General features: G+C 48.9%; 2 protein-coding genes across 3 annotated transcripts; one reads left to right on the top strand and one right to left on the bottom strand.

Annotated features, from left to right (window-relative positions):
- The first annotated feature begins 7,271 nt into the window (after positions 1-7,271).
- Positions 7,272-24,641, top strand: MTIF3 (mitochondrial translational initiation factor 3). Of its 2 annotated transcripts, none has more exons than XM_030308241.1 (4): positions 7,272-7,364; positions 19,857-20,317; positions 23,185-23,339; positions 24,386-24,641. In XM_030308241.1, the coding sequence occupies exons 2-4, from the start codon at positions 19,858-19,860 to the stop codon at positions 24,602-24,604; spliced, it is 834 nt and encodes a 277-aa protein (XP_030164101.1). In that variant the 5' UTR covers positions 7,272-7,364; position 19,857; the 3' UTR covers positions 24,605-24,641. The 2 variants fall into 2 exon arrangements, with proteins under 2 accessions (XP_030164101.1, XP_030164108.1); XM_030308248.1 differs by lacking the exon at positions 7,272-7,364 and adding an exon at positions 7,371-7,479.
- Positions 24,584-36,598, bottom strand: GTF3A (general transcription factor IIIA; the record flags this gene model as incomplete). Its single annotated transcript, XM_030308261.1, has 9 exons — positions 24,584-24,851; positions 25,095-25,154; positions 26,227-26,456; positions 26,975-27,055; positions 28,275-28,348; positions 29,654-29,742; positions 30,153-30,249; positions 34,084-34,184; positions 36,398-36,598. Coding segments are annotated over 9 exons (1,098 nt in total), but the record flags the coding sequence as incomplete, so codon positions are not given.
- Between the last annotated feature and the right edge of the window lie 31,347 nt (positions 36,599-67,945).

Genomic DNA, 67,945 nt, shown 5'->3' with positions numbered 1-67,945 from the left:
TAAAGGGATGCGGGCCTTTGGATGGCGCTAGAACAACCTCGGCAAGGGTGTGTCCCTGCCTCTTAGGGGCTGACAATGTCGAGGGCAGGAAATGCCAAGTATTCAAGCAACTGTATGCAGAGGCAGAGAAAAATGAATGCTACAGAATAAACATACATAAGATGGCAGGGGTCGCCCAGTTGCGCTAAGGGAAGGCTTCATGGAAGAGGGAGCATTTGGGCTAGGGCTGGAAACGTGGCTCTGTACTCCAGGCAGAAAGTAGGGCACGAACAGGCACAGAGGCAGGACAGCACAAAATGCGGTTCGGGACCAGCAAGTCGGCGGTGGTGGTGGAGGAGGGAGGGTCAAGCTACAAACATGTCTGGTTGCACTGAACGGAAAGTTATTGTAAGAAAATCCACCTAAGGGGTATCTGCAGACGGGAAATGCAGACCAGTGGACTCCACGGGGACTGGAATTGGGAAGTTAGAAATGAAGGCTCCTACCCCATTTTCCACGGAGCCCCACTCCCTCCTGCTTTTCTGCGTGGTTCTTCCTGCATGTCTGTTTCACCCTCCCGCCTCTCTCTGCAGACCAGCCCATCTGCATGCAGAACGCCAGCACGCGCGTGGCCTGAGCCTGACTTGTGAAACAAACAACTTTGTAAGACTTTTTGTCCCAGTCATGTGTTGTCAGGAGCAATATAAAAGCTTGTGTCTCTCGCACGGTCAGGAAATCCAGAGGCACGGCGTGCTGGGGTGTCGGGGCCCAGGCTCGTCCTATCTCATTGCTCTGCCAGGCGTGGTTTCCATTGCAACGAGCCCCCCCCTGCTCCAGATGCCGTCCAAGCTCCAGCCATCATGTCCACCCTTCAGCCGACAGAAAGGAAGAAGGGGAGGAGAGCACACTCTCCTTCTGAGGACACTTTCTGGAAATGGCACGTACCACAGCTGCTTATTTAGGATGACCATGGGATGTGCCAGGTCAGAGTGAAAGAGGTTTATGCTGGGATGGCAGGCATAAACTAGGACCCCCCCCCCCCCTGCAGCTACAGGGAAGAAGTTATATATGAGCAGGTATACACAGATTCCACTGGCCAGAACTTGGTCACGTGGCCACAGCTGTCAGGGAGGCTGCACACACCCTCCTTACCCCGTGCAGCCAGGTGCCCGCTGGAACCCGGGAAAAGGCAGGATGAATATCCAATTAGTATCTGTCTCTGCCAGAAGTACCCTTTGACACCCAGCAAATTTCCTGGTTGGAATGCGTAAGTTGTCACAGTCTGTGGACTAGATTCTTGTAGGTCAGTCTTCTCCCCTAGTGCAACCAGGTGTGGACAGGAAGAGGGAACGAGGGCAGGAATTTGGGTCTGGATGGCTCCCCTTTCAGGGGCGGAGGAAGGGGCCTGGGCAAAGCAGGCAAACTGACTGACCTGTCAACTCCAGTAGGTAACAGATATAACAAAGAGGGTGGTAAATGCTAGAGCAGACGCTCACAATCCAATTGAGCAGGTGGATGAGGGAACCCGCCAGAAGGAAATGGCGGGGGGGGGGGGGGGGGGCGCTGAAGCTTTACTCAAACAAGGTTAGCCCGGCTGCAGTGTGAGGGCTGATTTGGAACAAGGACATCTGGAGAGCAGCAGTCTCCTTAAACAACCCCTGCATTAGGCCAGGTGAGACTGAACTTGTCTTTTGAGCGGAACGTGAGAAGGTGGGGAGAACTATAAAGCTAGGTAGCAGGGTACCAACAATAAGGGGACACTGACAGTATTATGGCAAGAGAGGAGTGAGAAAACCTATGACAAGCAAAAGTTTCAAGTTCAAAACGACTGCAGTTTGGTACAGTGGCACTTGATATAGGCACGACTATATTATACAGCACCATATAACAATGGATGGTCATAATGATGCCCTTGTTCTTTAAGAAACTCATCATACCACGTTTCAGGATGCAAAACGCTGTAATACGTTATATAAGACGCTTTTATTCAAAGTGGTTAGAAGTTCTGTGTGTTTCTGGAAGGTATGCTTAGGTACCTGGAAGATCCTCTCATGCAAAACATCGTATTTCCCGAATAATAATTAAATGAGTCCTCACTGTACCTAAGGCAAACATGTTGTCAAATGCATATTACAGTACAGCACTTAGATTGTTTGATTACACTTACCCTTCCCACCATCAGAGCAAAACCGTGGCTCTGGCAACCCAGGTTCAGTATTCTAAAACCTCAGCCCCGTGAATGTATAAAACTCACTAAAAAGAAGTCGAGCCTCTTATCGTAGAAATGCAGTTAAATAATACCTGAAGCCTTCACATGTCACAAGACCCTCAACATCAGTTCCAGGTAAATCATACCTATTGAAAGGTGTGTGTTTCCAATTGAAAGGCTAGAGTTGACAGGACTCTCTTCCCAAAGACCAATTTCCGAAAGATTTCAGTCCGTGGAGAGAAAATATGGAGTGCTAGAATGAAAACGGCATGAAGGACATATGCAGAAAACTATGGCTACCTCCTTTGCTTGCACGGAGAAATAACACACAACTAGTGATGCCCGGTGTTACGCTCGAAATGGAAAGAAACACACATGTGGAAACTTAAGAGGGGGCCTCTTTGGTAACTTTGAAAAAAAACAACTGGGAAAACTAGGCTGGGATGGTTGAAAGTAAACACACACAAAGAAGCTTCTAGAAACTTGAGCCCCTGCATCTGACTGCTGAAGCATTCCTCCATTTCTAATGGGGATTTTTTTTTCAACATCCCTCACAGATTATTTTTGACTTAGCCAAGCAGGGAGCCTATTCTAAAGCCTCCCAATTTGAAAATCACGGAAGCTTTATAAAGTCCCCCACCTGCACCTCTCTTTAGGAACACAGTCCTTTCTTCTGTATAAAGGATGAAAACCTCCAGCATATAAAAACTTTGTTAGGCTGTCACTATCAATAGGGCAAAAAAAAAATAATAATAACCGTTGACAAAGAGGAGACAAATTGCATCTTCGAATAAGTTTTCTTGAAGCTCTTGTTAAAAGCTATAACCTCCGATGTTAACTAAATTTAACCCATCCTGACCCTCACGGTGGCCCTTAACCTCTTCTTTCTTCTGCTTCCTGTGGCTGCTGGAGACAACGGGCCCAGTCCTTGGAAAAGCGTTCTCTGTAGCACACAAAAGGCCCAGCCTTCCCGCTACCCCGCCAGGAGGCCCCAGATCAACCGAAGGGTCAGCACCTGTGCGGAGAAGCAGGTGACAGTGGACCGCCAGCGTCCGTCCCGAGCGCGCTGTAAGAGTGTCTACCCTTCAGCCACTACGCTGCAGTTTCAGGCATTCAAGCCGCTGCGGTTCAGGTTTTCTTTGTGAACGCAGACTTTAAACAAATTAACCTATTGCTGTTCAACTGACTGTAAAATTAATAGATTTACTGTTGCAAAAAAGAAAGAAAGAAAGAAAGAAGAAATACTGAGAGCTTTCACTTCCACTTTGGTAAGGTCACGGATGCGTCCTAAGCTGCCAACAAAACAGCCCCGAAAATCTTTGCAGCAGAACCTAGCAACTTTAGGGGAGGGGGTGGGGGGGCAGGCAAACAATGAAACGTACAGTGGAAATCTTCCCGACCCGGTGAGCACGTTAAAACTTCACATCTGACCGAGCTTCTCAAAGTGAGAGGACAAATCTCGTTACTAACATTGTCGTTGCCTTCCTTAAAGAGCCTAGCTAGAAAATCTCACGTGTCGGCAAACATTGGTGGGTGTTATTTAAAATGTAAAATGCTAAGAACTTGGTCCTGTTGTGCTTGGATTTACCCAGTATGCATTGTACCTGCTGCAAAGTTTCCCATGCCAGCTGTTGGCACTTTAGCATCACGTCCTATGACGGGAACGGGAATTACGTTCATGAAGGGTCTCGTTTTTCCAGTGGGGTCTCTCGAGGCTATTTTCTGCTTCGTTCAGTGGCACAAGACTTTTCACAGAAGATAAATGGATCTTCCCGATAGACCTCTTTTATTCGGCAGACCTGAAAGCTTTCCAAAACTTTATTACAACAGGTCATTCATTGTAGATGAATTTATCTCCCTTGCCCGCAACCGCCATCATGTTTTAATAATTGGTGCCATCACTTTCTGACAAGAGGAATGATTGGTCTGGAGACTAATGTTATGGGAAACTTTGCACGTGGTCAACGTATTCTGAATCTAGCAACAGTTGGGGAGGACGGAAAGGGTTTTCACACAGATGCGGTCACCAGATGTTCTCCGGCTCTTCTGGGGAATCGGCACACGCAGCCCCATGATGGATTTAGGTTGAAGGAAGAGATTCATTCCCTCGGTCTTTCAAAACAGTGACATGAGCTCCTACGGAAGGCTGAATCTCCCTGCCTCGGAGTTTTCTAAGTGTGTGAACGTTTACACGGCTGGAATAGATGAATCACAGTTCCCCCTGGGGGTCACCAGTAGAGCTCCGGTGAGAAGGTTTCCAGCTTTCGTGTGTTGTGATAACGGGCACATGGTACTGGGCCGAGGGGATCTTCAAGGCGTCTTTGACGAGTTAGCTCACACTCAGCCACACCCCCTTGCACACCTTGCTTTCCGTGCCCCTCTTGACAAGCTTGTAAACATAGATTAAGGAAAGCGTGGACCCTCTTAGCGGTTAAGAAGGCACCGTAATGAGAAAGTTGCCGCCACTTAAGACAACTGCCGTCAGCTAGATTTAGTAGGGACTACGTAGGATCTCACACACGATGGACTTCAATTCCCCTATTTTCACCAAACTGTCCTGATGAGAGCTTACGATGTAATGTTGGAGGGGATACACAAGCTAGCCGTGATCCGTTAACAACTAGGTGTCGAAGCATACGCTGAATGTGTGAAGCCGCGCAGGCTCTGAGTCACCTGTGTGACCTCAGAGTAAACACAGGATTTCATTAGTGGAAGATCAGCCTCTTAAAGTTATTGTCTGTAGTGACTGTGGCATCACGACAGAGTCGAGTGTGAATCACTTTTTGAAATCGCCCGCAGAATAATTACTTTGTGGAGCGGGTACATTGCACCCCAGTGACCTCAGGCCGAGACTGTCTCCAGGGGCTCCTCTGTTCCAAAGATTCCCACCATGCCTGTGGAGAGAGGGGATTTTCAAGGCGAGGGGCGGAATTTCCCTTTAATCCTTTCTCAGAGCAAAACACCAACGTACACATTGTGTGAGAAACCGTGTCATTTGGGGACCAACCGTGGGAATTAACGGGGAAATTACTCTGTGGAGGCAAATGCAAACGTTTTAGAGTCCCCTGGATTTGAGTTTTATTACTTCTGTTTGGGTTTTTGGTTTTGGTTTTTGTTTTTGTAAATTATGGGTAGAAACAATAGCAACTGAGAATGTGTGTAAGTTCCTGAGAGCCCTAGAGGCCATAAATACAGGAAGGGGACCCAAGCGAGCCAGTTACCTGCTTTACTATCTTTATTCAAGGGTCTCCAAAATCTGCCACCACGGAGCTGAATCCAAGACTCCCAATGACTTTTTAAAAGCTGCCGCATCTCATTTCAGCTGGAGGTCAAGGCCGAGTTCAAGAGAAGAGATTTAGAACAAAACAAACAAAAAAGCTTCTCTCTGAGGGCATGTCTGCAATGTGTGTATTTTCCGGCTCATCTGCTTCCAGGAACACTAAAGCACCTCCTTCTTGAGATATCTGATGACGACAGTCTAGGAAACTTCTCGAATCATCTACGCCGGACACACAGCCTTCAAAGAGGGGATACCAACGGGGTCCTGGCAGGTAGCTCCAGTTACCTAACGATTACTTCGTGTGAATTCATTCAAACTGCAACCTTACCAAATTTCAAGTCCTTAATTTGGGCACTAAAGCCCTTTAATCTTACGTATTTCACAAATACCTTCACAGACTTGTAATCCCCCTGCTTCCTTAGTTGAGTCTAGCAGTGGAAGGAATATTTAGTATTAAGACTGCCAACTCTGGCTTCAGGCTGCCTGCATTCCTTTATTCTTTTTTTTTTTTAATTTACTTTGAGAGGGAGACAGAGCACATGAGCAGGGGAGAGGCAGAGAAAGTGGGAGAGAATTTCAAGCAGATCCTGTGCCGCCGTGGGGCTCAGACCCACCAACCGTGAGATCATGACCTGAGCCAAGGTCAAGAGCCAGACGTTTGACTCTGCTACTGGTACATGACCTTGGCTGAACCTCTTTATGCTTCAGTTCTCTCACCTGTGGAACAGGGTGAGATGCTTGTATTGAGGATTAAGTGATTTGAGAGAAGTAAAATGCCTAGAACGGTGCCTGGCAGGTAAATTCTATAAATGGGCATATGCATAATTGTTGAGCACCTACCCACGGTATCTCATAGTCACTCTATCCCCGTATCTACACTAAACAAATTCATATCTTGGTATTACGGAATAATTTTGGTAGAGTAACATGAATCTCTAACTCTTCTGGTGTAACTTGGAAATGGCCAACATGCAAATACTAACCGTGGACTTCAGGCCACCTACACGCTGTTTCTGGGTTTCCCACTTCACCATTTCAACAAAATAGCACGTAAGATGCCAGACACTGGGACAGAAACTTGGGCCTCTGCTCTCAAGGAGCTACTTAAAGCTGAACTAGTGTTTTGATCTGCAATAAAGCAGGTAAAATCGGATTCAAGAAGTCATTTAACGAGAATAGAGCAATGTGTTGGCGGGGCTATAACATCCTCTAAACGTGGTTTGCTCGCAATACGGTAAATTCCCTAATGATGTAGCTTCACTAAGTCACGACGGCAGATTTCCACTGGGCGCTGAGGAATTTCCGATCGAAGACGAGGTGAGAGGGCAGGAAACTGACACCCACAGAGCAGCCTCGCGGACAAGCAGGTGACACCCGGGGGCACCCGACTGCACCCGAGTTTTGGGACGGCCCCACGAACTCCGGACGAGCCACTTCACCACCACCGGCCCGTTTTCGCCTTCGTAAAACCGACGGCCTGCCGGAAGCTCTCCCAGTTACATCCATTGAATCTCACACGCCCGGCCCCATCTCCGGATCTGTTTCCCGGGACCCAGCGCTCGGGAACCTAAGACGGTCTTTTATTTCCCGGATCTGTTTGCTCACCTGCAAACCGGGGGCAGTGCTCCTTAAATCACGGTAACTATAAGAACACTGACGAAATATTTTAGTCAACGTTAAAGTAAAAGAGAGGAGGCGCAGGAACCGCCCCTCGCCCTCCGCACTTTCTGTCGGAGGACCTCTGCCCGCCGGCTGGAAGGCGCTCCTCCCTACGTCACCTTTCCTTTAAAAGACGCGGGCCGAAGCCCCGCCCACTACGGAGGGCGAAGAGGGCCTCCCCGCGAGGGCCGTTCCCCGGCTTCTTCCGCCAGACCTACAATCGTCGGCGCGGCACAGGTACAGCTAAAGGCCAGGGGCGCCGAGTGGGTGAGGAGACCTGTGGCAGGAGGGTTTGGGCTTCGGCACAGACCTGCGGAAGGAGCGGCCTCGCGCTCGGCCGTGTCCCTGAAAGGTCAGTGCCGCCCTAGCCGCCGAGCGGAGCGCGGAGGGGCGCCGCAGGCCCTGCCGCGGGGCCGGGGATCCGGCCGGCCTCTAGGGCCGTCTTTGGGACCGGGACGCCGCCTGCGCTCGGAAACCGCGGAACCGAGGCTGGACGCCGGCCTCCTCCCGCTCCCCTGGGCGGCCCGCCCCGCCATCGGGGCGCACGTACGGGCACGCACGCACGCCCCACGTCCCCACGCCCCTTCTCTGGCAGAGGCGCGCCGAGAGACCCCCCCTCCCCGGCCCCCCGCTTCCCTGCGTGGGCGTGGCCGCAGCCGAAACACTTGACCGCCGTCCGTTCTGCGGAAGCGCTCCGCGTCCTGTACTGTAGTCCCTGGCTTCGGCCACATGCCTTTTCTACAACCCGTAGCCTCCGGAGGAGGCCGTGGCGGGGAGGGTTACTGAGCGATTGAGGGATCTCCGTTTTCCCTACTTACTGTTTAATAGGCTCCGTGGCTTAAGACTCTTGAAAGAAGTAAATAGCTTTCCGACTTGAAAAGCCTCAGTTCTACGTTCGTGGAAGGCCTCCGTCTAAGTACAGGGAGTGGAGGAGAGTCTGTAAAGTCAACGACTGTTTCTTGTGCCGCGGACGATACAGTAAAAGATAACTGAGATTCGTTCCCAGCCTCCGAGAACTTGCCGTCTAGTAAAGGAGAGAAACGGCAGTAAGAAAATCACAAAATTGTAATTGCGATAAGGGTCATAAAGAACAGATAAACTATACTGTACAAGCACTTGATGTTGAGCTCCACAAACAGATGAGGGAGCAGGGAGAGTAGTGGCTGATGGGAGTAGTTTGGAAGGTAATCCGAAGAATGCCCAGAGAAAGGGAGCATTGAGCAATGATCTGGCGTTTCCTAAGCTTAAGGGAAGAGCATTTCAACCCTGCACCGCCAGTGTTGTTTAGACAAGGAAGAAGTTTGGTGTAGAACGATGCTAGAGACGTGGCAAGAGCCTTTGGCCTCATGAACGATGTTGGCCTGTAATTTGGGGCGGTTTTGAGGTGAGGAGGGCGTGGGGTGTGGTGAGAGCAACGCAGAGACGGGAAGGGATTGCAGGGTTCGAGTGTGTAGTTAGGAGACTGGTGGGAATCCAGACAAGAGATGTCCAAGTTCAAGACGTCTTGAACTAGATTGGTGGCAGTGGCTATGGAGAGAAGTGGATGGATTTTGAGTGGTGGTAGGAAGTAAAATTTGTGAGACTTGGTGTTGGGTTAGCTAGGAGAGTGAGGGAGAGCAAAAACGGAAACGATGTGGCTCTGGGTGGAGTGTGATGCTGGTCCCTGAGATGACGGTTGTGGAAGAGGAAATGACCGTGTAGAGGATTCATGTACAGGAATAAGTCCGCCGTTAATGTTGAGTCTGTAGCTCTGAATTTAAAGCTTAAAAAAAAAAAAAAAGTTTCCTGGATGGTTGGTTATTAAGCTATTACAGTAAAATAACTAAAATATAAAATAAATGAAAAATGTCGTAGCTAAAGAAATGTGGTTAAGAAATTGGCCAGAGACGTGTGTTGGCTTTTTCCAGTGTTGCAAATCAACGTTCTAGCTCTTACAAAGCCAACCTGAGTATGGAGAGTACTTTGTTCTCCTTATGGAAGAGCAAAACCAGGGCCAAGGGACAGCAGCGGGCAAGCTCAGTGACCATGCTTCAGTCCTCCGGGATTAAAGCTGTACAACTCAAACCCGTTGGAATGGGGCAGATGGATAGTTGGCAGGTCGACAGGCAGAAGCAAGGACTTTGTGAAACTCCTGTGAGAGGTGTGAGAGGCTTCTTAAAGCCCTAGGGATTGGCGAAGTTAATTTCACAAATACTTAGTTCACTAGACTCTATGTAACTTTGATCCAACCTCTCTGGAAATAACATCAGTAAATACGAGCTTGTGAATATCGGCAAAATCAGAAAGAAAAGCAGTGAGGGTGCAAGCAATTTAATCTCTTACAGGACAGGATCATAACCTGTATCGTATCCACATATCATAACCACATATTTAAATCATTTTCCGAGAAGGTTCGTGACAGTACCTCCTGAAGAGATACCACCAAAAGTAATGCAGAATAATCTATCAAGGGGAATGCAGCTGTCCTTCGGAGCAGTAATGACTTGGCCACTTTTTTTTTTCTTGTATATGACTAGCAACCTTCCTCATAATAGCCCCAAACTAGGAACGGTCTAAATGTTCCTCAACAGAAAACTGGGTTTAAAATCTGGAGTATATTCATACACTGGGACAATCCTCTGAAATAAAAAGGAACAAACTGATGATACTTGCAACAACACAGCTGAGTCCCCAAAACATGCTGAGATGCCTTTCAGCAAAGAGTACATACTGCGTGGTTCCATTTATTTGAAATCTTAGGACAGACTGGTGGAAAAATATGAGGACAGTCTTTGCCCCTGGCTGGGGACGGAGACTGACTTGGAAGAAGCATGAGAGAACTTTCTGGGATGATGGTAGTATTCTACACGTTGGCAGGAGTTTTGGTTCCAGAGATGTTTGTACTTGTCAAAACCGATTAAAAGATACAGTTAATGTTTGTACATGTCATTGTATGTAAATTTTGCCCCAGAGTGAAAGGAATCGTAAACAAATAGTGAACGCTAGTTCATGGTGTGCATGCAGAAGTATTTGAGGATGAAGTGTACCAGTGTCTGCAATCTACTTTGAAATGTATCCAAACACAAAGGGATGGAAGAAGGAATAAATAGATAAATAAAACAAGGATAGCAACATGTAGCATCTAGATGAATGGGTATTGGGTGTTCACTGTATAGTCTTTCAACTTTTCTGTATGTTTAAACATTTTCATAATAAAAATGGGAAGAAACTAGTCCTCAAAGAATATTGTTCATTTTAAACAACTGCAGACCAACGTGAAAAGATAACGCAGCCCTAAGCTCACCAGAAATACACAGCGTATGGAAGTAGCCACATGTTTATTTCATAGTAGCCACATGTTTATTTCATAATGTCCCGCTTTACGGCTTAATATTTAGAATCATTTCAATTTCTTATGGAAGATGTGGGTCAAACACTAAAGCTACTCCGTGTTGTGTGCATTTGGAATAATGCAGCTGTCATTTTTCTCCCATGGTCCCAGGCAGGTTAGTGCTGGTGTTGAAGAGATCCAAGCAGTGGAGAGAGGACCTAAATTAGTAGGGGTGAAGGGGTTTGAGGGCACTTGTCAGTTTATCCTCCAGTGCTTGCAGGATACATTTTGGGCGATCCAGTCTCAAGTAAATAAGGAATAAAAAAAAAAAAAAGAAATTATATGGTTGTTTTTTTTCCCCCTAGAGGTAGAGTTAGCTACCGAATTAAAAACTACAGCTAGATGCAGATTCCCCCAGTTTAGGATGATCTTAGTAAGGTCTGAGTTACCATGAGACCAGAAATGGATACCCATACTATAAAATTGTGTGATTTAAGTAAACGACTTTAAGATAATTGGCTTTTTTCTTTTTTTAATTTTTTTTTCAACGTTTTTTATTTATTTTTGGGACAGAGAGAGACAGAGCATGAACGGGGGAGGGACAGAGAGGGAGACACAGAATCGGAAACAGGCTCCAGGCTCTGAGCCATCAGCCCAGAGCCCCGACGTGGGGCTCGAACTCACGGACCGCGAGATCGTGACCTGGCTGAAGTCGGACACTTAACCGACTGCACCACCCGGGCGCCCCTAAGATAATTGGCTTTTAAAATAGTTTTGGATGTCTCAGAAGGGATAGCTGTGGCAGAAAGTAACCAAATGCACCGATATTGTCATGAGAATGTAAGCATTTCTATTTCGATTTAGACCACTGGCTCATTCAGCCTACTGTTTGTTTGACAGAGTATCGGAGACATTGAATCAGAGAAATCTTATGAGAGAGCAAGGCTTCCTATTTTACGTCCACCTTGAAAGGGTTCTTAACCTTTGTTCTCATAACCCCAGACATCCTATAGCTTAAACTATTTGAACCCACTTAACATTATCGTGTTTTATTCTTGGGGCACCTGGATGGCTCAGTGTGTTCAGTGTCCAACTCCTGATTTCAGCTCGGGTTGTGATCTCAAGGTTCATGAGTTGGAGCCCCGCGTGGGGCTCTGTGCTAACAGTACAGAGCCTGGTTTCGGATTCTCTGTCTCTCCCCCTCTCTCTGCCCCTCCCCTGCTTGCACTCTCTGTCTCTCTCAAAATAAATAAATAAACTTCAAAAAAAAAAAAATAATGTTTTATTACTTATTTCCTTATGTCATCTTGTTTTGAGGGGGTCCTGACCCAGCGGGTGTTTGTTTGTTTTTTGCGGAGGAAGGGCAGAGAAAGGGAGACACAGAATCAGAAGCAGGCTCCAGGCTCCGAGCTGTCAGCACAGAGCCCGACGTGGGGCTCGAACTCACGAGCCGTGAGATCACGACCTGAGCTGAAGTTGGCTGCTTAACTGACTGAGCCACCCAGGCGCCCCTGACCCAGGGGTTCTTAACAAGAGAGGAAAAAGGAAACACCTCGTGTGTTGAAAAAGCATCCCCAGATGATGCTGGTAGGCCTCTGGTTTCTGAGAAACACTGCTCCAAAACATGTTAACTTTTAATCAGTTAGCATCGTACAAGTTCTACTTCAGACTGAAACCATCTCCATTTACGACGGTGGGACACTTTCAGGCTGCTTTGATGAAAACTAGATGGGGAAATAAAGGCGATCTGCATTATTAAAAACTTCAGACTTTTAAATCTGTTAAGTCTCTAGACATAGGCTTCATTTAGATACAGCACTGAAACTAATGAAGAGAACATTTTTTAAAGGTGCGTAAAGCCAGAGTGCCAGCTTATTAAATTATAGTGAAATCTATAGCCTGTTTAGACTGGAACAGTCATAATTGCATGACTAGTGGACTTTTTCCTTCCCGTGGACAGTTGCTTCTCTTCTAAAAACTTTCTTTAAAAATTTTTAATGTTTATTTATTTGAGAGAGAGAGAGAGAAAGAGAGAATTAGCGGGGGAGGGTCAGAGAGAGAGGGAGACACAGAATCCGAAGCAGGCTCCAGGCTCTAAGCTGTCAGCACAGAGCCCGACGCGGGGCTCGAACTCACAAGCTGTGAGATCATGACCTGAGCTGAAGTCGGACACTTAACCGACTGAGCCACCCAGGTGCCCCTAAAAACTTTTTAATTATGAACAAAATTATACAGAGAAGTTGTAAGACTGGTAACAGAACACCCGTGTAACCATAACGTAGATTCAGCAAGTGTTGCCATACTGCACGTATATTTTCCGCCACATCCTCTCAGAGTAAGTGGCAGATGTCGCAGTCCTCTACCCCGCAAACAACCAAGTCCCCTCCCAAGAATGGCATTGTCCCTGAGACCATGCACAGGACTTCTCTGGTAGCATCTGGTCCATCACGAATCTCGTCCATATCCAGCTTGTCCCCTGTATCTCTCTTTTTTTCTTTTATAATTTATTCTCAGATTGGTTTCCATACAACACCCAGGGCTCATCCCAACAGGTGCCCTCCTCCATGCCCATCACCCACTTTCCCCTCTCCCCACCCCCCATCAACCCTCAGTTTGTTCTCAGTGTTTAAGAGTCTCTTATGGTTTGCCTCCTTCCCTCTCTATAAGTTTTTTTTTCCCCCCTTCCCCTCCCCCCCCCCCCGATCTTCTGTTGAGTTTCTCAGGATCCACATGAGTGAATACATATGGTATCTGTCTTTCTCTGCCTGACTTATTTCACTTAGCATAACACTCTCCAGTTCTATCCATGTTGCTACAGATGGCCAGATTTCATTCTTTCTCATTGCCAAGTGGTATTCCATTGTATATGTAAACCACAATTTCTTTATCCATTCGTCAGTTAATGGACATTTAGGCTCTTTCCATAATTTGGCTATTGTTGAAAGTGCTGCTATAAATATTGGGGTACACGTGCCCCTATGCATCAGCACTCCTATATCCCTTGGGTGAATTCCTAGCAGTGCTATTGCTGGGTCATAAGGTAGATCTATTTTTAATTTTTTGAGGAACCTCCACGCTGTTTTCCAGAGCGGCTGCACCAGTTTGCATTCCCACCAACAGTGCAAGAGGGTTCCCGTTTCTCCGCATCCTCGCCAGCATCTATAGTCTCCTGATTTGTTCATTTTAGCCACTCTGACTGGCGTGAGGTGGTATCTCAGTATGGTTTTGATTTGTATTTCCCTGATGATGGGTGACGTTGAGCATCTTTTCATGTGCCATCTGGATGTCTTCTTTGGAGAAGTGTCTATTCATGTCTTCTGCCCATTTCTTCACTGGATTATTTGTTTTTCGGGTGTGGAGTTTGGGGAGTTCTTTACAGAGTTTGGATACTAGCCCTTTGTCTGATATGTCATCTGCAAATATCTTTTCCCATTCCGTCGGTTGCCTTTTAGTTTTGTTGATTGTTTCCTTTGCAGTGCAGAAGCTTTTTATCTTCACAAAGTCCCAGTAGTTCATTTTTGCTTTTAATTCCCTTGCCTTTGGAGATGTGTCGAGTAAGAAATTGCTGAGGCTGAGGTCAGAGAGGTTTTTTCCTGCTTTCTCCTCTAGGGTTTTGATGGTTTCCTGTCTCACATTCAGGTCCTTTATCCATTTTGAGTTTATTTTTGTGAATGGTGTAAGAAAGGGTCTAGTTTCATCCTTCTGCATGTTGCTGTCCAGTTCTCCCAGCACCATTTGTTAAAGAGACTGTCTTTTTTCTGTTGGGGATACTCTTTCCTGCTTTGTCAAAGATTAGTTGGCCATAGATTTGTGGGTCCAATTCTGGAGTCTCTATTCTATTCCATTGGTCTATGTGTCTGTTTTTGTGCCAATACCATGCTGTCTTGATGATTACAGCTTTGTAGTAGAGGCTAAAGTCTGAGATTGTGATGCCTCCTGCTTTGGTTTTCTTCTTCAATATTACTTTGGCTATTCGGGGCCTTTTGTGGTTCCATATGAATTTTAGGATTGCTTGTTCTAGCTTTGAGAAGAATGCTGGTGCAATTTTGATTGGGATTGCATTGAATGTGTAGATTGCTTTGGGTAGTATTGACATTTTAACAATAGTTATTCTTTCAATCCATGAGCACAGAATGTTTTTCCATTTCTTTGTATCTTCCTCAATTTCCTTCATAAGCTTTCTATGGTTTTCAGCACACAGATCTTTTACATCGTTGGTTAGGTTTATTCCTAGGTATTTTATGATTCTTGGTGCAATTGTGAATGGGATCAGTCTCTTTATTTGTCTTTCTGTCGCTTCATTATTGGTGTATAAAAATGCAACTGATTTCTGTACATTAATTTTGTATCCTGTGACTTTGCTGAATTCATGTATCAGTTCTAGCAGACTTTTGGTGGAGTCTGTCGGGTTTTCCATGTATAATATCATGTCATCTGCAAAAAGTGAAAGCTTGACTTCGTCTTTGCCAATTTTGATGCCTTTCATTTCCTTTTGTTGTCTGATTGTTGATGCTAGAACTTCCAACACTATGTTAAACAACAGCGGTGAGAGTTTGTCCCCTATATCTCAACATACCTTTTCAGTTGCTTTTTTCAAACACACTGTATTTTATCATTATGTCTCCTCTGTCTTTTTAAATCAAGATTAGCCCCCCCCCCTTTTTATTCCCCATAACACTGACTTTTTTTTAAAGACACCGAGCCAATTGTCTTGTCCTAAGTCTGGATCTGTCCGATTGTTTCCTTGTGCTGTCATCTGATTTGTTCCTCTCTGAGTCTGGCCCTTGTATTCCTTGGAAACTGGAAGCTAAGTGTAGAGGCTAGACCAGGTTCCTGTTAGACCTTTTCCAGCAGGACTGCTTTGCAGAAGGCACCGAACAGGTGCCACACTGCACAAGGAGGCATGCCCTAGGATGTTGGCTTCTTCCCACCGGCGGGATGCTGAGTCTGACCTTAGGTCAGGCAGGGTGACGGCCAAAGTGTGTTTTCCCCATTTCGATTTGCAGGTAATCTTTGCGCCGCCCTTCGGCACCATATGAATACCTCGTTTCCTCATTAGCTTTTTACCTCATGATTTTGCCTGAATCCGTGATTTGATTGAAGGTGGCAAAATGGTGATTTGTAAATTACTTCTCTTCTCCATTTATTAGCTGGCATTCTCTAACGAAGAGCTTTTCCTTCACCAACTGGGGATGATTACTGATTGTAGTTCTTCCTAAACTACATCCTAAACGTAGGATGACGCTTCGTTCTTTTTCTTGACCAATTTTCACAGTGAGGAGTCAGGGTAATAGTCACGCAGGGCTCTGGCAAACGATCTTTCTTTTTGATAGATTTTTGCATATTCAGTGTGTTGAAATAACTTTCAGCCATTATTCTTTAATGTTGAAATTACCGCACATTTGACCAGTGGGAGTCTGTCCATGCTACCAACCTGTGAATGAAATGTCAACAAACAATATTAAAGTATTATCGGGGCAATCAGAAAACTGGATATTTAAAGGAATGATTATTAGTTGGGGTAGCGTTATCATGGTTATTAAAAAGATAAAAGGGGGGCGCCTGGGTGGCTCAGTCAGTTAAGCATCCCACTCTTGACTTCGGCTCGAGTCATGATCCCAGGGTCATAGGATCGAGCCCCACATTGGGCTCTGCCCTGAGCATGGAGTCTGCTTAAGATATTCTCTCCCCTCCCACCCCCACCCCTGCCGCTCAAGAGCTCTCTGTCTCTAAAATAATGTTTTTTTATGTTTAATTTTGAGAGAGAGCCACTCATAGAGCATGAGCAGGGGAGAGACAGAGAGAGGGAGACACAGAATCCGAAGCAGGCCCCAGGCTCCGCGCTGTCAGCACAAACCCCGACGCGGGGCTCGAACCCACGAACCGGGAGATCATGACCTAAGCTGAGGTCGGGCGTTCAACCAACTGAGCCACCCGGGCGCCCCTCTCTCTAAAATAAATTTTAAAAACGGATAAAAGAGTCCTAACCTCCTAGAGATAACATATTGAATGACATATTTAAGAATTTGTTGGCAAGATAGGATTTACCTTGAAGTGGTTCATGGGTGGCTGGCAAGGGCGATGGGGGGAGGGGAATAGCCCAGGCCAAGAGGAAGCGGGTTTGGCCACATTTTATTAATTATGAGGCTGCGTGAGGGATGCTTAGGGTTTGATTATACTATTCCTTCGGGACATGTTTGAAACTTTTCCTAATGACAAGTTTTTTAATTATTTGAACCTAAGGTGGGATTTGCAGTTCAGATTGAGTAATCTCACAGCTCTTTTTTCTTAACTGCGTATTTATGTTTTTAATCTATGAAAAGCTTATTTTGAAGGAACGTGTACCTGTTCAGCTTTGCTGACGCAAAGCCAAAATGGAGCTCGTATTGGAGCTTAATTGCTGTGTAAATCCAGGAAATTTGAAACTCTCTAAAATGTAAGTAATGGTAAAGAACTTAAAGAAAAACGTGGTTACGGTATTTCTCTACCTTTTCCTCTTCTTGGAAAGTGTTTTTAAAGCTTTAAAAACAATTCCCCATCATTATTCTGAAATAGTCTTTATTTTGTAAATAAACGTACTAGTATAAAAAATACTTCTTCCAGGGGCTCCTGGCTGGCTCAGTGGGTAGAGCATGTGACTCTTGATCTCAGGGTCGTGAGTTCAAGCCCCCATTGGGCGTGGAGCCTACTTAAAATAAAATTAAAACTAAATACATAAATAGAAATACTTCTTCCCTGTAAAAGATTGAGGAAAAAAATGGCAAGAAGGATAGGGGGACAAAATCACTTGGGTCTTCGACCACAGACAGCCAGGGTCTTCATAAATTTCTTTTCATCTTTTTCCTATGCCTTGTCTGTTATTTGCTTACTTGTCAAAAATCCTACATTTGGAATTAATATTATCTGTTTTAATGTATTGAGGATTCATTACACACTACGCATCAGCTTTCATCTGTTATTGCCAGGGCCGTCCTAACTCACTGTGAAATTTGGTGCTGCGGCTGTTTTCCTGATGATAAATGGAGAAAAGGTCATCTCTGGTCTCTTCAGACTGTCCTGCTTTTTGGGTTTGGGGGCTTCCTCCAGCAACAAATACCTGGCTTTTTGGTGAAACAGTGGTATGGCAGCTATTTAAAATCCAATTTGTTCCTGTCTTAGAGCCTTTAGCACAAGGACGGGGGGGGGGGAGTCCCCAACCAGGTAATGACCAAAAGGGAATTCATCCCATTCACCGGGGGTGGAGCGTTGGCCGTAGATCTCACTAAGGTCAGCGGACACGTGAAGTGCCAGCCAGAATGCGAAGCCGGGGGACCCCAGCACAGTGCTAGGGAGTGACGCGCAGAGGTCCCTCCCGGCTGTTCCCCTTGTCTCAGACATTCACTGAGCACGTCCAGGCTGCGCTGGGCTCTGGGCTCTAGCGTTCGGAAGGCAGCCGCGAACAGAATGGGACTGGTTGTGAACATGTGTGCAAATAACCAGATAGTATGTCCGGCAGGGGACGTCTGTAAAGGCAAGGCAATGGCTTTGAAAGCGATGGAGGGTGCGGTATTCTACAGAGCAGGGGGGGAGGCCTCGCTGAGCAGTAACCCTGGGGCCGAGCCCCCGGGTTCACGAAGCACACAGCCGGCTGCGCGGCGGATCTACCCACGTTACATGCGCCCGGAGGAAGACTGTTCACAGGCCATCGAGGCTGAAACCGCGCCACGGAGGCGGGACAGGTGCTTCGGGCAGAGGTGGCTGGGGGCCGCTGTCGGCCCCTTCAGGGGCTTGGCTTTCTCCCCCGGAGTGAGATGGAAACCGGTGGAGGGTGATGAGCAGAGGAGGGGCGTCATCTGCCGTGTACCTTGTAAAAGGACCCCTGGGCGTCACGCAGGTAATCAGTTACAGGGGGGAAGGGCAGAAGCCGAGTGCCGGAGGGGGGCCAGGACCAGTACACCAGGTGAGAGAGGATGCTGTCTTCGGAGCGGGGTGATAGCAACAGGGAAGGGGGGGTGGTTGGATCCCGGAGGTTTGTAGAGGGTGAACAGAGCCGGACCGACGAATCGCTGAGAGAAAAAGGCGAGGGAAGGATGCCTTTGCTGTCTGGGGCCTTGAGCAGCCGGAAGGGCACGCGGCCTTTCTGTGAGCTAGGGAAGACCGAGGGAGGAGCGAGAGCGCGGGGGCGGTGGTGTTCCCTGCGGGTGACGTCCGATATCTTAGCGGACAGGTCGGGGCGGCAGGCAACTCTACAAGTTGGGGAGTCAGGGGAGAGGCCGGAGCCAGGGCAGCCCGTGGCGGGTGTTATCCAGCTAGGACGGTGAGATTGCGTGCATCCCTTCACTTTCACTCGATTTACCGTATGTCTTTTTTTTTTTTTTTTTTTTTTTTTTGGTCGTATCACTTGCCACCAGAGGCGTGAGGCGGGGGTGATGGGGGCAGGATCGGTGGTCGTACAGCCCAGTGAGATCCAAGCTAGCGACCAGAGGGGGTTTCCGGTTCTAGGCAACACTCCAGGTGACTCTCATTGCAGGTGACCCGGGGACCATTCTTTGAGAAGCACTGCTGAAGGCACCTCGTCCTTTCCTCTTTTGTCGTGGACAGGGCCCCCTCCCTGAGTTCTTGTGTTGCTCAGCAAACCCCAGAGGATGTGAGTGGGTCCTCTCATCCCTCCAGCCCGCACCTCTGGGCTTGGCCTAACGTGCAAATGGAAGGAGAGAGACACTTAGTGGGCGAGAGAAGCAAGTGAAAAGCCAAAATGCCGTTAATAAGAGCAGCGGTTATTCCCATGCAGTAAACCAGCTTCACCCCGTGTGCCTGACGCTTAGTTAACGCTTGGTCGTCACCCCTTATTACCTCGTGAGTCATCCGTTCGGTTTATGAGGGCGGCGCTTTGATTTCTGTCGGGATATTTCCTCTCTGCGAGTCCTCCCAGAGTGCTCCCAGCTTTCCCAGAATAGCGCTTTTGTGTTCTGGATACCTCCAGATACACTGATAAGTTCTCAACAGCTGACTGTATTCACAGTTTATGACTTGGTATTTGTGAATCAGCGAGGATGTTATGTACTGCCTTCTAAATAAACCTGTAGGATGATACTTGCTCTCAGAGTCAGCATTGTAGTGCTTGGGAAATAGATCAAATGAGGCAGCTCGGGAAATAGATCAAATGCGGCAGCACTGGGGGAGGAAACGATGGAAAAGGAAAGCACTGTGCAAATACGACTTGTTCTGACAGTAACTTGCACTGGAGCCGGGACCACCGTGACCTAGTGTGACTACAGTCACCTGACAGTCCATGTCATTGGTAGAAATTTCCTGTGCACGGGTCCACAATGTTTGCAGATGACACAGGCCTGCAGCCCCACACACGCCCTCCGTGCACCGTATCAGACCACGGGGATGAAATGATGGCACGGTAACAAACCTTTCTCCCTACTTTTTAGGATGGCCACTCTTCTTCTAAAGAGGCTAACGTTGCATACCGTAAAGACGGGAAATAATTGCATAAGATGTCCTGGTACATACACCCTGCACCAGACCGCACCAGCACGGCCGTCCCTCCGAGCTTCTGGCCCGAGACTGTCCTGCCCAATTCACGCAAAAGCTTTCGGTACTGTTGCAGACACCCAGGACGAGAGGAAGAAGAAAAAGAAGAATGAACCAGCTCTTAGCAACATCGGAAGAAAAATTCACGAGCGGGTTATTCACGTGCTGGATGAGGCGGGCAATGACTTGGGCAACATGCACCGAGCAGACGTGATCAGGCTCATGAACGAGCGGGACCTGAGGCTCGTGACAAGGGACAGCGGCGCGGAGCCCCCACAGTACCAGCTCCTGACGGGGGCACAGATCCACGAGGAGCGCCTGCGACTCCGGGAGCTGGGAAAGACCCACCCGAAACCCGGTAGGTGACCTGCTGCCCACGCCCTGAGCCCCAGGGACCACAGAGGGTGTCTGCCGAGGTGCCTGGTGACAGCGGGGGTGTGAGCAGCGGGGTATTTCACGGCCTCCCCACATCTCCCGCATCTTTCTCCAGCTCTCGCTTCATTTCCATTCCTCCTCCCGTCTTTTTTCCTCGATGCCCTCGATGGTCGGCGTCGCTTCCTCGTGTAAAATGAGGGGGAAATAGGGAGGCACCCCAGAACGACGGGACCCCTTTTCCTCTTGGCCTGGCCCGGGGGTGGCAGCATCTCTGGCGGCCGGAATGAAATGAGCCTCAGAAGCAGTGGGATGGGGACCCTGTTCCCCTCTTTCCCCCTCATCTCTAACGTGGAGGCACCTGGCCAGTTGGCCGGAAGCCCTTTCTGATCTCCAAAGGGATTCATAGAGCATCTTCCACACCCTGTTGGTAGTAAGGCTCATTTACACATTTACCGATCACCTTACCACGGCCTTGTCTTTTATGCCTTATGGAGCCAGGAACTAGACATCAAGTGAAAATTTTTCATGAGTCCTAATAAGTGCTGACCGTTACGAAAGCTTGTTTTATGGAAAACACTCTGGGGCAGGGGGCAGGAGACGGGTCCCAGAGCTGCCACAGCGAGGTTGTGTGTCTTAGGAAAATCACACGGTTCTCTGTGGCTCGGTTCTGTGGCACCACATTCAACAAGGATGTTGGCTGGGAAACAAAAAGTCTTCGGAAGAGGCCAACCGGGATGGTAAGGGCATCACATTGCATCGCAGAAAAAACGCAGAACAGCACCGAGAAGCTTGGAGAGCTTTGGCGGGGGTGCTCTTTGCAGAGATAGTTGAAGCGTTAAGGTGGTAAAGCCATTAATTTTGTTCCGGTGGCGACATAGGACCAGCTGCGGGAGCTTGAAGGAAGCGAGGAGGTGTTCCTAAAAGGAGGTCTTTTAGGAAAATTACTTTTGGGAATTAGAAAGCATACAGAAAACTATACACACCTGTTACCCACCATCCAAAATGAACAAGCATTAACGTTGTTAAACGAAACAAAACATTACAGGAAAGTCGAAGTCTCCGTGCTCCCTTTTCCTGTGCCGTCCTCCCTCCCTGCTGCCGTGGACATGAATGTGGGTCTGTGCTGTTAAACTTCAGTGACGTACAAATCCGTGGTATATGGCATGATTCTGTACACATGAAAGTTATGTCATGCTGTCTTCAAGAGCTAGGTTTATGTAACAGCTGTAGCTAATTTTTTATAATTACTCAATGGAATCCTCAGAATGTACCAGATACCGTGGATTGGTCAGGGCCTTTCCATGGGCATTGGGCTCGTTTCCAGCCTTTCATTTCCAGACCAGAGCTGGCTCGTTTCCAGACCAAAGGGCATGTCTGTCAGTGTCTCCAGAGTCTATGGGGCAAATTGTCAGCAATATATAAAATTTCTTTCTCTACATCCTCACCCATACTTGGTACTCTCATCTAATTTTTGTCCTGCCAATGGATGAGAAACCCGATCTTATTATTTCTTTGGGTTTCATTTCACCATTTGAGTTGCCTCTTCTGTGAACTGCCTGTTCACATGCCCTCTTCCTCTACTTGCGTGGTCCCCCCTCCCACCCCCGCCAATTTATAAGATTCTCTGTGTGATGCAAAAAAACCTTATCGTAGTTAGATTTCTTTTTTTTTTTTTTTTGCCCTTTTCAAAATTACACCATAGTGTCTTTGATATAGGAAATTATCAATTTTTTTCCTTAACAAAATCGTTCTTTTTTTTTTAACGTTTATTTTTTAGGGAGATAAACAGAGCATGAGCAGGAGAGGGGCAGAGAGAGAGGGAGACACAGAATCGGAAGCAGGGTCCAGGCCCCAGGCTGGAGCACAGGGCCCGATGCGGGGCTCGAACTCCCACACTGTGAGGTCATGACCTGAGCCGAAGTCAGATGCTCAACCAACTGAGTCACCCAGCCGTCCCTTAACAAAATCCTTTTAGCCTGAGGTCACAAACATACCCGGTCTTTTCTTCTATTTTAAAGTTGTATTTTTTCACATGCGGTTGGGTTAGTGCTCCCAGGGAGATTGTTGTGTGGATTAAAACCTAACTTTTCCCCCGTATGAAAACTCTGAATCTTCCAAAGCTTTTACTAAGGAATCTGTTCCTTCCCTGTAATTTTCTAAGTCAGGATTTCCATTGCTGGATACAGGACATAGAGAGCTCGCTCTCGTCTGATGCAGTCCGGGTGACCCCATTGTCACTAGAAGGGTACCACTAAAGGAGTCAGATGAGAAGAGTACTTCCCAGGGGCGCCTGAGTGGCTCAGTCGGATAAGCGTCCGACTTCAGCTCAGGTCATGATCTCATGGTTTGGGGTTTCAAGTCCCACATCGGGCTCTGTGCTGACAGCTCGGAGCCTGGAGCCTGCTTCGGATTCTTTGTCTTCCTCTCTCTCTGCCCCTCCCCGGCTCATGCTCTGTCTCTCTCTCTCTCAAAAATAAACATTTTAAAAAAATTTTTGAAAAAGGAGTACTTCCTAAACACTGCTCCAGTCAGAAAGAAAAATAAGGCCGATTAAGTTTATCATAAAGCTAAACTTGTTCCTTTTAAAGGACCATTCTTTTGTACTGTCATCAAATGAGGGTACTAATAAATGGAAGCATTTCATATCTAGATACTTGACAGGTAAAAACTGGTACCTTTATGTCTATTTTCTTTGTTTAAAAAGTGTTCACCGGTCTGTCAGACTAAGTCAGGAAGAGGAGCGTCCGGGCCCCTGTGGCAACCGCAGATCTCACGAAGTGTGCATGACCCAGCTCAGGTCCCCCAAAGGGACCAGTCAACAGTCCTAAAAAAGTCTCTGTTTTAAACTAGGCCCTACCCTGACAAAGGAGCTAACTTTTTCTTCAAATATTGGACGACATGATTTGGACACAAAGAGTAAACAGATTCAGCAATGGATTGAGAAAAAATACAGAGTTCAAATTACTATAAAGAAAGGGAAGAACGTAGAGCCTGAAAATAAAATGGTAAGTGAAAGCAGGCCTGAGAAACTGCTCATTCTGTTTGCTGATCTAAAAGAACAATCGTAGAAAGTCTATAAAGAAAGAACGTAGAGCCTGAAAATAAAATGGTAAGTGAAAGCAGGTCTGAGAAACTGCTCATTCTGTTTGCTGATCTAAAAGAACAATCGTAGAAAGTCTGGGTAACGTAAAGGCAGAGTAGCTGGCGAATTCTCCCGTGACGGCAGTAGCTTCCCAATTCGCTTTTCAAAATGCAAACATACGCTCCATATACTTTTTCCACTGAAGCGTAAGTATTGTCATGTGAAAACACTGCACTTCGTGATCTAGTGAAAGAGTAACGTATACTCTTCTCTTTGACAAATTGTACGGTATCTAACATTTAAGTAGAAAAACATACTCATTTTTTTAAAGTCTATTTACGATTTATGAACGCCTCTGAGAATTCTTCCATATAAAGTTAAATGGTCTTTGTGAAAAGTATCAGTTTACACTCCCAGGGTCAGTCTACAGAGTATCTACTTCACTTTTAGAGTCCGAGAACTCAGCAGCTAAACGGCAGCATGGGTCCAGTGGTTTCCACCCTTGTTCATGTTAGAATCACCGAGACCTAGGACCCAGCCCAGCTGATTCTGGATCTCTGAACTGGGTGTGTTTCCCAAATGACTCTGTGAGCGGGTGTTAGGAACCGCACAGGACTGACAGTTGTGGGGATGAGGAGGTCCTCTGCCCATGCCCAAACCCACCGCTCTGTACTTCTTTTTTCCGAGAGGGTAGTGGAGCCAAACACAGCCCCTCAGGGCCATTGACAGCGGGGATTTTAAACTATCGACTTTTAGTGCGGGAGTATAGTTCCATGGAGTTTGTAAAACTGCCTGGTTATGGTACAGGTTTCAATGACTGCTTAACCAGAAAGGCACACTTTGAGCTGATCACTTAAGTAACAGCAACTCAATCAAGAATGCAGATTTGTATGGGTATTAGAGCATTAGCACTAGGAAGAGTCGAAGACATTGGTTTTAAATTAATCTTTGGCCGTTCTCCCCTTCTAGGAGGAGATATGTAATCAAATACTCCAAACTATGCCCGGAATAGCTACCTTCTCAACCCGCCCACAACCTGTTAGGGGAGGGAAAGCTGTAATGTGTGTTCTTCGTCATTTAAGCAAAAAGGAAGAGAATACATATAGAGAAACCCAAGGAGCCCAGAAAGAGGACCCTTTGAACAAAGAAAATGGAAACAACAGAGAATCAGATGTTGTGCATCCGTGATTTTAATAAAGAAAAATGTGCTTCTGGGAGGAAAGAACTGAGCTGGCTGGTCTGTGGTCCTTTAAGCAAAGCAATCTGGTGTTCAGTTGAGGGTAAGTATCGTGACCGTCGAGAGCACCCTGCCTTCAGTACAGTTCAGTGACTCTCCGTTTGTAGGCAGAGATGAGCTTTGTCCTTGTTTCTTTTTAGGAGGAATGTATCCACTGAGACGAGAGGCCAAACTCCGTTTTTCACGAGACGGTTTTACCTTTGGAAATAAGAAAGCGAGACAATGAGAACGCAAAATCAAACTATCCAACTAACCTAATAGCTAGTAACCTAATAGTACCCCCCAACAGGCACCCAGCACCCCCTTAGAAGAAAGTGAAGCCCAGCGATCGCGTTCCCAGTAGAGCAGCTCACACAGCAGTGACGAGCCGAAAGTACCCGAGACTGCATCCGGCTGGGGCACTTTGGGTTTAAAACCCACAGCGGGCCCCAGTTAACTTACTTTGAGGTTCATTTTCTTCTTGTCAGGGTCATGCACAACAGCGTGCCTAGTGAGACTTTGCTACGATGAAGGGAAAAGAAAAAGTTATGTTTTTGAAACGCTGCCATTTGGGTGCCTATTAATATGAGAACGTCACGAGTTCTTTAAATAAACTGTCGACCTTCTTTCTGTTATATACCGTTGAGGGATTTGACCTCTACTTAAAGATTCTCCCACCAGAGCAGAATTCTTCCTCACATCCTACACCTCATCACTACCTTTGCCAAGGACTCAGGTTCGGAATTTAGACAGTCTCGCCGCCCCCCCCCCCCCATGGCTTCTGAGTTGCTTCCTGAGGGGGAGGAGGGGGAGAGCCAGTTCTGGATGAGCTATTCCAGGCTGAAGAAGCTTCCTGTAACTGAATCTAGGCAGCAGCATTCCCAGACACCAACGGAACACCTGACCGGTCTCCCTGCCCTTGATAATGATGCTGACCGCGATCAGCTCCGAGCTCCTGTCGGTTTGCACCCACGCTGGGCCTGCCTCACTTGTGTGTTCCGTCTTAACCATGGCGCACGGCACACGCTTGGAAGAGTACCGGCCAGAGAGCCTGCCGAACCGCACGGGCCCTCCAGTGAGTGTCACGTGCTCACCTGTTCACATCTCACCCAGATCTAGACTAGACTCCAGTCCTAAGGTCCCTCATGTCCTGATGCCCACTTCTCAATCCCTAGATGGTGAGTCTAAAAGGACACCTAATAGGCATGTGGTACCACAGGCCACTGGTTCTCAAATGTAGGTACGTAAGAATCACCTGGGAGGTTTGTTAAAACACAAATTACCAGGTCCCATCCCCAGTTTCTGATTCGGGGGGGGTGGGGGGGGTGGTAAGGATATGCATTTCTAGCAAGTTCTCCGGTGATGCGGAAGCTCCCGGTCAAGGGCCACACTTTTGAGAACCACTGGCACGGGTGAATCCGGTTGTTGTGCGGACTTCAGAACCACCCCTGCTGAGGCGAGAGGGGAAGGTCCGGGTCACCCAGCTTTCCCCCTCGGCAGGCCCCGGGACACCGTCTTGGGACCCAGGGCTCCCAGGAACCCCGCCGGGAGGCCGCCCGTCTAGAGGACCGCGTTTGTGAGGGCGAGTACTTACTTTCATTGCGAACGTTTTGCCGCAGCCGGCGTGCTCACAGGTGAATGGGCGCCTTTCCTCGTGAAAAGAGAGAATGTGGCTCTGGAGATTAAAGACCGTCGTGTAGGTCCTACCACAGCCTTCCCTGGGACACCGGCACACCTCCCTCTCCGGGGCGTGAGTCTTCATATGTTGCTTCAGGTAATCCTTGCGTTTAAAGGTTTTCTGGCAGACTTCACATCTTACGGCCTCTGGTGGAGCAGACACACACTTAACCCATTTCCCCGGGTATCGCCACTCGGGAAAATTAACGCTGAGCTTGTAAGGCAGGTATTTGGGGCCAAAAAGGTCACGATGATCATAAATCCGAACACCGGCTGCAGTGTCTGTTGCCTGGAAGCCGGTCTCGATGCTCCCACGTGCGGCTATTACGTGGAGTCACTCCGTTCCCTTACCAGGGAGCAGGGGTTCTCAGCCTGGTGGCCGTGGGCAGGGGACAAGATGAAGTAGACCCCCGCCCTTCCTCGGCCTCCAGCACAGAAGGCACCGCCTCCCAGACCGCCCCCCCTGCCGGAGCCTTTCCGGCCGCTAACTGCACGGCGGCTCCTCCCCGACCCGGGACCCCGGCTCCCGCGCGTCTGCCGGGCCACCGAGGTACCAGCTTCACAAACGTCACGGGAACGCCTTTGTCTTAAGGCACACGCCTAGCACTTCACTCTCCAAAACCGTAGGGGCAAATGTCACAGTGCGCCACGCACATCTGCCTCACCTCTATGGGCTTCCCTCATGTGTTTTAGAAGCTCTGTCCACGTTTTTGCCACGAAGGAACATTCTTTTTTGCACACGTAGCCTGTGTAGGAAAAAGCAGATTGGCGCATCGCCTCCTGTGAATATTCAGCGTAAACACCGCTCGTCATTGGAAAGGAAACTTACAAGCCTATACAGTTGCCCTCCTACCTCCCAATACCATTCTGTTCCGTCAGCCGTTGGAGGTGGGAATAAAAACTAAGGTTTGTTTTACAGTAAAACCCAACGATCGCACAGCAAGGTGTTCACTGCACGTAGGGTTTCACCTCAGCAGACTTCACGGAAGGATGCCGTGCCTTCTCCCGCTGTGGTCAGTGAGCTGGGTAGACCGCGCGTGGGCTCCCGGCTGCCGTCACTCCCCGGCCGCTGGCTCACGGTCCCTTCCCTCCCTGCTCTGTGCTCGCCTCTTGTTTTCCTCAGAGCTCTGGGGTCCTCTGCGTTCGCCAGACCACCAACACTAAGTCTCGGTGGTTGTGTGCCCATCCCTGGCCGCCTCAAGTCTTACCATCTGGTAGCTTCTGCACTGCAGAAAAGACTCGGGCTGTGACTAAGGGAGAAAATAAGACCGCAGAGGAAACGCTGCGGACGACAGTGGACATTGTGCAAAGCACCGCAGCTGGAAGAATCAGTCCGGGTAACGGCCAGCCCGTGTTTCACCCACGAGATACCAGAGTGAAACCAAAAGGAGCGAGGCCACCTCTCAGGCTTCACCTACTACTCTCTCGTTTTAAAAAAAAAACAACAACCCAAAAACATATTCTATACTCAGAAAATCGGAATACAGATATAAAAACGTCCCTCGTGGAAACAGAACAGATTCAGGTAATTTAATCCAGTCTTTCTGAAAGAAGTTACGACCTGATTCCTCCGTAATCTCAAACTGTTACCCAAGCCCTGCGAGTGCCAGTAAGGAAAAGAATGACCCAGGTCGCGAAGACGTTTAAATGATGGTGGCGAAGCCAACCTCGGCTGGGGCGCCGCACTCAGAAGTGTAACGCACCGCCAGGCACTCGCGCAGGGCATAAAGCGTTCGCTGCCAACGGCGACAAGAGCGGTGCGTGAACAGGCGACAGGCGGGCCTCCGGTCGAGAGCCTAACACCTCGAGCTGCGGCGTGCCGCCCCCGCCTGGACAGCGCCGAGTTTCTCAGCGTGGCCGTGGAACAGAAGAGAAGGCGCTTTCCGCTCAAAGCGTTAGGCCAGCCGGCACGCGTCGCGGTTAGTGTCTACTCAAAGCTGGTGCCACAGGGGCCCCCGTACGCACCCTCGTGGACCTTCCCGTGTCTCTTCAGCCTGCTGCGGGAGGCGAAGTGTTTCCCACATCCCTCATGGGCACACCTGGGCGAACGACACACGAGGCGTGAGCCAATCCGTTTCCGGGGGGCAGCCCCTCAGGGTCGACGTGAACTTCGTCCTTTTCCGCTCCAGAGTCTCTCCCCACGACCAAACCAATCATAAAAAGGAGATTTAAAACTGAGACCGAATCACAGGTGAAATTCAGGTCACTGGCCAGCCTGGAGACAAAATAAACTTAGAGACAAGTGCCAGCACCTTTTTTTTTTTTTTTTTTTTTTAAGGATGTGATCAAATTAAATAGTTTTCATCTTTATGCTTCTGAAAAGATACACTGTTTTCCTGGCTACAAAAACACAGCTTGGGTGAACCCCTAAGGCACTGGGCATGGTCTCTGCGAGTTTTAACGCCGCGGCCGAGGGCCGGCGTGGCGAGCAGGCAGCGTCAGGTGCACCCGTCTGGCGACCGGTGCAGAGGCACGTCCCAGCTCCGTGCGACAGCCCTCGGTGGCCGCCCACCGGCCCCGCATGGGCCAGGAGCACCGCCAGCCCGTGCTCCTCAAGACCTCACCGGGTGCTCCTTCGCACCCTCCCCGAGTCCACCCCCGTGTGTCCCGTCGCCGTTCCTGTCCCTCCTGAAGGCCCCTCGCATGCAAGGCCGACAGGCCCGATCGCTGTGGCTCTGTCGGAAGGGACCGCTTCGTGTCTGCACCGTGACATTTCATACGACTGAATAAAGCCACTTCTCAGCGCTCCCTTCAAGCTTAACCACAACTGTACTGATCTCACAAATTATTCCGGAACACGTTAGCTATTTCTTTTAGCAAATAAAAGCCAAATTAAACTTTTGACGTGCCCCCGATATAGACGTGGGCGTTCGCTGCACAGAAAAATGTTAAGACGTGGCTTCAAAACGCTTGTATCCCACCTGTGCATTTCAATCTTTTTTTTTTTTTTTTTTTTTTTTTATCTATTTTGAGAAAGAGCGAGAGCACATGCATGAGCTGAGGAGGGGCGGGGAGAGAGAGAGAGGGGGAGAGAGAGAGAGAGAGGGGGACAGAGAGAGAGAGGGAGGGGGGGAGGGAGAGGGAGAGAGAGGGGGAGAGGGAGAGGGAGGGGGGGGAGGGAGAGGGAGAGAGAGAGGGGGAGAGGGAGAGAGGGGGAGAGAGGGAGAATCCCCAGCAGGCTCTGCGCTCTCAGCACGGAGCCCGTCCCAGGGCTCAGACTCCTGAACCGTTGAGATCATGATCTGAGCCGAAACCAAGAGTCGGACTGAGCCCCCAGGCGCCCCTGCGTGTCAACCGTCCTGCCACCTGAAATGCCAGAGACCTCCCCCATGTGGAGAACCTACTTGAACAGTGGCTCACTGGTGTGCTGGCACTGATGGGTCCTCAGCTGCTGGTGTTTCTTAAAGGCCTTCTCACACCCTTCAAAAGTGCACTGTTTGATAAAGGTTCGTTAGACTTTGGAAAAAACCAAAGAGTGGTTCACGAGAGAATTCCCTCAGGAGAAACACACCGTGAAGATTTTATGCTTGCTGCCTGCTCCCCCCGAGTTACCGTCAAATCCCATGCCAGGAAGCTTTAAAGATTTAACACGCTGGAAACAGCAAAACGGTTTCATCTGGGGCAGTCTACCATAATAAACTTCGTTAGCAAAAAAAAAAAAAAAAAAAAAAAAAAAAAAAAAAAAGGATGCTTTCAAAATAAGCCATTATTATGATAGCTGGTAGTTGGGCTAAACTCAGGTATCTGCCAGACAAAATCTGGTTGATGAGCCCTTTAGGAACATTAGACAATAAGCCTAAAAATATGCAGAGAGTTTAAGCACAGAAAATCATTCATACTTACTACATATTGTTTTTGCTGATTTTCATGTTTGCGTTCAAAATGTTTCTTCAAGTTTGATTTTGTGTTGAATTTCTGATCACAGCCACTAGCTGTACAACTGTAAGAAATTGCATAAATCAAAATATTAACAAACCGAGGGAAGAGACGTTATAAGATGTATAGATCCTCCTCCTTTATAGAAGTACTGTCCAGGGGGCCTGGGTGGCTGTCGGTTGAGCGTCTGACTTCGGCTCAGGTCATGATCTCACGGTTCGTGGGTTCGGGCCCCACATCGGGCTCTGCACCCACAGCTCAGAGCCTGGAGCCTCCCTTGGATTCTGTGTCTCCCTCTCTCTCTCCCCCTCCCCCACTTGTGGTCTCTCTCTTTCTCTCAAAAATAAATAAACATTAAAAATATTTAAAGAAACAACTACTGTCCAAAGTACAGTATAAAGCAGACTTTAACCAACTCCAAAGCATTAAAGCTGAAGCGTCAGCCTCACTCTGACGGGATTACCAGGGAACGAGATGCGTCTTCACCCAGGCTTCTGAAACCATGCACGTTCATCACACGTCCTTTATGAGCCGGCACACAAAAGGTGCAAGACATTACTTCCAAAACCCAAACCCTGCTCAGGCTTAACTCCATGTTTAAGCGAAATTGTTTTTTAATTTAGAATCTGAAAACCTTCATTTTGCTTGAAATGTCAAAGTAAATTGCATTTCCAAAGGGAAAAAAAAACCCTCAAAAACACTACTTCTAGCTTCTGTTCAGAGGTAGAAATGGGTATTTAGAGCAAAACCACCAACCATAATGCCCTCTGGCATATCACCAAGCCATCCTAGTTCCCCTTAATGAGTGTTTCTATATCTTGCCCTTGAATTATCCAAATTCTTTGCGAAGTTGTGTTTTAAACGTGTGCTCTTCTTGTGAGAGTTAGCCTGAGGGACGAAGCAGGACTTCTATGACGGCCCTAATCTCAGCCATCGCGGACCAGTAAACACAGGGTGACACTGCCGGGCGCTGTGCCGTCTACAGGGGGCTGACCGTGAGCGGGGGCAGCGGGAGATCCCACTGGAAGCGTGCGGGAGGCTGCGGCAGAGAACACGACGGACGCCAACAGGTGGTGGTTTTGACCCCAGGGACGGAAGGCTGACTTTTAGCTGGGTACACGGTCAACAGAAATATAACTTTTTCCAGCCTCCCCTGCAATCAGGGGTGGCCACACGGCTGTTTCTGGCCCATCTGGCTCAACGACCACAAAGTGTCTAAAAGAGGGTACGCCTCTTTTGCGCCTTCGCCCATCCTGGTGGCTGGAATGCCTATGATGGCTGGAACTCCAAAGGTCATCTTGGACCGCGACGTCGAAACCCCAAAATGAGGACGGCAGTGACCAGTTACGAGGGGCCCAGGTCCTACTGACTGTGGAACACCCCCAACTGTCCATGTCTGCGTTTCTGTTACACAAGAGAAACGGAGACGGTGTTGTTTGAGCCTCTGTTGTGCTGGGTTTTCTGTCACTCTTGACTTCAATCCCGACACAGGCATTTAACCCAACACCAGTGTGGGGCAAGAGGACAGGGCCCAGAAATGTCCCGACCGGGAGCAAAGAGCAGGCGCAGGGGCACAGAAGACGCGGACAAAGTTGCAGGGTGGTGCATGGACCGGGTTTTATGTCTGAGAGTCAAGCAGATGGGGCAAGATCACAAAAAGGCCAGATCGCAAAGGTCATTTGCACAATATGCTAAGACCCTGGACTTCGTTATGAAAGCAACACTTAAACCCTGCACAGCTTTAAGAAGGGAAGCCGTCTAGAGCAGAGACAACACCATTCAGGTCGGAGTCAAAGCCTGAAATATGACCGCAGCCACGGGGGGAGGTGCAGGAGTCCGACCAGAAGGGACAGAACCTGACGACCCGCCAGCTGCAGAGGACAGCCGAGAGGACGGGGCGTCCAGGGAAGCTGCCTCGCCTTCGCTGAGGGCCATCGGGTGGACAGGGACGCCACCAACAAGAACGAGGGACAGGAAGGCCGAAGGAAGCAGAGCTCAGGCTGCACTTCAAGAGACTTGGGCCACGTGGAACTAAGAGGCCAGAGAGAGAGCCGGAAGGGAGTAACACCGAGCTGCCCTGTTCCAGAGGGAACCCTCCCTTTCCAATTCACCCTGGGAATCTGTCCAGCCCCAGTTCTTCTTGAAGATCCAGTTTTTTAAGGAGCATACAGTAGCTTAATTCAGAAACCATGAAGCATGAAAAGGGACACAGCTGCAGGTTTCCTTCCACCCCTCACCCCTGCCTCCTCCCCCCCCCCCCCCGCCCCGGGACTCCCCACTACTCCCAGCCAGGACAGGCGACCTGTTCGGCTTTATACAGATAGAAGCAGATATAAATGCAGATTCTTCCCGCGTTCTTCTCCCTCCTCCTTTTTATGCACAAAAAGGCAGCCCTCTGTCCACTCTTCTGAACTGTGGTCTTTTGATGAATATGCCGTTGGACACTCACTCACGGCTTCACAGACGGTACCTGCATTTGTTTTGTCGGCTGTCTAGGATTCTACCGTGTTGATACACTTTTCAGTCCCTCCTGATGTGCACACGGGTTGATTCCAATGCTGTGCACAGAACCTCGTAGCGGCATTTAATTCGGCCACAAGTGTATCTGTAGAATAAATTCCCCAAAGTGAAACTTCTAGGTCAAAGACTCTCTCCGGCCCCATTTTCCAGACCACGCTTCGTTACTCTTTGCTGGGCTGGTCGAACCACATTCTGAAATACGTTAAGCTTCACTTAGGGTCATCTGTTTCGGTGATACGCCGTGTGCTTGAACTGAACACGTCTGCCCCCTCAGGACTTTGTCCCGTTCCCGCTGGCCAGCACGCTGGTCAGATGGAGGTGGCTCTCCACATGGACAAGGGCAGTGAAGACGATCCCGTGCCAACAACTGACAGCTCCCCTTCCTCAGACTGTTTGGACCTTAGTGAGACGTGAGACACTTCACATTCGTCATCCTGGATGAAGTGCACTCAGATCATTAGAAAACCTCACCGCTCAAGGAGCTGTCTCATAGAACACACTTGTGATACCAAATTCTAACATCTGCAGGACGTGCCATACAGCTATTTTTCGACGTGGTCTCCTGGATGTAGCTCTGGGGATGTATAACGTCGTTACTCTTTTTCCAATGAAAACTCCGTGTTTTCACGGAACATTTTGTCCAGTGGTTCTCAAAGTGTGGGTGCCAGACGAACGGCATCAACATCACCTGAGCCTTTGCTAGAAATGCAAATTCTCAGGCCCCGCCCCATGTCTACTGAATCAGAAATTCCGGGGTGGGATCCAATACTCTGTGTTTTTTCTTAACAAGCTCTCCAGGCGATTCTCACTCTCCCTATATTTGAGACCCGCTACTTTAAAGAAGCCGATTTACAAGACAAGCAACACCTCCACCCTTTTCAGAGATAATCAGCAACTCCAAGGAAAATACAATTAAGCCTGGTTTGGGAGAGGTGGAGCGGCTCGATCTGAAGAAATACAAGATCAGCTATTAAAAGCTCTACTCCTTTATGCTTCTGTCTCTTCTCCCAGCAGCTTATTGGTTCATAAAGACCCTGTTCAATGCAGGGCCAAGAATCTGCCAGGGAACCATGACCCCATCTAGTCTGAGCGGAGTGTTTCTCGAGGAAGGTGTCCCACTTAGTACACACGTTAAAGGGAGGAGAGAGGATGCCAACTTAAGAGGACTTCAGACAGACTCATTCCTGAAGTTCTCACGAGTGACCCACACACCCCTCGTCTCTTCCACACGTTCGAAACCCAGGCTCCTCTTGTACCAGGAAGTGCAAATGAAGGACACTGCACATCCCTGGCCTCACGAGTTAACAATCTACTTTCTTACCAGGTCTGTATGCCAAAAGCAACCTCTTTAAAGGCCGTAAGACTGTTCTCTACTTACACAAATGGCTTTTCCCCAGTGTGAATCAGGACGTGGCGGGTCAGATGGTAGTCCCTGACGAAGGCTTTGCCACACCCTTCACGGTCACAAACAAACGGTCTCTAGCAGGAAGGAAAGAAAAAAATGTCACTCCTGCCCCAGTCAGTATCTCTGGTACCATTTAAAGACCTAAAAGGTGTAGGGGACATTTTAGCCAGGCAGGGACTCTGCCTCCAGGGATGGTTTCCACTGAGTTACACAAAGGCCACAACTGCCTCCCGAAGTCGGTGCAGCAGATCCTGCCCTGTCAGTCACACGCGAACTTAGCGGGTGGCCTTCACGGTAACAGCACCGTTCACGTGCTCCCAACCCGACAGCAAGCGTCCACAGCAAGCCCCTTACAGATGACTTGTGTGCTGTTAGCGTTGGCCGATGTGCACAGATCGCCACCACTGCATGCTTTTATCCGCTGAAAGCCTACGGCAGAGGAAGGTGCGGGTTCCCTCTCATCCCGGACAATCCCACGGTCTGTGCTAAGAGAAGGCCTGACAGGAAACGCTCGCAGCCTCACTGCGACCACCGCTTGGGACCCAGGAGGTGGGAGGAGGGGGTCTCCATTCTGAACCTACAGGAAAACTCGAAACACATCCCCCAAATAACCAGTGTGGTTTATTTACCTACGAAAAACATAGCCCCATGGCAGTCCAGGGGGGAGGTACCGAGGCCTCAAATGTCAGTGCTAGTAACAAAGCAAGTAGACTGGAAGACAGAAGAACTGAATTACCAGGGGAAGATCCACAGAATTTTGCACAATATTTGCCATTCTTTTTGTTGTCGTTGTTTTTGTTTTAAACAAAGTGCAATTCATTGAGAGAGGCGCAGCTGAGGGAGGGGGGTGCAGGGCTACCGCTCCCATGCCCCGAGGACACAATCTGTCCTTCCCCTGGGCCATGGCTCTGGGGGCAATCCACAGAGGGGACAGGAGGCTCACGCTGCCCCAGGGTTTCTCAGAGAGGGACATAAAAGTGACCACGTGCTTCTCTCCCTGGACATACTGGTTTCAGAACCCAGAAGCTGAGGGGCGGAATGGGCAAGAGAAAGGACAGGAAGGAGAACACAACGGCTGCTCCGAGGGGAGCCAGTCACTGGGCAAGACTGCCACGACAGCTGGTGGCACGGGTAAAGTCCGGGACAGAAAGGAGCAGTGCAAACGGTCCGCGTAGAAAAGAGCTGGAGGAAATGGTCAACCTTCCAATGGCAGAGAGGGTAGGGAGCCATGAGGTCACACGAAGGAACGGCCCGGAAGTTAGGTAGGTTTGGGAGCAAAGGCGGGGGCTGCAGGTCCCTGGATTAAGAAGTAAAGGGCTTTAGCTGAGGCAGTGTCAGCTGGGAACTGACACTGGGAAACTGGGCAGGTTCCCTGGCCTCCGTGAGCTTCCCTTTCCCCAACTGCCATCTTCCAAAGGCTTCCTACTGCCCTCAAAAGAAAACCCAAACTCCAAACCCTATTTGCACCCTGGCCTACAAATGATCCCACCACACCTGCTTCTCCGACCTCCTCTTATACGGCCCCCAACTCGATCACAATCACAGGTCCTTTTGCAGTTTCTTTCCACCGGGACTGTTTTCCCTTGTGTCTTCCCGGTTGGATCCCTTCCTTCTCATTCAGGTCAAAAGAGACCTTTCCTGACCATCCTCCAGGAGCCCTCAATTTACTGCGTCTCATTCCTACTTACTCCTTTGTCCCCATTCAAGGACAAGGTCGGTGACAGCAGGAGCCTTTTGTTTTGTCGACTACTCCCATCAGAGCTAAAAAGGTACTGAATTGTGAAGGAATGAACGCATGCTGCTTGCAGAACCTCCAGTACTAAGACGTTACCCACCCCCACCCCCCCCCACCCCCCGCTCCCCGTTCCAGTTCCAGGAGGCCAGGGATTAAGGCAGGTGTCTGCTGGGGGTCGAGGGCGTAGAAAGCATGCGAGTAAATGAATCCTTCCTCTGCACCTATTTACAGATTATCAGGAGACGGTGACGGACCAAGCCTCAAGATCAAACGAGAAGCAGCGGCTCAGGTCAGGGTGCTTGGAGCCCATGGCAAGGCTGTCTTTGCGTCTCAGAACTTGTCTACCTCTCCTCGGCTCCTCCCTAACCTAAGGCAGAGCTGGTTCGCCTCTGTGATCCAGGCTGCCAAGACTGCATAGGTCTCGCACAGGCTTGTGCGGCCACACGCTGCCCCGGGGCCTCTGGGCCACAGCCCAGCTGGCGGGCCACCCCATCCCGAGTCCCCGGGCCCGGACGCCACACCCCTCCGTGGCCGGGCCGGCGGCCCCGTTACCTCCCCCGTGTGCTTGCACAGGTGCGCGTCTAGCTTCCACTCCTTGTTGTAATTGGCGTTGCAGTCGGGGAAGGAACAGATGAACCTCCTACTGAGCGCGGAGGGCGGCGGGGCGGGGCTCTCGCCCGCCGCGGTGAAGGCGTCGGCGATGGTCAGGGATGACACCGCCTCGGCGACCGAGGCCTGCGGCTCCAGGACGCCTCAGCGGGCGCTCAGCCACGTGCCGAGCCACGGGCGACGAACGGCTGCGCGCGGCCGCCGCCGGACCCCGCTCCTTCCACTCCCGGAGGCTCCCACGCGCGACCCCGCCGGACTTCCGGGAGCACGACCCCGGAGGGGCGGGACTGGAGCGCCGGCGCGCGCGCGCACAACAGGCCCCGCCCCGCCCCGCGCCGGCGCCGCATTTGCGCATGCTCCAGGGGGCCGCTCGCCGGCCGCGCCCACCCACTTTGGGTGGAGCGTGCTCGCGGTGCCTGCGGCCGCGGCTTCCTCTTCCCCAGCGAGAGGCGCTTTTCCCTGATGGGCTCTAAGGGGCCCGCTTCCCCAGCGCCCCTGATTTGTGACCCGTTTTCCGCCCGCCACCACTCTCTATAAAGCATAACTTAAATTACATTATTAGTTTGTCTTTTTTATGGATAGATTTCCTTGCATGCTTTCTACTTGGTTCCAAAAGTTGTCGGCACGTTTAGAATCTTACAAATTGTGAGCCCAGAACATTCCCCGGACCAACTAAGCCACAATTTTTGGAAACTCCCTAGGGATTCCGGTGTGCAGGAAATTTGGGGAACCAGTGCCCTGAGACCTTGCTGCTCCGAGTGTGGTTTGCGGACGGGCAGCATCATGAGAAATCAGAACCACAGACCTACTCGAATCAGCGCAATCTCCAGGGGGGGTGTGGTGCACATTCAAATTTCAGAAGCGCCGTTTCCGAGGCTTGAATGAATGGAGGTGTCTTGGTTTTACCAGGATCACTTGTTTAAGGATGTCCTTGGATGAGGGTAACAATGACAGGATGGATTGTCTGATGACCCACCGGGTGTGGCTTGTTCACATCTTGCATCATTCCAAATCGTTAAGCGGGTCCTTATCAGAAGGTGATGAACAGGTCTCTGCAGAGAAGCGCAGTTTTGAAAACAAGCCCGGGGCTTGCCGCCCAGCCCTGATCTGGGATCCTCACATCGTACTCGCTCCTGAGCTCAGTCGCGTCATCCGTACAGTGAAGATGATGATCATAACGCCTGTCTCAGAATGTCATTGAGGACTGTACCAGGGCGTCCGGGAAGTGGGTGCACCTGTTGCTTTTCTTGATTGCCGCTCTAGCCCCGCTCCATGGGACAAGGTCACACACATCCCTCGGTCTGACAACTCCCAGAGTCTCAAATGGTTTCCTTTGTGTTGGATCTGGCTTTCTGCTCTTACTGTGCATGGGCGTGGCAGGGTACCTCCCTGAGCTCTTTGAATCTTTCTCGCCTTTCAAGTGGACTGTTAATTACCGCCGTTTTGGGAATGAATGACATTATATGAACCGACAGTTGCATTTGTCACATGCCCCTGTGCTAGCCCCGTTTACCACCAACTTTCAGTTCTCCCAACAGCACTGCATGTTAAGCAGCTACCAAGATCCAGGCCATGCCTTTGTTTCTTCTGTCTCTTTCTTTCCTGTGAACAGATCCTTTGCTCCACCTCGTGCTCTCTGCAGTTTGCTCCCCAATGCGTTTTTTCCAATGTCCCACATTTCTAAGTGACAAATGCACTTTTTTTTTAATTTTAACACCAAGCAAACAATCTTACCATCTCCTTCTGTTTACACCTCCTTCCCTCTCTCTCTCCCAGGCAACAGTAGTAGAATTCTGTCTCCCACTCATGAAATCTTAGAACAGTGGTTCTCGGGGTGCCTGAGTGGCTTAGTCAGTTACATGTCTGACTTTGGCTCCAGTCATGATCTCACGGTTCATGCGTTCGAGCCCCGTGTCGGTCTCTGTGCTGACAGCTCAGAGCCTGGAGCTGCTTCGGATTCTGTCTCTTCCTCTCTCTCTCTCTGCCCCCCCCCCCCTTCTCTCTCTCTCTTTCAAAAATAAATAAACATAAAAAAATATTTTTTTTAGAACAGTGGTTCTCAATCCTGGCTGCACGTTAGAGTCACCCAGGAGCTTTTGGAAATGATGACAGCTGGGGTCTCCACCCACGCTTGTGAAATCAGAGTCCCAGGTCGTCCTCCTTTCTCCGCCCGTCACTGGCCTGGCTGACTTATACACCTGTCCTGTCCATTCCCCTTCTCATGCTCTGTCTAGCTTTTCTGTGCTCTGGACCTAGGCACCTTAAACCACTTCTCATGAGGCTGCCAGCATCACCTCCCTAAAACATCTAAGATTTTATGGGTTTCAGTGTGCAAGACTGTAATTGCAAAGCATTTTGAGTCCTCTTAGCTATTATGCCTGTAGTTCAAGTAAGAGCACTCAGGTAGGAAATGGGGGCCCTGAGCTCAGCCCCCCGCCCCCCCCCCCCAGCAGGCTCCTTCCTCCCTTGGACACAATTTTCAGCCCAGATAAGATCCTACTTCCTCTAGATAAGCCTTATTTAATAACTCAAGCCCCCACCCATATTTTCTGCCTTTGAACTTCTACAACCCTTTCCTTCTGTAGCACTGAGTAGACGGTTCTCGAATGTGCTGGGTTATCTTTAACTATTCAGGCATATAATTTCCTGTTACCCCATCTTGATTTAATCTCCATAAGGGCAGAGTCCGAATCATATTTTGAATATCCAGTGGCAAGGTGACTTGTGTGCCCTGGGTGCTAACATTATTTGTTAGTTAAATGGGCACAGCCATGAACCATTGTATGAAATTGTTTTTTTTTTTTTTTCAATTTTTTTAATGCTTATTTATTTTCGAAATAGAGCATGGGTAGGGGAGAGGCAGAGAGAGAAGGAGACACAGAATCCGAAGCAGGCTCCAGGCTCTGAGCTGTCAGCCCAGAGCCCGACACGGGGCTCGAACCCACGAACCGCAAGATCATGACCTGAGCTGAAGCCGGACGCTCAACCGACGGACCCATTCAGGCGCCCCAAAGTGAGATCTTAAAGGTCCGGCATGAACGTCTTCACCAAGGAATCTTTGTGCACAAGGAGCATAATCCCACTCAAACTAATCTACGTGAAAAGAGATTTAGGGAAAGCGTTCAAGGGAATCAATCTCTCCGCACTGACTGCAGAAAAAGGCCCAAGAATCACAGTCATCTGCAGTCTGTTTCCCAGTCTGTCGCTCCTTGGGTCTGCTGTCCTCCTTAGCCTCTCTCCGGGCATCTGTTAGACTACTCCGGGAAACTACTGGTTTCCCGTGGACGTGGGTGCCTGCGTGTGCACCTATGTATAAGCGTGCCCGTGTGTGCATGTTTTTTCCTGCCCCCTTTCTCTCCGAGGCTTCATGCCCTCACAGCCCCACGTCTCTGGGCTGCATGCCTCTTCACTCTTCTCTGCAGATCAGCTCTTCAATGAGACTCTGAGTTTCTGCCCCTGTAACTGGGGTTTTCCAAAGGCTTTGGCGCAACCCAAGCAGCCCCGACCCTTCTCTCCCCACGGCTACTCATTCCTGAAAGAGAAGCTCAGGCCCACCTGACGTTCAGGCTCTCTTCCCCAAGCCCAACGGCGTCAGCCTGGAAGGGATGAGACTATGCCTCTTGTAGGTCAAGCCAAAAGGGTAACGGAGACAGAATTCTGATATACCTGTTTTAGCTAAATGATTGCATTCACTGGCCCCAGCTTTTTCGCCGCTCTTTGCCACGTGGCCTTGCTCCTCCCGTGAAGGGGGCTGGAGACATTTTCTCTCTCCTCGACGCTAAGCTCAGCTGGGAGACTTGCTTTGGCCTTCTGAGAGTGACAGCGTGCGGGTTCCAAGCTTGGGCCACAAGAGAACTTGTGTGTGGCTGTCTCAGGCTTCTGCCATTGCCACAAAGGACGTTTCTGCTTGAGCCTGGCAAGGGAGAAGGGAGACGTGAGGAACAAAGCTGAGTCATCCCAGCTGAACCCAGCGTGGATCAGCCTACATCAGCTGACCCTCCGCCGGTCTATGCATCTTGGCCGTAAATGATTGCGAGCCATTGGGTCGTGGGATGAGTTGTTAGGTAGCAATTTTGCGGCAATGGCTGAGTTGTACATTCTCTTCACGAGCGCCTTCCCTCCACCAACCAACATGCTCCAGTATCTCATCTTTGAAACCAAAACCAGGGCTCCTGGGTGGCTCAGTCGGTTAGGTGTCCGACTTCGGCTCAGGTCATGATCTTGCGGTTTGTGGGTTCGAGCCCCGTGTCGGGCTCTGGGCTGACAGCTCAGAGCCTGGAGCCTGCGTCCAATTCTGTGTCTCTGGCTCTCTCTGCCCCTCCCCTGCTCACGCTCTGTCTCTCTCTCTCTCCCTTAAAATTAAATAAAACACTAAGAAAAAATTTTTTTTAAAAACAACAAAACCAACCAACCGAACAAAATTCCTTTGTGTCCTTATGCCTCTCCTGACCATTGCATGATTTCACTTCTTCCCTTCACAGCCAAGTTAAAGGAAGAGTCTGTGCCTTTCCTCCTCTTTCCCTGACCATCACCACCATCATCATTTTCTTCATCATCATCAAAATTACAAGCCTACATTAAAATAGAGTGAAGAGTACAGAGAACCCCAATGGACCTCATTTGTTGCCATGCTAACTGCCCCCAGCCCCAACTTCCCCCGTGCTTTTTATTTTTTATTTTTTTTGACTAGAGTATTTTTTTGACTTTCTCTTTATTTTTTTATTTTTACGTGTGTGTTTATTTTTTAAGTTACATCCAAGTTAGTTAGCATATAGTGCTATAATGATCTCAGGAGTAGATTCCAGTGATTTGGGCCCTATGTATATATAACACCCAGTGCTCATCCCAAAAAGCGTCCTCCCTAATGCCCCTTACCCATTTAGCCCATCCCCCCCACCCACAACCTCTCCAGCAACCCTCAGTTTGTTCTCTGTATTTAAGAGTCTGCTGGAGTATTTTTTTAAGTGTATTCATTTATTTTGAGAGAGAGAGAGAGAGAGAGCAGGGGAGGGGCAGAGAGAGAGGGAAAGAGAGAGAATCCCAAGCAGGCTCCACAGGGTTAGCACAGATCCCCACGTGGGGCTCAGTCTCACAACCGTGAGATCACGACCTGAGCCGAAATCAAGAGTCAGTCCCTTAACCGACTGAGCCACCCAGGCACCCTGCTTATTATAATTTTGTAATTACATCTTCATTCTATTATCATACCCAGCAAAATGAACAGTAGACCCTTAAAACTGTCTAACACCCACAGACCCTCAAACTCAGCATATTCAAAACTTCTCTCCTCTTCCCCCGCCCCTCCTCCAGGGTCTTCTGGTCCCAATGAATGGGACCGCCATCCCCCCAGCTGACTGAACCCATGGCTTCTTCCCTTCTCTCACCCCCTGCGCTCATTAAATGGCCCATCGACGTCGATTTTACCTTCCCATCTTCAGTTACGGCCAAGGAAGGCCCTGATCCTTCTAGTTGCCGTGGTCAGCTACGATTCCCGTCAGAAGAAGAGTATTTGGGGATCAAATTGGGCCACACCCCAACCACGGGGAGAGAATTCTGCTCAGAGCTTTCTTCCCCCAAACTCCTCCAGATCTCCCCAGTTCTCCTTCAGTTACTGCAACAATACTCAGACCTTCTCCCACTAACAAATATGGTACTAAAGCAAAAGAGAGTAGGATTAGAAGGGAGAGTCCTGGAGTCAGAAAGGCGCACCCTATGGTGTATTATTGTCAACAGAGCGGGAGGTCCGGGCTCAAGGGGGTGGCCATGAGACCAGAGACAAGGAGACAAGTAGGAGACATCTGAATGCACAGGTAAAAAGGAAACTCAATGATGGATGGGCTTTGTAGTTTGGCAGATCCAACTTTGAATCCTGGCTCTACCATTTCCTCTTTGACCTTAAGATAGTTGTTGAATCCCTCTGAACTTTGTGTGATCTGTACAATGGGAATAATAATATATATATGCCACAGGGTTGTTGTGAGAATTATATGAGGCAGTTAATTCTCGTGTGGTGCTCAGCACAGGGCTCAGCACATAATAGGTCATCCAAAAATAGCAGTCTTTAATTTTTTCCCCCATTTGCTGCTGACTTCTGCCTTTCACCCTCAAGATACACCTGTGGTTGGCAGGCCTCTGTGATAGCCCCCAGTAATCACTGCTTCCTGGTATTCATGTCCTTGGGTAACTACCCCTCTCCTCGAGTGCGGACTGGACCTTGTGGGTTGCTTCTAACTCAAAGAATAAAACAAAGGTGATGGGATAGGATGAGGTTACAAAATATTGGGACTCCCGTCTTCCTAGCAGGCTCTCCTCCTTTTCTTGGCCTGTACACTTTGATGAAACACACTGCCATGTTGGAGAAGTCTACGGCAAACAGTTGAGGGTGACCTCTGGCCAACAGCCGAGTAGGAGCTGAAGCCCTCAGTCCAACAGGACTGAAGAGGAACTGAATCTTGCCAACAACCATATGGGCATAGAAGCAGATCCTTCTCTGGTCAAACCTTCAGATGAGACCCTAACCCTGGCTGACTCCTTCACTGCAGACTGGGAGAGGCCCCCGCAGCAGGCAACCTAGTAAAGCTATGCCTAGATTCCCGACCCACAGAAATTGTAAGGTAATCAGTATGTGTTGGTTTAATCCATTGAGTCTGGGGGTAATTTGTTATGCAGTATAACCGACCAATAGAGTCGGAATCTTGCACTGCACAAGATTACTCTAGGCTTGGTGGTCCCGAACCGACACAAGGAGAGAGCATCTGAACAAAGAGGGTCCTGACCGGAGAGGGGACCTTGACACGGCATCCAGCCATTGTACAAGTCTCTTCTTAACCAAGCCAGATGCACGGTGTGACAAGAATCGATGTAGTTGTGGTGATAGCTGGGCAAAATAGCCCAAATGTGTCCCGCTCTGGAAGACCTTCAACGTGTGGTTCTTTTTATCCCAGTTTTACCCTTATCTCCAGGGTTGAGTTCTCTTGGACCCGTCCAGCACGGCCAAGGTGGTTAGCTAGAGCCATTGCCCTTTGGCTCAGGCAAGGAACCAGAACATCCTGCCTGAAACATACCTTTAACTTAAAGAAGTAGAACCACATTCTCTTTCTTGTTTTTCTAGGCTTGTGGTGAGAAAGACCTTTGGGTTGGGCCCCAATCACCACTAACCACTCAAGTCTGACTTTGGAAAACTCTTCCCAAAGAAGAGTTTGCCTCATCTATAACATAGAGGAGACCCTGCCCTACCTCCCTCACGGGGCCGTTGTAAGGAGAACTCGGCAGGTTAATTAACCTCTCCGTACCTCAGTTTCTTCACCAGTCAATTAAGGACCACAGTACCTACCTCACAGGTTGTGAGGATTAAACAAGAAAACGCATATAAAGCATGTGGCCAAACGCATGGCTCGGAGCGAATGTCAGCTCTTGTCGCCATCATTCCTGCGATCCGTGTGAACACCACGAAGCGCCACACGTCCGTAACCTGACACTGGGTTCTCCAATATTGGCTCAAACAAAAAATGAATGGATGGCTGGCCACCATTACATTGGCCAAGGTCAACCCAAAGTGAGCTGGAAGTCAATGGTTAGGTAAAGGTCCCTCCGCTTTGCCTTCGGATTGAGCAAGAGAGATTCCACCCCTCGGCCACATTCTCGCCCTACTGGCCATCTCCCAAGGAGCCTTGAGGAGTCACTGATTGTCTAATTGGCCAGTTCAAAGAGGTCCCCCCGGGCTGTCACCTGTAGCTTCGTCCTTGCTCCCAGCTGTGCTGTGCCAACAGATTCCTTGCCCTCTCTCGGCACCCGTTCTTTGCATGTCCCCCCGGAGCGATCCAGTGTTCAGGGCTTAAACCCAGTACCTTCTCCTCCCTGGTTGGGTGCTCACCATGCCGTTCCAAGCTGGCTTCTCTAATTCGCCCTCCCCCAGCTTCTGTCTGACCATCAGTGTTCCCGCAGCTGTGACTGGCCCACCGGGGTACCGCCACAGGCCAGGCTTAATCACTGCCTCTCACTTCAAATCCTTTTTAGTCTAGAGTGGCCAGATTCCATCTGACAAGAGACGCCTAACTGCCCTCTGATTACCCACGGGGACAGGTGCCTGAGCAGTGCGGTTTCCACCCACAGCCCAATGCAAGGTTTTTGTGTTTGATAAATCCTTCCACCAGCTCTGTGCACTGCCCCACCAGACACACCTGTGGCAGAGGTGAAGAGGCACACATTCAGGGGTTTGGGGTTTACATTAGGGGCAGAATTCCTCACGCTCCCTTCACCTCCACTGCCAGCCTTGAGGTCCAGCCCACCATCGTCTCACCCGATCTCCAGGTGCGCCCTGCATCCAGGCTCACTCTTTCCAATCCTTCCTCCGCATGACTGCCAACGGGTCCTTCCTGCGTGCCAGGGATTGCCGCGGCGTCCCTTAGCTTCAGGACAGAGTCCCAACGCCTCAAGCCTTGCAAGAGAAGCCTCCCAGCCTTATTTCTTGCCATCCGGCATGCGGCCTGGCACGTCGTAGATGCCAACAGGTACTTCCGAGCTAAGTCAGTGTGTTTCCCACTAATGCCAAGAAGCAGCAGAAACAACAGCGGGACGTGTTGTGACATTTCGCTCGGTGGAACGTCTCTTGGTCCCGAAAGCAGTTCATAGGAAACATTAATTTTTGCCTTGAACTTTTAAAAGATGAAACTATCGCTTTTCTAGCATGCTGGTGACGTTTTCATCTTCTACCTTTCCCTCACGTGCTTCATGGGCTCCCTGTGTCCTGTACGTTGACTTTGAAATACCATTCCCCCCTCTTCTTCTCAATCACTGAGGTCAATTTTTGGCCCATTTCTATAGCACTCTACATGCACGATCTTACTTATCTAATGTCCCCTGCGTTCGGGAGGCATAGGGATTTGAGCACAGGTAGGGACAGCTGTCGCCTCTCCTGCCTAGGTCCCTGCTCCTATATAAAGAGAAATGCCTTCATCCGTTTGCAGCTAGAATGGATGAAATGATGGTTCTGCTTGGCTTTTCCAGCCTTTTGTCATTCTTTCCCCCACTGGAGATGAGGTTAAGGGAGCTGATTTATACGGGTATTTCCTCCACCAAATGTACAAAAAACATATTCCACTGCTCACCAAAAACTCTCCCTTTGTCACCTTCCTGCCCACCACTACCACCGGGAGGTCGTCCCCAGGGTCCTCTCCCAAGTAAATACACAGCTGAGCAGAAAAAAATTGTCCAACAATCTCATGGAGTCATGGAGTTGGAACCCACGTTAAGAATTCCTGTTCTGGCGGCGCCTGGGTGGCTCAGACGCTTAAGCGTCCAACGCTTGGTTTCGGCTCGGGTCATGAACTCACGGTTCGTGACTTTGAGCCCCACATCGGGCTCTTGGCTGACAGCACGGAGACTGCTTGAGATTCTCTCTCTCTGCTCCCACGCGCCCCCACCCCCGCCGCTTCATGCTCTCTCTTTCTCTCTCTCTCTCAAAATAACTAAATAAAACTTAAAAAAAAAAAAAAAAAAAAAAAAAAAAAAAAAATTTCTTGCTCCAGAGGGTGAATAGAAAAAGATTTTTCGCAAGTGATGTTTAGGGCAGCTGACACTAAACAGAGCCAGCAACTTGGTTTAGAATTTTCGATCTTTCCCTTGTTTTTTTGTTGTTGTCGTCGCCGTCGTCTTAAGTCCTGGAGTCAGCGACTATTTCGAATGGCTTGTCTCCAGCTCAGTGGCGTCCTCCAACATCCCAAAGGGCGGGCAGCCCAGGAGAGGAAGCACCGTCGTCTCAGAAGGGAGCATGTTCTCCTGTGCGATCGCGTGTGACAATAAATCTTGACCATAGACGCGTGGCTTGCTTACTCCCCCCCTACGGAGATTTACCATTTGGCACCGAACAATCGCCACAGAGACTCACGTGTTTATAGTATCTGTGATCATGGGAGTGAGCCTGCTCGTAATGGCTTCAGGTTGGTTCTTTCAGATATTTATTGGGGATCTCTGTGTGAGATGCCGTGGCAGCCACAGTCGGGCCACCTGGGCCAGTGCCATTTTAGTGGTAAAAGGCACAAAAACATCGGCGTGAGATTTCCCCTTGCTTACAGCCGGGTTGCGGAAAAAAGGCTCTCCGTGAGTTTCAATCCCATCATCATCACACACACACTTTTTATTAAGCTTCTATTTAGCAAGCAACGAAAGTATGTAAATCCGGAAGAAAGGGCCTCAGTGTCCTCTGGAGAAAGTGGAAGGACTTTTTTTTTTCTTTCAAATCACCTTGAGCCATTAAGAATCTTTGGTGGCTGGTTGTCTTTGCCAAAAAGTGCTGTTTGAATATTATCATTGGACGACGAGTTACGTAAGCACTGTTGTTTCTATTTAAACCGCTTCAGGGAAATGACAATAAATAGTAAGGATAAACTGGGGCGCCTGGGTGGCTCAGGCGGTTGCACGTCCGGCTGCACCTCAGGTCATGATCTCGCAGTTCGCGAGTTCGAGCCCCGCTGCTGTTAGCCTGTCAGTGGAGAGCCTACTTCGGATCCTCTGTCCCCCTCTCTCCGCCCCTCCCCCACCTGCGCTCTCCCCCAAATAAATACATCTTGTAAAAATAAAAATAAAGAAAGAATAAAAATAAAAATAATAAGGATAAATTTCTTGAGCGGCGGCCCGCTCATGGCGCTGAGACCAGCTGGGAAGGCATAGCCGTCTCCGTGGAGTGATTTCAGGGGTTCGAGGAAGAACCCCACCCCGTGCTTAAAAGTACACACTGAGGTATCCGGGTACCCGAAAAAACAAAGGCAAATATTCCCTGGAAGGCTGTCTCAGCACCCTCCAGAGCCCCTGTAATTGAACAGGTGGGTTTATTGCCCATCCCAGCGAAGTCTGGAAAAGTCTGGCTGGAGATACAACTTGGAGAGTTTTGAACTCTATTTTTAGGGCCTCTAGCTATCTAAAGGCCACCACCCAGGTCCTTTTACATTTCTGAGGCCTGACACCAACCTTCTGGGTGCTGGCGGCCAGGACTCCCCAGAGGCACACCCTGGGGCCGCGGGAGCCTCCCCCACCGTGGGCCCGTGGGAGACCCTGGCCCCCAGCCAGCGGTTCGGGACAGACCAGCCCAGGGATCTTGCCTGCCGCAGGGTCAGGCTGAGTCTGGCCCTGACTTCCCCCTGCCCTGCTGCTTCCCCTGGGAGTGTCTCCTTGTTAAATCCTGCGCACAAGTCCCAGTCTCAGGGTCTGTTTCTGGGGAACCGAGAGCTAATCGTTTAACGAGGCTTCTTGCATTTAACAAAGCAACATGCCTCTGAATGGCATGGAGAACCCTACCCCACCCCCAGGCTCCCTTCAATTTCTGGTATTCCAGAAGCAACTATGTTACATTCATCTTAGCTTTTTTTTTTGCTTTTTTTTTTTTTTTTGTGTGTTCATTTACATGACATCTCTAAATCGTGGTCTTACAGCGCTGTTTCCTTTTCTCTTGATTTTCCCAAACCGAATATGAAGATTAACACCTACACGCACACGTGCACGCACACTTCTCCTTCCGTTCTCCTAAACGGTTATAAACTGACAATACTAGGTTACTCTTCTATAGAACTTATTAATGGGTGGTTCGGTTGGTTAAGCCTCGGCTCTTGCTTTCGGCTCAGGTCGTGATCTCACGGTTCATGAGTTCAAATCCCGCATCAGGCAATAAACATATATATATATATATATATCCTTTAGGCATGGATTTTGTAATCCCCAAGGGCTCCAAAACTTTTAGGATCTTCTTCTTCCCCCTAGTGTTCTGGAATTTTCTGGGGATATATAGCGCTGTGTCTTGCTGTGGCCTGTTTTACCACTGGACCAGGCGGAGTGGGCTCACGTATTCTGGAAACCCATGATCTGCAGTCAGAAGACTTCGTCTCTAATTGTTTCTTAAATGATGCCCTTGAGTGCCTTCGTGTTCTCACCTTTTCTTTCCTATTTTTCATTTCTTTTTCTTTTTGCTCTCTTTTCTGGAAGATTTCCCCACCTCTATCTTCTAAACTATCTACCAGGTTTTTACATTTTTCTACACTATTTTTATGTGTTTATACTTTCTGCTACTATGTTTTTTAATTTTTCATAATGTTTATTTATTTTTGAGAGTGGGGGAGGGGAGGAGAGGGGGAGACACAGAATCCGAAGCAGGCTCCAGGCTCCGAGCTGTCGGCACAGAGCCCCACGCGGGGCTCGAACTCACGAGCTGTGAGATCATGACCTGAGCCGGAGTCGAACGCCCAACCGACCGAGCCACCCAGGCGCCCTTAAGATTTTTTTAATGTGTCCTCTGGGTTTATTAAAAAATAGCATCCTGTTCTTATTTCAGGCATAAGGTATCTTCTCTTACCTATTTGAGGATATTCATCTCCCTATCTAGATCCTGTCTTCTCCACTCTACTTTTTTCTGCTTGTGTCGGTCTTTGTCTTACATTACAGAGTTTCTTCAGCTGCCTGGCGATCCTTGGCTGCCCTCTCCGATTCAACTCAAAGCCAGTTGAATCCCTGTGCGCCTGGATGATGACGGAGAACTGGGGAAGCCCGGTGTTTGGAAGGCTCTGCGCTCAGGCTGGTCACGTGCCCCAGATGTCTGCAGACGGGGTGCTTCCGGCTGCTAGAATCCCAGAAGCTTTGTGGAGGACAAGACTGGGAATCTCCCTGTTCATTAGACAGATTTTCTCTCAGTCTCCCTTACCCTCCACTGTGCTAGATCCCCATTAATCCAGAGACCTTATGTTTCCTCCTTCATTGGGTGTAATTCCACACTTCTGATGGAGCAGGGGGCAAGGGGAAATTGCCTAAAGCGACGACTCTGTGTGTGTGTGTGTGTGTGTGTGTGTGCACGTGTGTGTTGTAAGACCTAAAATTTCATTACGCTGCCTTGACATCTTAGAGCCTCACGGGGCCCCAAAGCTCTAACCGCAAGTTTCCCTACTCTGACCAGGCATGTTCCCCCCACCAACCAAGAAGGGCACCCCCCCCACCTCGACGAGATCCCCTGCCAGCCAGACCAGCCACATTCTACCCATTTCTCAACCTGACTTCACCTCCTTGCCAGCCCGTGACTTAAACAAACCAATCATACCCTCCCGTGGGAAGCGGGGGGCACCCCGCCCCTTGTTACCGTACAGGCTGTCTCTACTGGTTCACTCTGCCCCTGACGCGAGCTTTGTATGGCCCTGCGTGGCAGGCTGTGTCCGCCTCTCCCGAGCAGTGAGCGTATGTGACTAACGGACTACTGTCACCCCCCCCGTCCGGGGTCAAGTGTCACGTGCTCAGCCATCACACGCTGTTCGGATCCCTCCCTCACCAATGGGGTGCAGAATCTGAAACAGGCTCCAGGCTCGGAGCGGTCAGCCCAGAGCCCGATGCGGGGCTCGAACTCACGGACCGCGAGATCATGACCGTAGCTGAAGTTCGGACACTCAACCGACTGAGCCACCCAGGCGCCCCCTGACTGCTTCTTAAACAGACCGCAGTCAGTTCTTCCGTTTCTTCCAGAGGTAGACAGACATGCTGTAAAGTCAGCCTGGAATTGATTCGGGCTCCATTTCCACTTCTAGCTGTGTGGCCTTGAGCAAGTTATTCAACTTTTCTGTGCCTCAGTTTCCTCATCTGAGAAGCGGGAGCATTAACAGTACAGGGTTATGGTGATGAGTACATGAGTACATGAGCCCCTACATGCAGAGGGGGCTCACTTTGGGCTTCTTAATGAAGAGGGTAGACGAAGTGTGAGCATTTCCCGCTCGCTTCTGAAACCCTAATAAACAGACTGAACGGACATCTTCCCCCAAAGCACATTACCCCAGAAGGACAACAGAACAAGAGACAAGATTGCGGCCACAAAATTTGGGACGCTGCGAGGCAAGAAATTTGGCTGGTGACTGATTCGGCAGAGTCAAGAAGCCAAAGGGAAAATTAGGTGGGTTAATGCAGGGTAAGTACTCAGAACGGTCACATGCAGCGAAACCATTTTGGAGGCTCTTAGGCTGAGAGAGAAAGAAAATACTTGGGCGATCATGAGATAAATCCAGACCTCCTTAAAAAAAGGGCGGGTACCAGTGGGCACCGTCTAGGAACTGGGGGGTGGAGGGGTGAGGGGGTAGGCTAACATTCCTAATGGAAAGCACGTTGTGATCACGTTAAGTGGGGGGGGGGGGGGGTGGGAAAAGGACCATCTTCATGCAAACAGCCAAGGGGAGTAAGTTGTATATTCAAAATTATATATAAAGTTTCACCACCGTTGTACATGGGGGGAGGATTTCAAGCAGTGCACCTCCCGTCTGGAGGCTGATGCCACATGGAATCAACACGGATCCAGCACATGGAGGGAAGCCCAGGGCATCGGGGACTGGAGTGAGGGATTTCTGATGGGGCTTCACTCGCCCAGGAAGGGGGCTGAGGTCACTGGCTCGAGTTGCCGGTCCAGCTTTGATAATGGTACCCACCCACTCCCACCCCGCCCCCACCACCCAGGGCTCGCCCTCTTTGCCCCCCCTGACTTTGCCCTGGAGCCCGCGTTGCTCCTAAGGAGAAATGGTACAGAGCCATCTGGTGGTGGAGAAAAGACACACAGGCTCCGGGTGAAAAACCACTGGATTTTATGACATCAGCTGGTGGGAATACACCTGCATAGTCGTGTACCCTTGATCCCTCCCAGGCGGGCAGGCAGCGTTTTAACGCGGTCAGCAGATGTTTACAGCAATCTGTACTTGTCCCGCTAGCACAGTGACCACAGGTAATTATCTTAACTACCTGATAAAAACGTAATTGGCATGTTGTAATGCCAGCTATTGTCCGAAAAGCCTTTGACTGACCGTCACTTGTGACGGCTCCTTCGTTAACTTTACAGGCACATCATCGAATCCAAAGTTGATCGCTAGTTTGTGCCTTGATTAGAGTCAACAGCCAAATCGCGTCATCGCGGTCCTGAAAGGTTGGCTATCTGCCTCAGCCATGCGGTTTTGATTTTGATATTGTTAGGAAATAAGAGGTTAGTCCGATTCCTGCCAAACACCCTGCAGCCACCCCTCTGTGCCAAGGATAAGCCTAATCTGTCAGAGGCTGCACGGCACGGGTGTCCGTTTGCAGGCTGCCTGGATTCCTGTTGCCTCTTCCGGACGCCCCGGTCATCTCATGCGGGCCTTTTGTCACGTTGCGAACAGCAGCGACGCACGGCTGCCTTCTGAGAGCGCGTGGAGCGCGACATCCGGCAGCCGGGACGGGCTTTCGGAGTGTGGGCGGCCAAGCAGGTGCTTCCTGAGCCCGGCCACCCGCGGCTGCAAGTCTCACCTGCGTCTCCAGGACTGTTGCGAACAGGCCAGGACGGCGACAAAGGGCTTCCTCGCCCGGTCATCAGCTGTGACTGCGGACGCACGTGCGCTTTTCCGCCTTCAAACCTCAGGCCCCGTGGAAGCAACCAGCCTCCTGCCCAAGCTCGGGGGGATGCTCCCATCTTGGATGCTCAATGAGACAGAGAGAGACAGAGAGACAGAGAGACAGAGAGAGAGACTTTTTTTTTTTTTTTTTTTTTTTTTTTAATGCGATGACCGATAAGGGTCTGTCTCAACTTGCTTACGTGCTTCCGCCGATTTGGGTGATGTCTCGGCAGCCTGCCCAGCGTTGGGAAAAGGACAGCTTCTGGCCTGTGTTTAGGAAAGCCAAGACTCAGGACCACACACAGCAGCACCGTAAGAGCCTCAGCATGGTGAGAGACATTTCCAGGCGCTACAGAACAGCCCCCGACCAGATGGGGGATGATCTTCTAGAAATGGCTTTGGCCGCGCTCTTGAAGTCAACGAAGACAGAATTCGGCGCGATCCTTAAAACCGGCACTTTTCCCCATGTCCTCAGGGTAACATGGGATGGATTTTCTGCTCATCTGAGCTCATCCAGCCACCACCCCGCACCAACCTGATCTTTGCCCAGCAGACACGTAGGCGCCTGCCTGACCTCAGCCCTTGGCCCTCGAGGGCCTCTGAGGCCGAGGACTTCCTGCCAAGGCGTGCCAGCCCAGCCCATGTGTTAGCTCCCGGCTCTGCTGGTCTCATCCTGCCGTCTCATTGTTTCACGAGTGTCCCGGAACACCCGTGGCTGCCTGGGAAGGGGGGGGGGGGGGGGAGTGCCGCAAAGACAGGGGGGCAACAAGTGTGAAACAGGTGAGAGGATTCATCTGGTCATTTGCCAAGTCCTCACCGAGCGCCCGCTCTGTGCCAGGCGCGCTCTAAGCGCTGGGATGGCCGTGATGAACAAAACAGGCCAACGTCCCGCTCTCACGGAGTTTCCGTTCCGGTGGGAAGACGACGAACCACGATGTAGAACCCGAGGTGCGGTCCAAGGGCACCCGAGAGTCCAGGGGCCAGACAACGGGAACAACGCCAGAGCCTCCAAATGATGAAAGCGAGTCAGCCTTCAACCTCAGCAGGCACCACTGTGCATGATGTACACGCATCAGCCCGTTGGCAGCGAGGGATGGGCTCTGGGAAGTCAGTGCCTTGCTGACGTGTTAGGTCCTCTGGTCTCAAATCCAGTGGCGCTCACAAACGTCCTACCGGACGGACGTGATGAGAGTGGTCCTGGGCATGACAGGGCTGTTTCCGGCCGCCGGATAACACCTTGCGGCGCTCACCTCGACCCAGCAGCCCAGCGGCAGGAGGAAATCAAGGTCATTTCTGCTTCAGAGTTCACATCACCCTTGGCAAATACGGTTCACTTTATAGAGCAAACAGGATCACCCAGTTAACTTACGGGGCGAAAGAGAAAGAACTTTACTCACCATTAATGTTTTACTACCTTTCTCAAAAAGTATAACCTTTAACCCCCAAATCAACCCGGGACCGAGGCTGAGGAGATCGGGCCGCTGGGTCAGTTCCGGGTGCCGTCTGTCACCGGGCCGATGCCCCTTCCATCAGGAGAACAAATAAACAGAAAGATAAGCTCTTTAAAGCGCACCATGAATGAAGCAGACCCAGAATTTCCCAAGAGGAGATAACCGTCCGCTGGGCCCTCATCTGATAGGGGCCTGTCTGCCCAAGCGCCTGGCACGGACCCGGGCCTTTGTGGTGACCGGAGGGAGGGTCCCCTTCCGCCTGCCTGGGGAAGAGGGTGGCCTCTCGGACTTGGCCCCAGCACCAGCTGACTCTCTGATGGCCTGACGGAGTTGATGTTTCCACAGAGATCCCCACGCCCTGCCAGTAACTACCAGCAAGGATCCTAACAGAGCACGAGGACTCCAAAGTCTGAGTCGCCCTTGGTGGACAGAGCATGATCTCGGATGCCACAGGGCGCCCTAGGATGCGGGACGTCTGGGCTCACCTTGTCACGTGGCCCTTGTGCTGAGCCAGGAACTGAGGTGACCAGTCAGTTCCTTTCTCCTTTCCTTTCTCACTTGTAAATGACAGGCACTTACAGTTTGGTTTTTTTTTTTTTAACATTTATTCATTTTTGAGAGAGACAGAGACAGAGCATGAGCGGGAGAGGGACAGAGAGAGAGGGAGACACAGAATCGGAAGCAGGCTCCAGGCCCCGAGCTGTCCGCACAGAGCCCGACGCGGGGCTCGAACTCACAGACCATGAGATCATGCCCTGAGTCGAAGTCGGGTGGCTTATCGACAGAGCCACCCAGGCGCCCCAAGACACTTACGTTTTTATAGATGACTAACGCCTAATTATTTGTGATCTAAGCCACGGGTCACGAAGAGCGAGCATCGTTTGTCATTCACGAACCAAAATTAGCACAGGACTGGAATATACTGACAGGTCCCCTGGCTCCTCCCCAGGGCTCTGGCTGCCCAGCAGGGATTAGCATGTGCCGCATAGCTGGGATTCCTGCAGTTTGGGGGACGCACGCTTTGTTATCAGCCCCGTCTTGAGTTGGTCAGGCTTTACAAGTGCGGCGCTTTTCTTGCTCTTAAATTATAACCCACTGTTGGTTTCGCCTCCTTACCGTCAGCTTGGCTTGTTGTGGGTTGTTTGATGAGCCGGGCTGTGTGGGGTGGGCGTATTTCAGCATCCTTCTCTACTTTCCCAGTAGTTACACGCACACACGTCAATGCACTGAGGTTCAAATGTGAACCACCCATGTCCCGATTGCAAAATCAAAAATGCGCATAATTCTGCTGACCGCACTCGAGGAGATCTTTTTCTATACCGTGCGGAAACTGTTTGAAGTGGGCAGGCCACGTTCTTTCGCTTGTCAAAGTGGGCTGCTGTCCAAAAATTTCTCAAGCCACTGTCCTGGGAGTCTGGAGTCACACTGCACCAGTGTGCATGTGTGTGTGTGTGTGTGTGTGTGTGTGTGCGTGCATGGGTGTGCGTCCTATGTTCAACATATGGCTTTATCACAAACGGTACCGATGTAGAAGACGTGTGGTACACAACCCCAACGTACAAATAAGGAAACACACAGCACTCCCCATCGGAAATTCCACAGAGCCGGTGGGTTCTCACAGAAAGCTTTCAGTGGATGTTTCCTGAACTCTTGTACCCGGGGCCAAACTGTAGTCGCAACCGAACAAATGCGGTTCCAACACACATGTTGGTTGATAGGTTTTAAGGGTAAGACGGGAGTAAAACAACAAAGACTCTGTCAGAGCATCAGTCATTTACCAAGGATGCGTGTGACTGCTACATCAGGTAACGTTTTCGAATACCGGAAGAACAGATTTTTAATTTTTCAGCTATCTGCAGCTGCGCGGCTAACCCATTGACACACTTTTAAGTTTAATCCGCGTCATTGGCGCTTTCTCCGTCAGCTTCTTAAGCCTAGACGATCAAAGAAACAATAAACCAAGCTCTGATTTACAGCATTTAGCCGACTTCTATGGCGTGAACGCTCCCGTCGTGGCTGATTTCGATCGACGGTGCCGTGACGTCACTGAACTAGCGGGTGGGAAGATACCCGCTTATACACCCTCAGAAGGTGTCTGCGGTACAGCCACAGCGACCCAAACAACCTGGGGGACGCAGATGATAGTAAAATGTAGTAAAAGCCAACCAGGAAGTGATGATCTTTGAGTATTGTTTGTCCTTTGTACGTACTTTAGTTCCCAATAACGGTTATGTTCAATAACCGGTTTGATAGCTGGAAGGTTCCTGCGAGCCTGCACCAGGGAATGTCCTGCGTGAAGACGGCTGTGACTTAAGGAAGGTTAGTTATTGTTTTCAGACACAGTGATTGTATTTTTCGTTCTCGCTTCCCTCAGTTTGTAATCTGGCCAGCAGCTAGGCCTGGGCTCACCCCGCCCCTCAGCGTCAGCCCCCCACCTGGAGGCCCTGGGTCCCCCCCTCCCCGAGGGCTGCAGCCAACCCTTCTGCAGGGACACGGGCCCAGGCAGGTCCGCACTGGTGCCCTGCCGGAAGCCCAGCCCCCCACCATAAAGAGGAAGTGTTAGAAGCAGTTTGAGAATTAGGAAGAGAGTGCCAGCCAGCGACTAAGAGCCTAGCGCAGCCATAAAAATCTGCCCCGGGTTATGTCTTGAGAAACAAGGTGTTGGCTTTTAAAGTGTTTAATTTTCTTTCCCTTAAAAACTGAACCAAAAACTTCAATTACAGGCAGATCGTAAAACCCCAAATTCCAGTGTCGGGGGACATGTCTGAGGATATGTCTTCTACATATGACAGAAGTCACACAAATGACTTCTACGTTTTTTTGTAAGGCTTTATCAAATCACCAAACATGTCCTTCTTTTTTTTTTTTTTAAATGCTTTCATTGGTCAAGTGTGGAATTTGTTGCTTTTCATTTTTCACAATATCTAATTCTCAGTGATGACCTTAAATGCCTTTCGAAAAGGGTCCATTCGCTTAAAAAGATAACAAGACAAAAGCATTTCTCCACCCCCCCCCCACCCCTGCTTTTTTGTTGAAACAAACGAGGATTCTGCCCTCCTCCCATCTGGGACCGTTTTAGATCTGCCCCCAGTCTCCCTTCCTACCCCTAGTCCGGTAAGGAAGTATCCTAGACTTTGAAACTATTCTCTTCTCAGAAGAACCCTCACCCTGACCTTCTTGGGAGAAAAAAGTTCAAAGAAACAAATTATTGATTTGGAAGCCATCGTAGAGTTTTGAGCACTAAACTCTGCCCTTTGAAAGGCACGATGGGAAAAATATATTGAGATACTCGTGCTAATAAGCAATTCTATGCTTATTCTATGCTTATAGCACCTTCTACCCAGAACTGATATTTCATAACAGGTGGGACAAACGAAAGTAAGAGCAAACTCTACTTGACCCAAGAACCCGGAGAAAAGTAGGCAGCCTCAAAACTTCCTTTTTTTATTAGGGGAAACGGCAATGTTGAGATAGAATGATCTGGTTTCCAAGAGGCACCCGGAGAGGTAGGAATGCAGGCAGCACTGGCTGAAAACAACTGTCACCTGCAGTTTGAATAACTGTAACACGAATAGCATTTACGTACATTCGGATGAACTCGTTTCTTTGTGCCCAGATGGCGTATTGACATAACCGCTTTCACGAAAAGGTCTTTTGACAACAAAAGCATTTTCGTTTTAGAAGGAGGAAGCGTTCCTCGTTGGGCTTAATTGATGAGGTTTAAATGTCCCCTTTTTTCCTAGTACATCTAGCTCTCAACTCGTGTCCTATTGTTAGTGACCAGCGTGCAGGGTGCAGGGGACAGGCAGTGAGGGGTTTTGTAGGGCGCACATCTCCCTGGGCCTCCCTGTCTTGACCCACTTGGGTCTGTCCCCTCTGTACCATCTGTTTGATGGGAACCCGAACATAGCAGTCACTTCCCTCCTGTTCCTGGAGAGGCTGTGAGAGACCCGTAGGAGAGGGTGTGTGGGCATGCATCATCTGAAACAAACTATGGCTTCCATTCTTTCTCGGATTTCCCGCAGCCCCAGCCCAGGCGGGGGCGGCGTTCTACAACTGGCCAAGAACGGAAAACTAGCTAGTTGAACAAGGACTCATGAGCTTATGCAGTTGTCTAGTGTTGGGCCCCCGTTGGTATTTTGTCTTTATTTTTTCATTTTTATTTTTAACATTTTATGTGTTTATTTTATTATTTTTTAATGTTTATCTATTTTTCAGAGAGAGAGCACGAGTTGGGGAGGGACAGAGAGAGAGAGAGAGAGACAGACCGACAGACAGACGGAATCCAAAGCAGGTTCCAGGCTCTGAGCTGTCAGCACAGGGCTTGGTGCGGGGCTCGAACTAACCGACCACCTCGAGATCGTGACCTGAGCCGAAGTCAGATGCTTAACCAACTGAGCCACCCAGGCGCCCAGTATGTTTGTCTTTAAACACCAGAAGTCAAGTTCCCTTCGGAAGCTGGTGGGTAAGGAGGAGGAAGGGGAAGCTGGAACTCCTTCCCCAGCTGTAGAACTGAGTGAAAGTCTACTAACAGCACCTTGGGGGGACTAGCTGTGAATCCTAAAACATCATTTGTTTAACGAGGAGTTGCTGACTCATCGGCTGGGAGGCTCAGTTGGTCAAGCGTTGGACTTCTGCCCAGGTCATGATCTCATGGTTCCTGAGTTCAAGCCCGAATCAGGATCTCTGCCGACAGCACAGAGCCCGCTTTGGATCCTCTGTCCCCCGCTCTTTCTGCCTCTCCCCTGCTCGCCTTCTCTCTCTCAAAAGCAAATAAACATTAAAAAAAGAAAGAAAGAAAGAAAGAAAGAAAGAAAGAAAGAAAGAAAGAAGTTGCTGACTCGATAATCCTTAACCCGAGGGAGAAACCTGTCCTCTGAACATATGCCCTCAATAGTTATAGATCAAATGGCTAAAGTAGTCGGAAGAAAATTCTTACTGAAATGTTCCCATCTACATTTTAGCCAGATTTCACCTCTGAGGATAAGACGATGTATTATACCCACAACGGCCTGGATGGATAAAAGTGGGGGAGAAAACTTGAATGGTCACCGGAGATTTCTGTAACTTTTCGGAACTCAGAAATGTGGGAGATGTTAGGTGAGACGTCACCTCCAGGACCTGGAATTGAGAGCCTTTCCTAAGACATTAGGAGTAGGTAGATCATGGCCTGAGCCCAAATCAAGAGTCAGACGCTTAGCCGACTGAGCCACCCTGTTTTCAAAGACAAATAACCACCCGGACTACAAGGACCAGCACACAACAAAAATGGAAGTTTAATAAATATTTGACATGCATTTTTCATGCTAATGCTAACAATAAGTGTTTCTACATTTGGATCAGCATGGTAAAGTACCTATAGGTCTCTAGCCACCACGAGATCACCAGTTTAAGGTGCAAAGAAATATAATACTTCACATTGATGTGTCTACAAGATACACTATAGGGCTCTCACACTCTCTACATATGTGGGCATATATCACACTTTGTGCTTTTAATGCACAACCCCATACATTTGCACTTTATACAAAAAAAAAAAAAAAAACAACTAGAGAACTTGTATGATTCCCGGTTTATAGGTAAATAAGTTCAGATACGGAAAGTTTTCTTAAATGTTGAATGAATGTAGGGGAAATGATTTGCCGGGAGCCACACAATTCTGTGGTTGAGCCGAAATGATAACCCACATCTCCCGGCTTCCGGTTCGCTGAACTGCCCACTCTGCCTCGGGGGTGCTTCAAAAGCACTCCCCCGAGATCCCTCGCAGGCAGGTGGGGGCCCGAAAGAGATGTGGCCCTCCCCGCACCCCCTCTGACTCGTCCTGTGTCCGCTGTCCTGGGAATCCAAGCCAGGAAGGCAATGGATTTCACCGGAGACAGTTACAGGGGTTACCCCCGACTCCTTGAAAACGAGACCCACAAAAGACGGGTTTTTGCAGAAGGAAACCATCGATCACTGTAGTTGAGATGATGCATTTTATCACCCTGGTGACTGAGAAGTATTTGCCGGGGAATTGCGTGCGCACACCCATGACAAGGAACGGAGGAGAGTGACGGCCGCGGAAGACGAGGGGGGCGGGGGGGGGGGGAGAGATGTTCTGTGGAGTGGGAAAGAGCAAGAGGAGGAGAGATTAGGAAATTCACACCACGCGCTGGGCTCCAGACATCGTGGGCAGCAATCACCACCAACCACCTCCAGAACGTTCTCATCTTGCAAAACCGAAACCCCGCGTCTAGTGAACACGAAGTCCCCCGTTCTCTCCTCCTTCCAGCCCCCGGCAATCACCATTCTCCTTTCTGACTACTTTAGACACCTATATAGATTGCGCCTGGGTGGCTCAATCAGCTAAGGGTCTGACTTCGGCTCAGGTCACGATCTCACGGTTTGTGGGTTCGAGCCCCGCGTCGGGCTCTGGGCTGACAGCTCGGAGCCTGGAGCCTGCCTCAGATTCTGTGTCTCCCTCTCTCTCTGCTCCTCCCCTACTCTCGCTCTGTCTCTGTCTCTCTCCCAAAAATACATAAACATTTAAAAAGTGTACAGGTACTTATAGGGGTGGAATCATACAGAATTTGTTGTTTTGTGACCGGCTTATTTTACTGAGCATAATGCCCTCAAGGTTCATCCATGAGGTCCGTGTGTCAGAATGCTCTTTTTAAGGCCGAATAATAAATATTCCATTGGATATGTGCCACATTTTGTCTGTTCGTTCATCTGCCAACGGACAACTGACTTATTCCACTTTTTGGCTATTATGAATAATGCTGCTATGAACATGGGTGTATAAATATCTGTTCAAGTCCATGTTTTCGATTCTTCTGGGATATACCCTAAAGTACAATTCCTGGATCATAGGGTAATTCTATTTAAAAAATTTTTAAAGGTGGTTAAAAAAAAGAAACCCACATAACATAGAATTTATCACTTAACAATTTCTAAGTATACAGGTCAGTAGCGTTAATCTGTCTCTAATTTTTTGAGAAACGACCATACCGCTTTTCATAGTCTCTCATACATCCTTGTATTCGTCGGCAGCAAATGAGATAACACGAAAGAAGGTCTCCTAAGAGTAAATTTAAAGTCGATTCATATGAACTCACAATAACAACAGCAACACTAAAAACAGTAAAGACGCAATTAAGGGACAATTTACAGGGAGTTTTTATTGTGGGGCACTGTGCCAGGCACAATGGATCGTGTAAAGACATAGGGCACTCTCTTCGCCTTCTCCCTAACTATAAATCTCCCCGGAGAGACAAACTTGTGGGCATCTAACTCATAATTTAAGCAGAAGAAACACAAGGACACGCAGAAATGTGCTGGAACGAGGGCCTGGGTGGGCAACAGCCCATCTTATCAACTCTGGGTTCGGTGACGTCTCAGTGGTGGTTTGAAGTCAGCCAGAGTGTTTATTCCACGAGAATCACAAACACTACAAATCAGGGCTCATTCTCTACCCACCCCCCCCCCCCCCCCCCCACTGCCGCCAAGATCTGGTTGTTAGACATTTGTCAGCCTACCAGTGAGCACACGTAATTGAAGAGCCCAGAAAAGAGCATTTTTGGACTGGGGGATATCGAGGACTTTCACCGAGGACAGGATGTTTGAACTGCATCTTGTAGGCAGAATGATATGTGTTCTTGGTGAAACCTACTCATGGACTCTGCTCTCTCTTGCCATTTTTTTTTTTTTTTTTATCCATGATGGATTTGATTGATTCGGCTCTGAAGGAGAAATGCCAGTAGCACCCAAAACTCTTGTATGTATCCCTCTGAAATCAAGCCAGAAGTGCTTATTGAAGACCCTGTGCTCTGGGATCAAAGTGCTTTAAACTATGAGCGGACCATCTCGAAGGTGAGAGGAACACAGCAAAGAGCTGATAAAAAATGCAGCGCTCCGGACGGAAAAAAATTCTCCCGCTCCTGGACATTTTCCGTTCAGTTCAACCCAAATTACCAAAATCACTAAAACCACACTCTCCCTTCAGAGATGATCGGATTTAACGATTTGCATTAAAAGAAAAGAAGCGTCTTCAAAACAGTGCTGTTGCAAAGATCGCGTGAGCTGACCGTACGTCAAAGAGAGTTACAACTTGTAAAGCGCCATACAAAATCAGAACCACGACAATAACATATTTGTGAAAGCAAACAAACGTGAGGGTCCACATTCTTCATTAATTTCCTTTCCTTTTTGCTTTACTTACATAAACTGCTTTTAAAACAACTACGGAACCCATGATACGTTTATGAAAGAGAGCTGGTGGCCGAATAAGACGCCGTACCGTTTCGTCTGTGACGTGCCCAGTCTTAAATATAAACGCGAAGAAATCACAGTTAACCTTGGAAAAATGTGAAAGGCACGCACGCTTATTATACATCCTCAGCCAGAGGGGTTCTAGCCAGCTGCAGCGTCCGGTGAGATGGCTAAAATGTTCTCAGTAACCACCTATATCTGACTTTGACTTTGGCACCTTTTTAAAAGTCAGAAGAGGCATTTGCAAGGAGCCATAAAAAGTCATTACGTATGCAGAACAGTTGAGGCTCTTCAGCATCTGGGGAAGGAAACACATCTGTCTTCTGTCTGTTTCTTCCCGAAATGTCTCCCTGAATCGACTTTTATGGGGGTGGGGGAGGTAAGAGGAGGTCGTAAATATCCCATTCTATTGGAATCCAAGAGTTAACAATACCCCTGTGACTATAAACACAAGATGTTGCATTCAGGAAAGAGGTGCACTCAAGTAAGCAGAGATCTTTGTGACAGTGGTCCCGGTGTGGGCCACAGGCCAGCTAATCACATTACCATGAGAGCCAAGAGGTGGCCTGCCGACAGTGAAATAAAGAGGAGGGGAAAAGCAAGACTAATCTCGTTAAAAGGAAAGCTAAGATAGACGCTGCTTTTACATAGCTGCTTAAAACGCCCCGTTTTCCCAGGACTGGGTCACCTGTGCACCCTCGGGGGCTCGGGCTGGTTTCGTGGCATTGTTCAGTTCGGCCAAATGCTGGGGCCTCCTGGGCTCACTCAGACCTCGTCTTCAGAGTATTCTTTTTAAGAAAAAACAGACATCACCCCCTCTCCCCACCAAAAAAGCCTTAAGGAGGTGCCATTTTCCTTCATTACCGTATTTTCGGTGTGCTATCCCCTGCGTTGCCTAAGAGGACAGAGTCCTCTAAAGACCTGGATGAAAAGTCAAGCTTTTCGTGCGCTCTTGCAACTTGGAGGAAAGAAGAACATAAATGAGACGTGAGGAAAGCCACTAGATCCGTGGTTCTCAAAGTGAGGTCCACGGATCCTTGGGGGAGCCCTCACTTCCGGGGAGTCCTCCGGGTGTCCCCCTTTTCCAACCGCATGGCAGTGAGAGGTTGGGTTTCCTTACATATATCAACCCAACCAACAGATTAGAAGAGATTGACGCAGGCACGAGAACCCAGCTGTTAAAAGAGATTTGCAAACTAGAAAGCAAGACATTTAAGGAGACTTGGAAAAATGGAAAAATGGAAAATGGAAAAAAAATGGAAAGCAGAGCTACTCTTTTCACTAAATGTTAGGTTGTTTCAGAAAATGGAACTCTTTTTGATAAAAAATACTTACGCTAAATTGTAAGGGATTGATTCCTGTTATTTTTAAAAAAATTTTTTTTTCAACGTTTATTTATTTTTGGGACAGAGAGAGACAGAGCATGAACGGGGGAGGGGCAGAGAGAGAGGGAGACACAGAATCGGAAACAGGCTCCAGGCTCTGAGCCATCAGCCCAGAGCCCGACGCGGGGCTCGAACTCACGGACCGCGAGATCGTGACCTGGCTGAAGTCAGACGCTTAACCGACTGCGCCACCCAGGCGCCCCATGATTCCTGTTATTTTTAAGCGAATTAATACAATGTTTTTTAAATGCCTTGGGTTTTGTTTTAATATGGTAAATATGAGTAAGCAGAACCCAATATAGAGAAAACTTCTTTGGGGTCCTCAGTAACCTACAGGGATCTAAAGGGGTCCCGAGACCAAATAGTTTCAGCACTGCGCACGAAAAAGACTCGAGAGCATTTCACTGTAAACATGGCACGTTGCTCTAAATCTCCATTTTTAAGACGGTGGACGAAACCGTGGCACGTTTCCTCAAACTTCTCCTCAGGCTCCTGACAGCCAAAGCCTTAAAATAAGCCTGAAATCAGAGACACATGACGTACAGAGAAGGAAGGACTGGAGAAGTCCAGTGAGCCCGGGGAAATGGCAAAAAGCCGGGTAGGTCATTGACCAAAAAAGATGAATCTCTGGGGCTCCATCCAAGTTGCTGTGTCTCCGTGGTGTATTCCTTTTTTATTGCCGAGTAGAATTCCACGCTACGGATGTACCTGGTTTGTCTGTTCGCTTATTGAAGGACATCCAAGTCAGTTGCAGTTCGGGGCTATTACAGATAGACGTTGGTGTACGGGGTTTTGCGTGAACGTTAGTCTTTATTGCACCGGGATAGATTTCCAGGAGTGCAAGTGCTGGGTCATAGGTGAGTTACACGTTTAGTTCTTACGCCAAACTGTTTCCAGAGTGGTGGTACTATTCTACGTTCCCGCCAGCAGTGGGTGAATGATCCAGTTTCTCTGCAACTTCATCGGCATTGGGTGTTGGCACTGCGTTTCGTTTTTACCGTCCTGGCAAATGCAGCGTGGGATCTCACTGCGATTATACTTTGCACTTCCCTAACAGCTAATGACGCTGAGCATCTTCCCGTGGGTCTGTTTGCCATCTGTACGCCCTCAGTGCAATGTCTTTTGTCCACATTTCAAGGAGATTGTTTGCTTTTTTCACTGTTGAGTAGTAGGGGCTCTTTATGTATTATAGATAGTAGTCTTTTGTTTAGATCTAGGGTTTGTAAATATTTTATCCCACTTTGTAGCTGGCTTTTTCATCTTCTATTTTTTTTATTTATTTTTTAATGTTTATTTTTGAGAGAGAGAGAGAGACAGAGTGCAAGCAGGGGAGGGGCAGAGAGAGAGGGAGACACAGAATCCGAAGCAGGCTCCAGGCTCCGAGCTGTCAGCCCAGAGCCCGATGCGGGGCTCGAACTTGTGAACTGTGAGATCATGACCTGAGCCGAAGTCGGACGCTTCACCGACTGAGCCACCCAGGCGCCCCTACTGCCTATTTTAACTTTTTAATTGAGACGTGCAAACCATATCCACAAAGGTACATATAAATAAATGTTCAGTTTAATAAGTCTCTTTACATTGTAGACCCATGCATTTACCAACCAGGATGATCAGTTGGACCTTTCCAGAACCCCAGATGTGTCTATGTGTCCTTTCTGGTTTCTCTCCCCCTCCCCACAAGACAACCACTATCCTGTCTTCTATGATGATCACATCCTTTGTAGTTACTTATAGAGTTTAACACATTTCTATTTTTCAGTATTCTGATCACTGTTTTCCCTACTGTAACATCTCTGCGTGATCCGCAAGCAACTGGGTCCAGAAATAATTCAACTATATTCTTGTTTGTCTTGCTTCCTCCTTCAACATCACTTTTGTACTATTGATCCGTGTTACTGAGTGTAGCCATGGTTTATTCATCCTCATTGCTGCATGTTTATCCAATGCATCAATATTCATGTATTTATCCTTTTCGTTGCATTTATATTGCATCTTCAAAGTGTGTTTCAGGAGCTGGGTTTGTGGGTCATCGTATCTCTGTCTTTACTATCAGGCAATACAGAGCTATTTCTCAAAGTAGTTATATCTATTCCTGTTTAACAGGTAATATATGTAGCCAGGATTAAATTTAAAAAGGAATCAAAGGGAATGTATTTATTTCCCTCCTCCCTAATTCCAACTACCCAGTTCCATCTGTATTTTTTTTTCCTCACACAATCTCTTAAGTTTTGAAAAGGACTGGCAAAGTGCTAACTTCTGGCGAGCTAAGACCTCAATCTCCCAGTCCTCAGACTATGCCATGGACAGAGGGTACCAATCAGTGGGATTAAATGCTGGTTTTAAGCATTGAACAAAAATTGGGGCGCCTGGGTGGCTCAGTCAGCTGAGCGCCCGACTTCAGCTCAGGTCATGATCTCACAGTTCTTGAGTTCAAGCCCCATGTCGGGCTCTGTGCTGACAGCTCGGAGCCTGGAGCCTGCTTCGGAGTCTGCGTCTCCCTCTCTTTGTGCCCCTTCTTTGCTTGCACTCTGTCTCTCTCTCTCAAAAATAAATAAGCATTAAAAAAAAAAAAACATTGAACAAAAATCACCTAAGTGCTGAAGTGTGGAAAGGATAAATTAGGAGGTATACGGTCTATAGCCTATGATAGCTCTTTGTTTTGAAAAAATATGTCACTGAGAAGTAAAAGGAGTTCCATAAAAGGGATACTTATGACATCTTATTTGTTCTGTCCTTTTGAAACACTTACAAACTTCAAGGACCACCCAAAGCAAACGTCTGGGCCACATGCTAGGCTAACAGAATATTTAAACCCAGCTTTTCGGGAGTTCATCGGGTGTGTGCATCTGGCAGGCCTGTATTGGACCTTTAAGTCCCAGGAGAGGATGTAGTTCAGTTACAGGTAAATGTTTAATGGCGAGAACGACTAGGAAATGTACCTGACCCTGGGCCATGTTGGTACTCTGCCCACTGCAAAGCATTTCCTCTCTTCTTGCGACTTCTGTCGTACCCACTTCTGACTGCAAATTTCCTTAGACAAAGTGCCCACTCTTTGCTAAATCTGATTTTTGTAAGTCATATATATTTTTTAAGTTTATTTATTTATTTTGAGAGAGACAGAGACAGAGAGAGAGCGAGCATGAGCAGGGGAGGGGCAGAGAGAGGGAGAGAGAATCCTAAGCAGGCTCCACACTGTCAGCCCAGAGCCCCATGTGGGGCTCAAACTCACGAACCGTGAGATCACGACCCGAGCCAAAACCAAGAGTTGGATGCTTAACCGACTGAGCCACCCAGGCGCCCCTAAAAAAGTCTTACACTGTTCCACGCTTCAAAAAATTCAGAACTTGAAACCCCTTTCTCTTTTTAGAGCTTTTTGTTATGGGAAATTTTAAACAAACATAAACGTTAATAGAATGATAAAGTGAGCTCCAAGTACCCATCACTCAGCTTCAATAAGCATCAGTTTATGGCCATCTTAATTCATCTATCTCCCTTCCCACCACCACCAGGATTACTTGGAAGCCAATGTAAATCATGATTTAATCTGTCATCACAGGAAAAGAACTAAAAAGAAAATAGCTTCTCAATACCATTATCAAACACATACACACACTCACACACACACACTCACACACACACACTCTTTAACTTAATTAAATGCACAGCATGGGCGTTCCCCTGGTTTTGATACAAACCTTTTTTTTTAATAATATTTTTGTTTGAGTGAGGGTCTAACCAAGATCCGTGTATTGCAATAATGCAAATCCTTGTTAAAACTTTTAAAAATATGGTTTGTACACAGGCAGTAATAACTGGGAAAACGCTGGAAAAGATCCACACTAGGGAGAAGACAAGGGTAGCCTGACCATATAGTAGGGTATATTATAAAGCTTCTATCATAAAACAGTTTTAACTTGGGGCCAAGAATAGGTGGGCAGACCAAAGAAGTAGGAAAGAAAATTCAGACATGGATCCAACTGCATAAGAGAACTTAGCCAACCGTGATGGAGACATCTCACATCCACAAGCCAGAAAGTTCCCTAACTCTGATTTAAACCCAGAAGTACTAGAGGATTGGTAAATTTGCTTATACAAAATAACAGCAGTAACAAAATACTTTTTACGTCGCATGAAACCCTGTCATAAAGTAAGAAGACAAAAGGAAAAACATTTACACCCATATCCCAGAGGGTTTAGAGGCCAACAAGTCTATGGGAAAATGGAGGGGAAATTAGAACTCATTTCCCAAGAGTCTCAAGAGGCTCTCAGTCATCCAGCGGCCCCCAACCTCCCTCGTATGCAGAGAACCTCAAAGTTGAGTGGTGCTGAGATATAATCTCTCGGCCAGCAGGTTAGCAGAAGTTCATTTGCCACTATGCAATGCTAACAAGGCTGTGAGGAAACAGCTTCTCCTATACTCATGGTGGGAGGGGCTCGGGAAATGTGTGGGGAAAAAATGACACGCGTTTACCTTTGACCCAGCAATGTCCCTTCTACGAATCTATCCCAAGAGCAGACCGGCCAAAAAAACGAAAATATATATGCACTATTTGTAACAGCAGCAATCTAAAAATGACCCAAATGTCCGCCAGTGGGAGATTGGTTGACGGAATTATGGTACCCTGGGCCAGCGCAGCCGTGCAAATGAGAGAGGAAATTCCGTACCTCCTACCACAGAAGGATCCTTGGGGTGCATCGTTAACACAAAAAACAAGGCAGAGAGAAGTGTTTGTTATATGGCGCCGCTTAAGAAAAGGTGACGCACATATATTATAAAAGAATGAATTTTGTGGTATGTAAATTATATCTCAATACAGCTCTAACCAAAAAATACACATAAAAGCATGTAAAAATGGGAGCATAGGGGCGCCCCGGTGGCTCAGTCGGTTAAGCGTCCGGCTTGGGCTCAGGTCATGATCTCGAGGCTCGTGAGTTCGAGCCCCGCGTCGGGCTCTGTGCCGACAGCTCGGAGCCTGGAGCCTGCTTCAGATTCTGTGCCTCCCTCTCTCTCCGCCCCTCCCCTACTCTCGCTCTGTC

This window comes from Lynx canadensis, chromosome A1 (genome assembly GCF_007474595.2).
Source record: "Lynx canadensis isolate LIC74 chromosome A1, mLynCan4.pri.v2, whole genome shotgun sequence".
Classification (NCBI taxonomy): Eukaryota; Metazoa; Chordata; class Mammalia; order Carnivora; family Felidae; genus Lynx; species Lynx canadensis.
This window is presented reverse-complemented; position numbering and strand designations above follow the sequence as displayed.

Excerpts from the sequence above, each read along its gene's own strand:
- MTIF3 (XM_030308241.1), top strand. The coding sequence starts at position 19,858 with ATGGCCACTCTTCTTCTAAAGAGGCTAACGTTGCATACCGTAAAGACG. Across the intron at positions 20,318-23,184 it reads AAAGACCCACCCGAAACCCG|GCCCTACCCTGACAAAGGAG; the intron begins GTAGGTGACCTG and ends GTTTTAAACTAG. Across the intron at positions 23,340-24,385 it reads TAGAGCCTGAAAATAAAATG|GAGGAGATATGTAATCAAAT; the intron begins GTAAGTGAAAGC and ends CTCCCCTTCTAG.